The sequence below is a fragment of the Periophthalmus magnuspinnatus genome, chromosome 7, assembly GCF_009829125.3.
Source record: "Periophthalmus magnuspinnatus isolate fPerMag1 chromosome 7, fPerMag1.2.pri, whole genome shotgun sequence".
NCBI lineage: Eukaryota > Metazoa > Chordata > Actinopteri > Gobiiformes > Gobiidae > Periophthalmus > Periophthalmus magnuspinnatus.
Genome location: NC_047132.1, coordinates 9,820,789 through 9,892,877, shown reverse-complemented (window position 1 = coordinate 9,892,877; position 72,089 = coordinate 9,820,789). Strand labels below are relative to the sequence as shown.

At 38.3% G+C, this 72,089-nt stretch overlaps 2 protein-coding genes across 5 annotated transcripts in view; both read right to left on the bottom strand.

The window, feature by feature from the left end:
• Window positions 1-13,007: 13,007 nt before the first annotated feature.
• On the bottom strand, window positions 13,008-60,502 carry LOC117373128 (ankyrin repeat domain-containing protein SOWAHB). Its single transcript, XM_055223093.1, has 10 exons — window positions 60,218-60,502; window positions 49,404-49,465; window positions 48,298-48,543; window positions 35,675-35,731; window positions 34,591-34,692; window positions 28,284-28,298; window positions 20,485-20,577; window positions 17,817-17,889; window positions 16,928-17,023; window positions 13,008-15,435 (listed from the first exon to the last, which is right to left on the bottom strand). Exons 1-10 carry the CDS (start codon window positions 60,348-60,350, stop codon window positions 15,263-15,265), a joined length of 1,050 nt encoding a protein of 349 aa, XP_055079068.1. The 5' UTR covers window positions 60,351-60,502; the 3' UTR covers window positions 13,008-15,262.
• An 8,502-nt stretch (window positions 60,503-69,004) lies between these two features.
• The window catches only part of plekhg5b (pleckstrin homology domain containing, family G (with RhoGef domain) member 5b), a 198,633-nt gene continuing 195,548 nt past the window's right edge, over window positions 69,005-72,089 (bottom strand). For all 4 annotated transcript variants that reach the window (XM_055223082.1, XM_033969005.2, XM_033969002.2 and 1 more), the window contains 2 exons: window positions 71,549-72,089; window positions 69,005-70,968 (listed from right to left, as the gene is read on the bottom strand). The exon at window positions 71,549-72,089 is cut by the window's right edge and continues 416 nt beyond it. In XM_055223082.1, coding sequence (XP_055079057.1) covers window positions 70,959-70,968; window positions 71,549-72,089 — 551 coding nt within the window. In that variant the 3' untranslated portion in view covers window positions 69,005-70,958. The remainder of the gene's footprint in view (window positions 70,969-71,548) is intronic.

Sequence of the window (72,089 nt, the reverse complement as noted above, 5' to 3'; positions counted from 1 at the left end):
TGGTTTGAACTCATTTGCAATTGTGGCATTTGTTCTCCCTTTTTTCCACTTTCTTGGCAGTGATATTTCAATTTAAATAACGACATCCGTGGCAACATTTGTGCGCGTTTTGGTCTGATCCAAGTCAATTTCGTAACACTTCAATTCATTTTAATTAAAAGAGTTTTTTATGTCAAAACGAGACCGATTCTATTAACAACAATTTAAATTCTTTGGGTGCTGCTACTACTACTACTACTACTACTACTACTACTACTACTACTACTACTACTACTACTACTACTACTACTACTACTACTACTACTACTACTACTACTACTACTACTACTACTACTACTGCTGCTGCTGCTGCTGCTACTGATACTGCTACTACTACTCACCCAAAGTAATTCAAAGTGCTTTACAGAATAAGAAGAATAAGGAACGCTGTGTATTTTTTGCAAACAGAGCGAAATTCATGTTTTAAAATCACCTACAAACGTAAAACTTCCCTCTCTCTTTCCTTTCAATATTTTTTATGTCAAAACAGTTTACCAAAAGTATTAACAAGGTCCTTGTCAGTGGTTTTGGGGCGAGGGTTAATTGGATGCGCTTTCATTCACATGCGTAAAACAAGAATGGGGAAAATAATCGTGGGCAGTGACTCTAGTTCTTCGGGTTATCATATCTTTTTATTTGTTAATGCGCGAGGGAACCACAACAAACTGCCTTTACGCTGCGGATGGCTTTGTTTAGAGCGAGGCGCAGCGTTTCAATGGCCCTAATTAAATGAAGTAAAGCGAAACAGGTGTTGACTAATGTATATGATAATTGTGAGATAACAGATGCAAATGCGGCCGCGCGGTGGGGGCTGTGGCGCAGATAAGAGCGGCAGATTACACTTCTTATGCGCCCCTCGTGGCCTTCAAACGAGCGCAGTGTTTGCGTTCAAAGAGCGGCCAATCCGACTTATCGCGCATAAATTTAATAATGATATTAGCGGCGTAAAGGGACCAAGTGGCCATAAGGCGATAACACTGTGCGCTGTTATGGATCAGACAAGAGTGGAGGAGCGCGAGACAATAGACACAGAGTGGAAACGAGACAGAAACGTAAATATCAGAGGCTAAAAAGAAAAAAAAGACAGTTGATTTGCTTATTTTATGTCATCAGTTTTATGTTTTGTTTTTTGGAAAGTTGTATGGATCATGACGCGAAGCCATTACGCACACTTGAGACAATAGACACAGAGTGGAAACGTGACAGAAATGTTAACATCACAGGGTAAAAACGTTGATTCGTTTATTTCATGTCATCAGGAAAGCTTTTTTGTTTGGTTTAGTTTTTTTTTAATGCAAAGCAATACAAATTATAACGCCAACCAATTACGCACACTTTTACGCACAGGTGAAAATGCGTAAAAAAAAATTAAAAACCTTCAATGTTGAATCATTATTATACCTTATAATTTTAATTACTTGATTACAAAGATTTCTACAAATTTATTTTTTTATTTTATTTTTTATTTAATTTTTATTTATTTATTTATTTGTACAATTAAATATTTGAATATCTTTTATATTATATTTTGGTTATAACTTCTTCAAATCAAATTCCTGTTCCAAAATCATTCATGCTGAGACAAAACATTAATAATATGCGGTTCAGAATGTGTTTGTAACTAAACTAACTTAATATTAATTATGTGAAAAACAACATTGATTCCACTTTTGAAAACTAAAACATCAAATCCATATAAACTCATTTTATGTTAGTTTGAAAATGCTCCTATTTCAGAAACTATGTGGCTAAATTAAACTATGAACCCAGTCTAATATGTGAGATTTTAAACAAAAAACAAAAAACAAACTGGAGCTGCTTGTTTTTAGCCAATTCTCAAACTTGTAAAAGGAAGAAGAGAATCCTCCTCTCATTGATACTGTCCATTTCCAAAGGCTCTCAGGTCTTACAGTGATCTGACGTGTTGCATTTACATAACAACAGACCTGGACACAACTTTTCACACTCCTAATACACACCAGCCACATAAGGAAGCTCCTTAGTATCAACTTTTTTAGTGCAAACTGTTTGTCTATTATCGACTTTTTACACATCAAAAAAAGTCCAAAATTACCTCAAAATTTTCAAAAGACCCATATTACACTACTATTCTCCAATCTGCAACCCTGCAAATTTAGGCTGAGTCCTTCTCTCAAGCTGAAATCACTCTACAATAGCACAGGCCTATGTAGTTTTCTGTACAGATCAAACAGGGCCATTGAAAAGTCATTGAAAAGCCATTGAAAAGCCGTTGACAAGTGACTTCTGGTACGTGTCCGCATATGTGTAAGTCTGGAGGAAGTTTTAACTCAGGCATTCAATCCACTTTTGGTCAGTGAGTGTGAATTTTACTACAAGAACAAAGAGATTTTTGAAAGACCTATCGCTGCTCACAAACATGACTGTAAAAACACACGGTTGGAAAAAACGTTGGGGTTAACTTTAATGACTCATATTGCATTGATTTCACAGATGGAGTAAATTATATAATCTTGTGAATATTATAATTTCACAAAACATTTTAGCTGCACTTTTTGTTCTGAACATTTTTTTGTTCTTTTTGTTCATCAAAACAGTGATTTTATAAATGTGTTTCTTTAAAATCTGTCATATATTGATCATGACAGTTGAGGATGAGTAGTAACTTTCCCAGCCCAAAATATAAAACTTGTATTTATGTCTTTTTTTTTTTCTTTTTTTTTTTAATCTACACACAGGATAACAAAATAAGGTGCCTCACCTTCAAGCCTCTCAAAGCGCTCACCCATTCACACACACATTCATACACCAGTGTACACAGACAATGGGGGTGAGGGGGGTTAAGTGTCTTGCCCAAGGACACAACGACAGCATTCATCTGTGGGAGCTGGAATCACACCTCCAACCTGTGTCGAGAGCGGGATTCAAACTGCCGACCTTCAGATCAGTGGACAAACGCTGCGACACAAAGATAATGTCATATATGGTGCCATCTGCTCTGATTATATCTATTTTTAAAAACACAAATAATTATTTTTTTTCATTGTCATTTTTCTCAACACGCTAAAGCTAACTTGTTCATGCAGTTCATATATATCTATAATGGTATGAAAGACATCTCCACATCTGTAAACTAACAAAATAAGGTCCCTTGATGTAAGACAGGTCTATTTGTTGCATAAGGTTTGTCTCTAAGCTGGTCTGATCCTATAGTGATTTTATTTCAACACAAATAAACCCATTTCTTCTCTTTATCATTGTATCTCTCCAGCACATTTCCACACAGTAGCAGAGGGCCGATGTGAGTCTTGTGTGGCGGCCTCGTGGGGGTGTGTTGTCACTCCAGGAGAATTCATTATTTGGGTGCGGTCCCCAGAGCCTAGAGCAAATTTGTCCAGTGCTAACAAAGAGCTGAAGGAGAGCAAAGAGGAGCGGGCTTAAGTGTCAGAGGAGCACATCTCCCAAACACAGCTCAGGGCAGTGCAAGGGGCTTTTGTTCTACCCCTCCATCTCCCCATCTCTTCATCCTCCTCTCCTATCCTCTTCCATTCTCTTCGGTGTTGGTCTACACTGACATGTCCAGTGTTTACTCCGAGGATGTTGACAGAAAAACTGGAAGAATGGATCGTTCCCAGAGAGATAAAAGAGAGATAAAAGGAGAGAGGGCTGAGAGGTAGTGCTGATGTGTTTCTGCTTCATCAGATGCAAAAGAAGCAACTAAATATTTCTTCACAACATTTTTAAATTAAATTAAATTAAATTAAATTAAATTAAATTAAATTAAATTAAATTAAATTAAATTAAATTAAATTAAATTAAATTAAATTAAATTAAATTAAATTAAATTAAATTAAATTAAATTAAATTAAATTAAATTAAATTAAATTAAATTAAATTAAATTAAATTAAATTAAATTAAATTAAATTAAATACATTTCATTTAAATACATTTCATTTAAATACATTTCATTTAATTCTCTTAATTATTATTTATTTATTTTTTATTTCAGTTTAGTTTAACTTTTGGGCTAATTTAGTTTAAGGTTTAGGTTTTGTTTAGTTTAGTTTTATTTTGTTTTCATACATTTCTTTTGTGTTTTGCTTAATGAAATTTCAACCGACAACCTTATACTTTGAAAATGTACTCCACCCATAATAAATCAGTTTTTCAATTTAGACAACAACATTTTAAGTATTTATGTTTTTATGAGACTTTTTTGGGGTCAAAAAAATCAACTAAAATAAAAGTGTTTGGTTTGTTTTTTTTGTTGCACTGCATCTGAATGAGCTCGTATCTCCACAGACCTTCCACAGTATAGCATAAAACGTACCTATCTCTACAGAGAATGTTCTTAAGTATGTTTTTAACTCTATGTTTCCATGGAATCACATACAGAAAGTGACATAGTGTTGCTTATTGAAATCCAACAGTGTAGAGTTAACATTTATGATAAAAAAAATCTATCTTTTAACTGGTGAAAAGTCCTCAAAATGGCAGCTGTAAACATGTGTCCATATCAATGCATTTGGTTTGGATGTGTTCTTCTTGTACAAAATGAACTTAATCCCAGTGTTTCCTGTCTTTACCATCGTGCATTCAAGCAAACACAAACGCAGCATTGTGCTCGCAGTGTGTTTATGTTGAGTTTGGGGTGAAACAGGAGGTGTTTTGTGTGCTGCTAATGAGCGAGTCGGGACAATGCTTTAGGTGTGACCTCCATTAAAGCCCATCAGCTCCTTCACCTGTCGCTAACACAAAGAGCTAAAGCGCGTCATTAGTAGAGTGTAAGCAAGGTGTGAAAGAACTACACAAAAGAATACAGCAGCAACAAGAGCAGCAGCAACAACAAGAGCAGCAGCAACAAGAGCAGTAACAACAAGAGCAGCAGCAACAAGAGCAGCAGCAACAACAAGAGCAGCAGCAACAGCAAGAGCAGCAGCAACAAGAGCAGTAACAACAAGAGCAGCAGCAACAAGAGCAGCAGCAACAACAAGAGCAGCAGCAACAGCAAGAGCAGCAGCAACAAGAGCAGTAACAACAAGAGCAGCAGCAACAAGAGCAGCAACAACAAGAGCAACAACAACAAGAGCAGCAGCAACAAGAGCAGCAACAACAAGAGCAGCAGCAACAAGAGCAGCAGCAACAACAAGAGCAGCAGCAACAACAAGAGCAGCAGCAACAAGAGCAGCAGCAACAACAAGAGCAGCAACAACAAGAGCAGCAGCAACAACAAGAGCAGCAGCAGCAACAAGAGCAGCAGCAACAACAAGAGCAGCAGCAACAAGGGCAGCAGCAGCAACAAGAGCAGCAGCAAAAAGAGCAGCAGCAGCAACAAGAGCAGTAACAACAAGAGCAGCAGCAACAACAAGAGCAGTAACAACAAGAGCAGCAGCAGCAACAAGAGCAGCAGCAACGACAAGAGCAGCAGCAGCAACAAGAGCAGCAACAACAACAAGAGCAGCAGCAACAAGAGCAGCAGCAACAACAAGAGCAGCAGCAACAAGAGCAGTAACAACAAGAAGAACAGCGACAACGAGAGCTAGCTTGTTAGCTTGTACTAACAGAGGAAAGAGAAAGAGGGACAGAGAGAAAAAAAGAAGAGGGAGAGAGAGAGAGAAGGTGGGAGGAAGAGAGGGAGAAGGAAGGGGGAGAGAGAGAAGGAGAAAGGAGGGGTAGAGAGGGTGGGAGGCTGGGGATAACAAGGGAGAGGAAAAAAGAGAGAGAGGGAGGGGAGATAGAAAAAGAGGGAGAGGGGGGAAGGGGGATAGCAAGGGAGAAGGAAAGTGAGGAAGAGAGAGGGATGCGGTAGAGAGAGAGAGGGAGATAGAAAGAGTGAGGGGGAAATAGAGCAAGATAGAGAGGGGTGGGGTAGAGAGAGGAAGAGAGACAAAGAGGGAGGCGGGAGAAAGAGAGAAGGGGAGAGAGAAAGGAAGACAGAGGGAGAGAGAGGGATGAGGAAGACACCTCTCAAGGAAACTACAACTCAGCAAAAATATAGCGAAAGATTGATCTGAGACGTGTCGTAAATGAAAAGATGGAACAGTTATGGTGAAATCCTCCATTTAAATAGATACACAGGATTATAATATTACAGTAGTAGTGGATTTTTAACATATTCAGTCAGTATTGGTCCTACTTTGATCACTCCATATCATATATTTTGCTGAAGTTCATAAAATACTGTCGCGTGATCTGTTTGATTGGGTGAAAATCCCATTCTTTGACATTTCAGCATCACGACATCAATATGAGGCACTTAAAGATCATGTACACAAACCCACAACTGAAAAGAATTTTGTCTTTTTTGTCCCACTTGAGCTGCCACACACCCACACAATACAATTCCACAGCTCCCTCGTCCATCTTGGAGGCCCATTCTCCTCCTAATGGGATTTTCCTGTAGGCCGCCGCCCAAATGGACAGATATGTAGCTAAACTGTTGAATGAATGTTATCAAGCTTCTCCTCCCCCTGACACCTCTCCCCTCCCTCTCCTCCTTCCCTCTCTCTCTCTTATCATTATGTTATCAGCCCCACTCCATCTCTCTCTCTCTTTAAACACTACACCGGCGAGGGGAGCATTGCAAATGTGGCTCGGGCTTTGTTTAGTCCCGCCCCCCGCAGAGATTGGTTGATTGACGGCTCTGGCTGTTTGATTGACAGGTAGCGTTTTAGCCCCAGTGTGACGCTGCTGTGTACGCAGTGGCAGATGCTTCTCGGTCTCTGCTCACACTTGGGACTAAGGGAGTTGTGTTAAGTAGCTTGTCGTATGTGTGTGCTGTCGGAAAACATGAAGGTAATCGATAAAAAATCAATAAATCAATCAGATCCATACACGTTAAAGTTGTTCCTGACTTTTGTCCCATAATGGATCATTGGGGGGGAGGGGTCTGCAGTTGCTATGGTGACAAAATGCACACATTAGCAAACACTGCCAATTATTATTATTATTATTTATTTTATTTCTTTATGCTATGTGAGAGGAATTTTTTTTACAAGTTGAAGTACTTTTACTTTTACTAAAACACAGTCAAGATCTTTATATTTAAAAATTTCCAAAAAAAATAAATAAAATAAAATAAAATAAAAAAATAAATAAATAAATAAATAAATAAATAAATAAATAAATAAATAAATAAATAAATAAATAAATAAATAAATAAATAAATAAATATGACCTTTTTTTGTTTTCAATTTTACTGAAAAGTTGGAAATGATAACATCACACTAGGGAATTCCATAATGTTACCTAGCAACCATAACCAAACCTCCTCACAGGGATAATGATTTGACAAAAAGAAAATATAAGGAAACACATTTGTTTTGTTGAAAAATCATGTTTAAAATATCATAAAATTGTGTGTGAATTGTGTGTAAATTTTGGATAGCATTCCCCCCAGTGTGATGTCAGCAATCTTTCCTATATGACTTTTTAAAATACTTTTGTAAACCTTCCCATTCCTCTTTCTGAATGGACCAAAACACAATCATGTTTTTGTTTTGTTTTTTGTTTTTTTTCACAACATTAAAATATTCTCTACATGTTCCAATTAGCGTTGTTACTACTAAAATTCCAAACTTGATTTCAAGGAATAAATTGAACATCAATACCAAAACCAGAATGATAATTTAAAAAAAACCTATTTTCTATGTGTCCCATGTGTGTTATATCTGTGTAATCCCTCAGTGTCCAGTAGGTTCATAGTGGTCCATGTGTGTACACTAGTCTATGTGTCTTATACTTGTGAAAGATACAGCTCAACATCATTCTAAAGATATTCAGGAAAGGTTCATTTCTGTCCTATGAATGTGACTTTTTAATATCGATACCTGCTCAAATGAGTATCTAGTTGCAATAAGATAAGATAAGATAAGATCTGCCTTTATTAGTCCCACAGTGGGGAAATTCCAGTATTGCACCGCACAGTTAAAGAACAGAAGGAAAATGGTACATGCAATAAAACAAGATAATAGATAAATAGTTTTAAATAATTTAAAAAATATACTTAAAAATAAACCAAAAATAGACTCTAATATAACATCTTCGTAAAGTGACTTCAGTATTGCACATAGGTGTGTTTGAATGACACATGTTCAGTGTTAACTGTTCATTGTACAGTCTGACAGCAGCAGGAAGGAAAGACCTGAAACCTCCTTCACACAGCGAGCACAGCAATACTAAATAACAGTTTTAGTATTCATTAGCATGTGATTTTTCACATTTTTGACAACCCTAGGTCAAATGTCTGAAAGGTTAATTAACAATACATTCAACAATTTAAAGGGCCCATGTTGCATTATTTTATCCTGTGTCATTTTCTCAAACTGCACACTTTCTCCCACCTTGTGATGTCATCATGTGGTAATCACAAGGTGGAACAGAGCATTTTGAGCTTTGGAGATGAAAACATACTTATAATAAAGGGTTACGCAAACATGTGTGAATGAAACGAAACACAACTCCAGGTCTGTTTTTGATGAGGTAACAACATTCTAACATGACTTAAAGTTCACACGAGTACATTTTGCGTAATATAAGACCTTTAACAGCTCAAATAATGTATAATCTGTGACTGTATGAGGAAGCAGGTTACACAGTGAAGTTCATGTCCTGTTACTGTTGTGCATGGGGCTCATGGAGGGCAGCTGACAAGGCCCTGCAACGCAACATCTACATTCGGACCTAATTTGTGAGACAAAAGCAACAAGGAAACCCGGGACTCTGGCTGTGTACCCCCCTCCCTCCCCTGTCGCCCCCTCCCTCCCCTGTCGCCCCCTCCCTCCCAACAACATGGCAACATCGGAGCCCGCAGGAGGTGGAATCCAATGGAAATGAGCAACCCGGACAACAATAGCACAGCTAATCTCCACAGAGAGAGGCATCGGTTACACAGGGACAAGGCGCCCCCTCTCGTACCCTCCCTCGCCCCCCTCCCCTCGCACCCTCCATACTTTTCATTCAGGCCGTTCTGTCCCATTGAAAAAGCCTATCCACCCCCGGCTATACACAAGCCTCATACATGCCCCAAACAAGCCACTGACAACACAAGGAGGCACTTTGAAAACAATACGGAGCATTATTTTAACACAATAACACAAGTGGTTTATAAAGAAAGCTATTATGGGATGTTTTTAATGCGTGCAGTGCATTGGGATGGGTCATGTTACACTCTTTCACTCAGACCATCGCTTCATAATAACTGATGTATTTAAAACACATGAATGTACAACTTTTAATACTAAAAACTCAACAATAGAGAAGAGGAGACAGAGGGAGGAGGTAAGTGACAGGGAAAGAGGAGAGATAGGAGGAGGACAGAGAGAGGGAGAGAGGGAGGAGGGAGGAGACAAAGAGAGGAGAGGAGGGAGGAGAAGCAAGGAGCAAAGTTACAGAGGAGAGAGCGAGAGAGAGAGGAGGAGAGAGAGGAGAGAGGGAGGCAGGAGGAGGAAAGTGACAGAGGAGAGAGAGGAGAGGAGGAGAGAGGGAGGGAGGAGGAGAAAAATGATAGAGGAGAGAAAGAGCGAGGGTGTGAGGAGGAGGGAAAAGGAAAGTGACAGAGGAGAGAGGTAGAGAGAGGAGGAGACAAAGAGAGGAAAGGTGTAGAGAGGCAGGAGAGGAAGAGAGAGTGAGAGAGAGAGATAGAGAGAGGAGACAGAAAGAGGAGAGAGAGAGAGAGAGAGAGAGGAGACAGAAAGAGGAGAGAGGGAGTGATAAAGGAGTAGGAAAGTGACAGAGGTGAGAGAGAGAGAAAGAGGGTGGAGAACAGAGGAGGAGACAAAATGAGGAGGAGTCTCTTTGGCCTCCCCCTATAGAAAAACCATGGGGCACATATATCACTGTGGTGATATTAATAGGATTAAAAACAAAACAAAACAATAAACTGGGCACTTCAAAGGCCCCACTGCAGTGTAGATCTATTTTTTCATTTCTACATTTTTTTTTTTGTCTGTTTTGTCAAACACACAGTCACAGTGTGTAAGACAGATGCATGTCTCTATCAGTACTACATAAGCAAGTGTAGCTGTACTAAAGGTGCACTATGTAACTTTTCTGGTTGAGGGTCCGTTATCTTCTTGTATACTTGTATCCATGGAGATGTTATTGCTTTGCCTGGGTGGTTTCACAGTATGGCATTAAACATATGTATCTCCATGGAGATAAGCAGGGGATGCCACTGCGCCAAGTTACAGATCTGTGGAGAACTATGTTTGAATAATATAAACACCTGTAATTGAATATTTGCAAGATACAAACATTCCAGGCAAAGCACTACCATCTCCATGGAAACAAGCAGGTGGTAGACCCTGCACTAGAAATCACTATAACTATAGTAACTATAACTGCTAACATTGATGAGCTTCATTTGACTGGAGCTGAACGCCGTGGGTGATGTCACACTCACTTAGGCCACTTCTTTATACAGTCTGTGGGTCTAACCTTATAGGACTAAACCATGTCCCAAATTGGACTAAACCAGTTAAAAAGATGAAAAAAAACAGGTCTAAAGTGGGACTAAACTAGTACTAATCAGAAACCAGAAATAAACCAAATTAAAGCCCAGTCTAGCCAAGATTTACCTATAGATCTAAACCAGTACTAAACCAGGACTAAACCTGATCCAAACCAGGTCTAAAGCAGAAGTTATGCAGGTCTATACCAGTGCTAAAAAACACTTTGACTACACATGGTCTAAATCAGGTTCAAACCGAATCTAAAACAGGACTAAACCAGGTCCAAAACTGGACTAAACCAGTTGAAAAGCTGAAAAAACAGGCCTAAAACATGTTTAAACATGTCTGAAGTGGAACTAAACTAGTACTAATCAGAAACCAGAAATAAACCAGACCAAGCCCCGGTTTAGCCAAGATTCACCTATAGGTCTAAACCAGGACTAAACCTGATCCAAATCAGGTCTAAACCTGAAATAAACCAGGTCCATACTGGTACTAAAAACACTTTGACTACACATGGTATAAATCAGGTTCAAACCAAGTCTAAAACAGGACTAAACCAGGTCCAAACTGGCTCTACACAAGAACTAAACCACATCTTGGGTGAAAAAAAGAAAAACATAAGGTCCCAGCACAAGTGGGCTGAGTTTGGGGAGAGGGGCGCTTGCTGCTCCCTCAAAAGCATTGGATTAGAGTTAATGTCCCCTCCTGGCGTCTAATCTCTTCACAGGACTTTGTGTTTGGAGCTTGGGGGCAGCATGATAAGTATCTATTACAGAAACTCCCTCTTATCCCCTTAAAAAAAACTTCAAAAAAAATGCAGGACAAAACCAGCAAAGCCCACTCCTGCTCGGTTGTAGTTCTGTTGTCTCATAGCTAAGAACCAAAGCAAGTGCTAGCCTTTTCACATAATCTGGAATTAGGCCTCCAAATCCTATGGAAGGGAGAGCTGGGCCATATTTAGCCCATCTGTGGTACCCGGAGTCAGGTACTTTAAAGGCACATCAAAGCAGGATTAAAACGGGAATTATCATAAGGTTAAGAACAAGGAGAAGAAGCTGAGTTTGAGGAGCAAGAAAGAAGAAGAGATGTTGATTAACTGACTTAGAATTAATTAAAAGATGTCATAGCATATTAAGTTTTAAAGGTGGTGAAAAAACTCTATACATTTCTTTTGTATTTTAAAAGGATTATCGTGCGTTTAAGGACATGGGGAAGAAGCTGAGTTTGAGCAGCAAGAAAGGACTAGTGATGTTAGTGATGTTGACATAAAATTGATGAAAAATTGTAATAAAATAAATGTTTAAATGTATCCATAGACTGTATATATAAATGGACATTGCTTGCGAAAAACTGTGGCCCCTCTCTCTGTAACTGCTGCCGTCAGACTCGTCACTTTGGTCTTAAAATGTCCGTATTAATCTGCTCGACATGATCCTGGTGTTTTTATTTTGCTATTGTGTCCATAAAGATATGAACTTTAATAACAGACATCTCAGGCGACTTCTTTCCCCGAGGTCACTCCCACTAGCGTTAGCAACAAGTTTGATTGACAGCGTTGCTAAGTGCCCGTTCCCGAGAAGGGGCGTTACCTTCAACAGCCTCGCTCCGGATTGGCTCTTTGGTTGCTATGATACTAGTGGTTGATACTCGGCTGCAAATTGGCCCCTATAACTGCTCTAGCCTCGATGAGCTTCATTTGACTGGAGCCAAACGCTATGGATAACGTCACACTCCTTTAGTCCACTTCTTCATACAGTCTATGAATGTAACTTATAAATACAACCTATATTTAAATTACCTTTTGTATTTTATTTACAAGTTTATTATAAGTTTTACGATGAGGAGAAGCAGCAGGTCGAGTTTTTGGGAACAACTGATTGAAAATTAATTAAAAGATTTCACAATGTACTGTTTTTGATGCAGTCATTTCTGATTTAAATGTGTGTAAATAATGTATGTCAGGCTGGGTTCTTTGAGTTGTGAGGAGGTGCAATATAAACTGATTTAATGAATTCATACATTTGCACAGTCAAAGTTCTGCAAAAGTACAATGCTTTTTTTTCACATAGCAAAACAGAAATTTAAATTTACACTCACAAATTTTACAATAAATATTCTATGACTTAAAAAAAAAAAATTAAAATATATACTTTCATTAAGCATAAAACATTGAAATGAGTCCATCATGAAAAGAGTAGATGCAAAAACTAAGTACTAAAGTGTTTCATTCTGGTGTTTATTTATTGCAAATCATGTTTTTTTTAAAACAATATTACACAATTAGAAGAGTTTTTGTGGTTTAAATCTTTAAATTTGAGTTATTTTGTCAGTGTTAGTTTCAATATTATTGTTTATCGTCTATATTTACATCAGCGATATATTGTACCTCAAAATATATTATCATGACAGGTCCAGCAAAGATTTCTATATAAATTTTGTCATTTCAGGAGATATAAACTGAATGGATAAATATATGTAGCTTTTTTTCCCTCTTCAACAACTCACTCAAAAAACAAACGCACTGAAATGTTGACAACACATTTTAATATCAAAATATCTTCATTAAATAAATACTGTGCAAATACTTAATAAGGCAAGTGTTTCCTTTACAATCGTATAGTGATGTAAACAAAAGATTACACTTTCTTTCAATCAAATTACCACAATAGAAAAACCTGAAAAGACCAGTAATGGTGTTTATATCGAGGCGGGTCAAATGCAATGAGCCTAATTAGCTGAGACTAACAACAGGCAGCATAAACCACAGGACAAAAGCCTAAAGTCAACGACGCAAGACTGAAATCACAACAGGAATCTACAGAGAGTCGTAAAAGTACTCGTCACAGATTTAAAACAACATGGCTTTCAAATTAGGACCAATAAAACACAGAGATGCACCGATCCACCGATACTCAAAGATTTGCTGGATACGATATCGGCTTCCAAATATCGATTCAGCCGATATCCTGATTGGACTATTCACTGGACGTAGTTTTTCCAAAAAGTCTCATAATGTTGGAACTTTTACTCAAAGTTATTCTGTGGTTACCTGAGAGACACAGAACAGTTACATCACACATCTGGATCAGTTTTGTCTTATTTTATTTTCGTTTAAAGGAAATAAATGCAGTTTTCAGTCTGGTATCGGATAGACACTTGAAGCTATAGTATCGAAATCGGTATCGGGGATTGAAAACACTGGATCGGTGCATCTGTAAAAACAAGAGAGCTCCACTGCAAATGAAGACATATATTTGAAAAACTTACAATGAATTTGATCTGATGAGTTTGAGTTCGTTTGACTTTTGTGGTAAATAATTTAACTTTACATATTGAAATCAGTCAGAAATATATTGAAACGAATCATATAATAACTGTAGGTCCCTTTAGTGAATACAGCTGCATAAACGTCCCAGATAAAGATTGTGTCATTTGAACTTACATAGATATCTTGTTTTTGCTCCGTGTAACAAAATGATCTAAAAGTCTAAATAAAGACTCTGTGGTCACGTTAACATACCTCGTACAATAAGCTTATAATTGATTTTACAAATAATATTACAGATTCAAACAGTAACATAAACCTGGCTTTGGAAATCTTTAAAATGGCTAAAGATACGCTGCAAAAAATAAGATCAAGATTAGTTTAAATGATCTGAATTCAGAATACACTGATCTGAGTAGTTTTCACTGTATGACTGAGGCGAGAATTTTGAATATGGCACAGGAAAAGTATATGTTTTTACCACAGACTGTATATATAAATGGTTATAGTCCATTTAAGAACAGACAAATCAGGCGCCTTCTTTCTCTTAGGTCGCTCGAGCTAGTGTTAGCAACAGGTTTGATTGACAGCGTTGCTATGTGCCTGAACTTGGCTCCAAATTCGCCCCAAAGCCTCGCCTCCATGAGCTTCATTTGACTGGAGCCGAATGCTAGACACAAGATCAATATTCTGAATTCTAGTCAGACTAATGAACCTAATGCCTGATATTTCATTTCTGCAGTGTAAATTTAAATAATAAAAGCTATAAGCAGAGTAAAGCTTATGTAACACGCCCTCCAAAGTGAAAGTGGAAGTAAACAGTCCACTATTCCCATAATTGGAAAAAAAAATTGGAAAAATTGAGAACACTGATCATTTCAAATAAAATAAAAAAATTAAGGAACACATTTTTTAAAATCAAACAGCCAGTTATTTTAGATGTTTTTAGTCTCCAATGGTGTAGCCTGGGATCCAGAACACACACTTCTTCACTGTTGAGTCTCCCTGAGTATAGATGGGCGTGTTTGACAGGTGGATTAGCCAATCAGGGACAGGCATGGTCTGTCCATGTCAAAACAAATACGGCTGCTTATGGGGAAAAAAGAAAGGAAAAACATAACTAAAAATATCTCAAATTTCAGTTTTTTAGGTGAGGGAAATGTGATTTTGTTCAAAATGATGGGTAACCAGTGAGTTTCTTTGATTGGACGATCATGTTCGGTTCGGGCTCGAGACATGACGGAGGGAGTGGGGACCAGACTGATATCAACCTACATAAAAAATACAGCGAAACATCATTCTGGATTTGCCAGGCGACCGACAGTTTGCTTCAAAAATATCTGAAGTATTTGAATGTTTTAGCTCATGTAACAATTGAAACTAATTCATTTGAGGAAAGCCAGAGTGGTTTTGGTAACGGAGCAATTTTGAGTAGCGTTCCTTTGTGTTTTTCTGTTTAGTGCTTTTACGCTTTCATTTTTATCCTATCAAAACAATGTTCTTGTATGTACAGTAAGTGTAGTCTCAGCGCGAGAACTTCCGAGGCCTGAAGGGGGGCAGAGGCAGCTGCTGAAGCCCAGGTCGCTCCTCCTCGATCGGAGCTAACTCTTCCGCTGAGCCCCACTTCTTCTTGGAGGAAAACAGAGAGGCCAGCTTCCTGTTCCGGTGGCGCTCGCGGGCCTGGGTCACTGCGAACTCTGGACACAGAGAGCAGCAGCAGGTGAAGGAAAGTACTGATAGATTTTACACACAGGCCTGTCATAATAATAACCCTTTTCTAAATGTGCAATATATCAGTAAAAAGAAACATGAGTTACAACGATAAACTGTATAAAGAGGTGGACTAACGGAGTGTCACGTCACATCATAGAGTTCAGCTCCAGTCAAATGAAGCTCATCAGTTATAACGGCAAATTTGGAGTCGAGTTCCATATTAGGAATTCTGACTGCAAGTATCATAGCAACCAAAGAGCCAATCTGGAGCGAGGCTGTTGAAGGTAACTATGTCCATTTATATATACAGTCTATGGTTGAAACAAACAGACTGAATGGATCACTTTAGTATTTATTATCTATCTACAGCTAGATTGTAATGCAAACAAAAAAAAAATTAAAATACACATAAATACTGAATCCTTCAAACATATTCATCCAGCTCCATTTCATTGAATTTTTAATTTAATCTTTATTTATACAAAGAGAGCCAAATGAGAGTAACAGACTCTTTCTCATGAGCGTACTGATCGAATACAGAGCAATCCTAACAAATACAAACAAATATAAAATGCTGACCATACAAAACACATAACTACATAGGTCCTTTTAAAACATAAAAAACAGGATCAGGTGTGAGTATAAAGATTATTAAAGTGCATTAGTGGCACCAGTGTATCCAGTTTTGCTTGTCCTTGAAATATATTCCATTTTTAGAAAGCAAAATAACCAAAAGCCTTTTTTCCCCAACTCAGTTCTGGTGCGGCCAGTTTTTAGATGTAAACAATCATGAGATCTTGTATTAAAAGTTCAAAGTTCGACAAACAAGTGAGACATTCAGCCAGTTTAGTCATCTTCTCTTATAAATACATTTCATACAGTGTTGTTCGATGGCCAACCTACTTTTTCATAGAGAGATGGGTTTTAAAACGAAGGGCTGAGTGAAAGAGTGAATCTAAAGGGTTAAAAGTAGAGGCTGAAGTCTGCATGTGTATCACTGTATATCTCCATAATCCAGCACAGAAAGAAAAGTTTGAACAATTTCTTTGAATGATAAATTGACATACAGTTGTTACCAGAAGTTTACATACACTGTATACAAAGACACATATGTTTTGTTTTTTTCTCTCTGTCTGACATAAAACCAGACTAAACGTTTCCTGTTTTAGGTCAATTAGGATTACTAAAATTATTTGTATTTGCCTCATGCCAGAATAATGAGAAAAGTCTATTTAAAACATCCCCAAATTTGTCTTTTTATGCTATGATTTACAGCACTAAAAACACAATAGTGATTTATGTACTCAACACTTTCACAGTTAAATGTAATGCTTCATGATGACAGGTATAATCATTTCAAACACCTTCAATGGATCTGTTATCTTATCTTATTGTTAAGTCTGATAAATGGGTAGTAGCAAAAGGCAGTTCGTTATCTTGAATATGTTTTACGCCTCTGAGTGGAGATGTACTCACGTATGTCGCATTCCTCCTCCGACACTTCAGGTTCCTTGATGTTCAGATAGTGGAGAGCAAGATGGCCGCTGTAGTCCCTCAGGTTTTCTTTAGCTCCTGATAACAAAAAACTCAACGTGAAAGTCGACACTGGAGTGAGGAATGCCCTAAGCTGCTTTGGAGATAGCGTAAGCTGCACAAAACCACACGTAAATAAACCAGGAGGAGTTTAAAACAGGAAAGCGGATTGTGAGAAAAACAAGCAAATCAAACAGAGCGCGGATTTAATGTTAGTACAAAGGTTTAAAACTCTAAAACTGCTAAAAGGAACTGATAGTCAATTAGGGAAGTCACGAGGTCAGATACAATTCTCCCAAATATGTGTTATACAATTTGGAGCAATTCTCACAATTATTAGTGTATATATTGGCTGAAAAAGATAAAATAAGCAACCTATTAAAATTCAAATTAATTCAAATAAAGACTACTCAGTTTTTATATGTAGAATACTTCAGTTTATGGTGTTGTTTTAATATTTATTATGCCTCAAAGTTAGCATTAGCATTAGCATTAGCATTGAGACATACATCTTTATTTCTCAACACAGGGTTAAAGAACAGGGAACTCTGCTAAAATCTCATAAAATTGGACAGGAAGTAGTGACGCTAACAGTCAGGTTGCCACTTATACAGTATTTGATTGTCTGATAATCAGGAAGTGTATGTTTGCATGCTAGTTGTTGTTAGGATAGGAATGCATAAGGCGAGTGAGGAATAACTTTGGACCACTGCAAACTGTTTAAAATGAACTACTTCTGTTTTTCATGTTTTTAAGACAGTAAAAATCTGCACCTGACAATAAAATAATAATAAAACAACTTGAACAATATTGGATTAGGATTAGCTCATACCGTAGGTCCCCACCAGCAGGTCTAGAATGTGGCGGTGCCCATGTAACGCCGCTATGTGCAAAGGTGTGTATCCCTGTTTACATAAGAAAAAATACAGTGGGTCAAACTTCAGCAGAATAACTTTACTATAACACATGCAACTTTAACCTATATTTAACACATAACATTTAGACTTAAAGTGCATGTGACAGGTTTTCATGTTTTTCTGATTATTAGCTTTGGAGGGGTAGTTCCTGTGGTGAATGTAGTTGGCAGTTTGCTGTGGTGGAAGGTAATAAAGTAAAAGTAGTAAAGCACTGTACTTAAGTAAAACAAATTAGATATCTGTACTTTTACTTAAGTAGATTTTAAAGTGGATACTTTTTCTTTACTTCACTATATTTGAGAGCAGTATCTGTACTTTCTATATTTCTGAACAGGACTGAAAAGTTGAAGTATTTTTTACTATTGTCTGAGACCTGATGAAAAGTCTGCAGCATTTAATTTTGTCAAGATCATAGTTTGAGCAAACTCAACTATACAAATAAAAACTGTTTGGAACAAGTAAAAATCTTCTTCTACTTCAAAATCACTGTATTTGAAGCTTTATTATATCTCAAAATCTGCGCAAAATACCTTTACTTTTTACTCTTAAAGTAGTTTTTTAAACAGGTACTTTAATACTTTTACTTAAGTAGACTTACCTATTTTTTGGTTTCAGTACTTGTACTTTTACTTAACTCCTTAAGGACTGAGCACATTATAGACCATTATATCTCGACTAGACTTTTTTTTTCTCTTTTTAGCCATAAAAATTAAATAAAAATAAAAATATCTGGCCAGCTCAGAAACACTTTAAAATACATATGTGAACAATAATCAACATTTATAGAAGAGATTATGCAGATTGTATTTAGGGTTAGGTTTTTACAGCCCTTCTTATAAAAATAAAATGTCAGATGTTTATGCAGCTAAGACAATTATTTTGCCAGGTCATATTTTTTCAAATGTATATTAAGTAACAAAACTGAGCACTTCTTCCACCACTGGCAGTTTGTGGGAAAAAAATAAATAAAGTACAAAAAAAATAAAAAAAAATAAAAATACAGCAAGTTCAAAAACATAATCCTTCTACAGTTAATTATGTTAATTTATTTTTATTAGTCTAATCATAACAATTTCTGCACATTTTGGCTGTTGTTTACATTACGGTTGCTAGGTAACAGTGATGCTGCCCATGTCCAACCAGGAAGTGAAATGATAAACTTCAACAAAATTTAAAAACTAGCAAAAACTACGCAAGATTTTTAGTAAAATTCAAAATATTCATTCAGTCTAACCTGTTATATGCACTTTAACAGACTCATAAAGAATAGAAAGAGTTGAGTACATACCCCCTTTAGTTTCCCAGGCCCGAGAACAGCCAATCAAAACATGAGTGTGAAAAACAGATACAAATTAGTGAAGGTTAAGACAACACCAGATAATGATTAGAACACATAATTGCTCGGCCAATTCAGTGAAAATTGCTTTAGTTTTCAACGGCGGCTCTCTGCTTTGGGAAACAATTACGATGACACAACATGATTTATTAGCAGAGCCTCAAACACGAGCTGCTGTAATGCATTTGCACAGCTGGACGTTAGCGGCATTACGTCACTGAGGAAGAGGAGCACACAAAACGACCGCATCCCGGTACTCACGTGCTGAAACACAAAGATACAGAGATATAGTGAGGTTTAAAAGGGAACGGACTGTAGAAAACATCTGCAAATACATCCCAGTTCTGATCCTGTGACAGTAGGCCCTTTTTCACGGAGCTAGTGCTGGTTCTCTCAAAAACTGCAGAGAAATGAGCCGAGTCGTGCACAAATAAATCAATATTTAACTGCCAGACAGCGACAGCAAGTTACAGATAGATGATCACAGACAGCCTACTATGATGTAAATTAATTAGTAATGTTAAAATAGCGCTACAGTCTGTGTGATTTTGGATGGACTTGTCATTAGATTTATTTTCTTAAAGTTGTTTTGTGTTCTATTTTGAGATTTAGATTAGCATTAGCATTAACTTTGAGATATAAGCACCTATTTTTATAAACACACAAGTTTACTCTGGTTAAGCCAAGACAAGGTGAGTTTAATTGTAGCACAGTTCATACATAAAGTAATTCAAAGTGCTTTACAACAAATCAAAACACAAATAATCATCATAAAAATAACATTAAAGGAGAACAGTGCAGAATAAAAACCTTTCAGTCAGATGCACAGCTAAACAGAAATATTTTGGATTTAAATATTTTCAAAGAAGAGGCCTGTCTCACATCTTCAGGAAGACTCCACTAAACTCAACTGGGTTAAGCGCTTACATCGTCGTGAATGTAAATGTCTGTGATCATCCACCCATAACTTGCTGTTCACTGTCTGATATTTATTTTTTTATTTTTTCAAAAGACTCTAAAATCCTCTCTGACTCTGCTAAATCCTCATAGAGAATAAATAGCTGAGTGGCTCTGTACTTTTTGAGAGAACAGGAACTAGCCACACGACACTGTGAAAAGGGGTATATTTTACAGCAGATTGCCAATAAAAGACACTAACTGCATCAACTGTGAGAAAATGTAACTTGTAATCTCGGTTCTATATCATTTTTGACATATGGCCCACCCCTACGCCAACTGTGAAAAGCACTCACTGATTTTGTGTTGACGTCGGCGCCGGCTTCAGCCACTAAAGTCGCCATGTCTTTGTTTCCGTGTTTGGCCGCCCAATGCAACGCCGTCTGAAATACACAGGACAGGACAAAGGAAGTATTCAGGATTAGAACCGAGGACTCAATTTCACCAGTTGTTCTTAGATTTACATTCACAAACATCATCATAAAGCAGTGTTAGAGTCTTGCCCAAGGATACAACATCAGCTCTAAATCTAGTTCGTGCTTGGACGGGAGATGAGTGGGAATACCAGGTGGAACAGTGGGACAACATTGGCTCTATTGCAAACTATCAGCGTGCTTTTGGGCCAGACACTTCACCCTCATTATCTAGTGTGAATGTGGTTTGGGTGAGGGTCCAATGGGGCAGATTGGCAGTCATACTTCCATCAGTCTACCCCAGGGCAGCTCTGGCTACAGTAGAGATTAAGATTATAGTATACAATAATTGGAGCTGGCATTGAACCTCTAACCTTCAAATTAGAGGGAAAACACTTTGCCACGTCTGTATAATGTAGTAATTTAGACCAGGTATCTGTTTCTTACATTTAAAACACTGTTCAGAAAGATTTAGTGGCTCCTCCAAAGCTTTAGAAACAAAAGATGGTGCGACAGTGGCTCAGTTGGTAGAGCGTTTGTCCATTGTTCTGAAAGGTGGGTGGTTTAAATCCCGCTCTTGATATAAAAACATCACTGGTAGAACTGTAAGTAACTGCAGTTTCACTATTTACCATTTTACCAAGCGATAAAACGTTCCCCTGCATGTCATGAATGGTCTGCTTGGCACATTTTGTTGATTGGAAATAATCGTGAATTAAATTTTTCGCAGTTGACCTGTGCGTCGTAGCGGCTGTAGCATCATTAGACCTGTGTAATCTCCTTACGGCTCATGCACATGTGTCTCGGAGGGGATCGTCCCGCAGCAGAGCTTTGGGAGTTTCCTGCTTTTAACACGCTCCTAATTACACAACAACACCTCCCTGTGTCCACGGTGACAGCCCCCGCACCTGTCAGCCCCCCGTACCTGTCAGGGCTGAAGATGGATGATGTGTACGTGACCCCGCCCCACCCGACATCTCTGCCCCTGTCAGCTCCCGTCAGACCAAACCCAACGACAACACAGACACAAGACGCAAAAATGAGCCCGGATCATTTGAATAAAGTTTGTAAAACAGCATCTCACGGCAGCTAACCACAGCCACCTGCCCATTAAAGCCTGCTCCTGTGATCTTCAGTGTTGAACCTGCCAGAATTTAAGTGCAGCAATTATGAGCCATCAACAGGTGGAGCATGTGGACTCAATAAGCCCCGTTCTCTTCTGTGAATGGAACAATACACATTCATTCATCTATTGTCTATTTTACAACTATTTCAGTCTTTCAGATGGGAGTCCTCTGCAGCGTATGTGTGACACTTTATAGGAATTATTCAAAGTGGAAAGTTACAGTTATTATAAGACCAACTCATACTCCACTGCGTTGCATTACCACCCATGGAGACACGTGTTTATACAAAGGTACGTCTTTTTATCTTGATGCTAATTTGAAAGGAATTAAGATAATAATGCTTACAAACAGATGTATTTAATTAAAGTTAGGATTAGCCATGTGTAGAGTGATCCCTATTAACCAAGGACAGTCCCAGTTTTGAGCTTTCTGTCCCCTGTCCCAGCAGATTTTCCAAAACCAGTGATTTGTCCCAGTTTTATACATGAAATCTCCCAGGTGTCTCTATTTTTGGGCGATTTAATCCCCGGCGAACGGTAAAGAGGGGTATGAAACTCAAAATCCAGAAAAACTACAAAAAATGACCAGACCACAAATTAAAAAGTTTCTTGAGTCAGTAAGTAAGTCGTAAATAAGTCATGAATTGGGCCGAGTACATAACAATTTTCCTTAATGGAGCAGTGATCGCCCATCCCTGGTTTCCGAACTAACTTTCTCATTCATTTTTCCCATTGACTTTCCTAAATAAGCAAATAGAGAAATAAAGGAGGGAGGGGAAGAGAGAAAAGGAGGGAAAGAGAGAGAGAGACAGAGAGGGAGGGAAGAGGGAGATAGGGGGGTGAGAGAAAAAGAGAAAGGGAGGAGAAAGAGAGAGAGGGAGGAGGGAGAGAGACAGAGAGAGAGAGAAAGAGACAGACAGAGAGAGAAAGAGACAGACAGAGAGAGAAAGAGCCAGACAGAGAGAGAAAGAGACAGACAGAGAGAAAGAGACAGAGACAGAGAGAGGGAGGGAGGCAGAGAGACACAGAGACAGAGAGAAGGGGGGAGGGAGAGGGAGAAAGAGAGAGAGAAAGGGACAGAGACAGCAAGAGGGAGAGAAAGAGAGAGGGAGAGAAATGGAAGGAGGGGGAGAGACAGGGAGAGAAAGATGTAGAGCGAGAGAGAGAGAGACAGAGACAGAAAGAGAGAGGGAGACGAGACAGAGAGACTGACAAAGAGAAAAAGGGTGTGTGTGTGAGAGAGAGAGGGAGGGAGAGAGATAAAGAGAGGAAGTGGTAGAGGGACATTTGTACATTTGTCATTAAAGGTGCTGTCAGTCTGGTTCTTCTCTTTTGTCTCTCTGTCACTCAGAAGACAGATGTGAGACGTGACAAGAGACTGTGTTAGAAGAGAATGGTCTAAAAGGACTAGGGCTTAAAATCAAGATGGAGGACAGGTTAGAGCCTGAGGTACAACGGACTGTATCAGAATAAGTCAAAAGCTGATACGACTCTCAGGGGGAGGAGCAATGTTCATTTTGACAACAGAACAACACTGTAGTCATCTGTGGAAGTTCAAAAACATCATCACATTTCTACCTGCCACATGTATCTTGGGCATTTGTTCTGGGGCTTTAATGGAGCAGGACATCATAGGAAAAGCAAATAACATCTACATGGAACCAAGCGGGTGGCGTGGCATCTACCAGAAAAGTTACATACTACTACTTTAACTTTGGATTGGGCTAATAACTTGGGATTGACTACTTGTTTAATAAAATCAAGCTGGAACGACGACTTTTGGGGTTTAATCTTTATCGTATGTGTCATTTCGATGTACCACAGGAAAACGTTTTCTTAATTTTAAATATCGTTTGTGCCTGATTTTTACTATCTTAAAAAAGTGAAAAAACATAAATAGTTAATTTTAAACTGTTTGCAGTGGCCCAAAATTATTGCTCACTTACCTTATGCATTCAGACCATCCTAATTATTCACCATGATGAGTCTATAAGAGCTAACAGTGCACTTCCTGATACTTGGACAATAAAACACTTTGTAATCACACGCAGACAGCACACCTCAGACTTATTTTGACCTCAAGAGCGGCTTATATAATCTCTGTTCTGGGTCAAGACACATTTTGCTCAAACACATGGACAAAAATCAGATAAAGCGCCTTTACTTGTGATGTTTTTCCGTGACAATACATCGCACATCAAAATTGTGTCCAGATCTTGTCACATAAGACAGATAACGACATGGACATGTTGACTGGCGGGTCGGTGACGGACGATATACAGAACAGGATACGTCTCATTTGAGTCCCTACCCCCCTCTGTTCTGATCTGTCCCATCCGTCAGAGGCCCCCTTGTCCTGCCACGCGCCCCAGCCGTGAGGGGAGGCAGCTGGGTACAAAGCCCCAACACAGCCCTGGAGAGGAGAGAGTGATGGAGGAGTCGTGTACTTACAAACTGAAGAGGAGAAGAGGAAGTCCACCACAGCGAGGCCAGGAGAGCGCATCAACATAGAAAAACACAGGAAGAGGGATGAGACACGTTTGTCAGATTTAGTGGAACTGGGCTGTCAAAGTGTTTTACATAATGGTTGTTGATTGGTTGATTGATTGGTTAAAACATTTTGAAACGTTTCTAAAATTTCAAGTTTAGATAGTTCAGTCTGTTAGGTCCTATTAAAATACAGTTGGCTATTAAACCTATATGTCCTCTATATGTCACCTTTTTCATTTAAATATGTTTTTTTTTTTTAAGTTAAATGAATATAACAAAAGTTTATACACACCCGCTCATTCAGTGTTGTTTTTTTTATTTTTACTACTTTCTCCGTTTTATATATACAGAATACATCAAATAAATACCGTAAAATGTGTGGAGTTATGTTGCACAGAGAAAAAAAGTGAAATAATTAAATATTTGTTTCTATTTTATATTCAAATTCTCAGTATCCACCCTTTTCACCTGCTTGTTTCTATGGAAATGCAGTGTCTAATATTCCACAGTATGGCATAAAACGTATCTATCTCCATGGTGAATGCTCTTTCTATTTTCTTGTAATTATGCAGATGACGTTCCACCTCTAAAAAGTTAGTTGGATTTTAAAATATTAATACCTCCATTAGCAAACACTGTTAATTGGAAACAGCAGCAAGACAAATATTTTTGGCTCAAATAAAATAATTCTATATCAGACCATTCTTAGTGTTATACAGTGGGGCAAAAAAAAGTACCAAAAGCCAACAATTGTGCAAGTTCTCCCACTTAAAAAGATGAGAGAGGTCTGTAATGTTCATCATAGGTTCATTTCAACTATTCGAGACAGAATGAGGGGAAAGAATCCAGGAAATCACACTGTAGGATTTTTAATGAATTAATTGATAAATTCCTCTGTAAAATAAGTATTTGGTCACCTACAAATATGGGCTGTTCTCATTCTACAATAGTGTTTTTGGGGAATCTGTAATATATATATGAAATTTATATATATGTATATATTTGTATTTTTTGCACACACACTGGGACCACAGACGGAAAGTAGGAAATCAGCTTTTAGTTTAAACATTGTCTGGAAAAGAGGACAGAGAACATAAGATCACTCTACCATCTGCTCGTTTTTGTTCATTTCTTGTAGGTTTAACTTTATGGCACTGTTGATGTGCTTTTATATTTTATGACATAAATAATAAAATAATAAATAAATAAAATTAATGAAACACGTGAATGTATATTAATATAACATGATTTTTAAAGTTTTAAATGGACTTGTCCCTCCACATTTAATTAATTTTATATGTAAAAAAAAAACAAAAACTGAAAAAACAATGGAATAAGTATCAGAGCATTAACTAGAGGAGACTGCAATGCACAAAGGTGCAGTACTAAATTCAGCAAAATGGTTTAGTCTGTCAGAGTCAAAACATTATGGAATCCACTGAGCACATCAGAAACTGTGACTCCTCAGTATGTTATGATCTGCACATTTTAAATCACAATATTCATCTAAAATGACGTAATAAAAGAATCAAGTCTGCTGACTTCTGTGTTAGAAATCTACGGTGCCCAATGGGAGCATAAACTGTCGGCGCCCCCTATGGACAGCTGCACATCTCACGAGTGAGCGGCTCATTTTTCTTTTTTTATTTATTTATTTATACCAAAATGACGACGTGACACTGCTGAATCCTATGAGTATCACAGATTAAGAAAATAAAACTGGAGAAGGAAGTGTGTACGTCACAGTGGGTGAGTATCAGTGGAGGATAACGGGATATGGCAAAACGACAATATGACGTCTTGACAATAAACAATTAAAGATTATTCAAACATGAATAACTCCAAATACAACTTCAAGAGAGTAAATAAGAAAAAAATGACATGGTTAAAAGCTCTGAAAAAGTCAATTTTCCATTTTTTTTTTTACCTGCCTTCGGACAAGCGATGAAATTGAACTCTTTTGCAAACTCCAGCATATTTATGTTGAAGCTGCTGCTCACACATTGATTCACCTGCACTGTTCACAGTCAAACATATGAATAAATAAACTGAAATAAGAGGAACACTGAATGATGCTCAAATAATCTTTATTGGTGGTTAAGGTGAGGAGCCTAACGCCTGGTCCTCCTCAGAGCAGAGAGGAAGCGGGACCAGGCTGACTTCGGGCGGTTTTCAAAGGCCCTGAGCTCCATGTTCAGACATTTTACAACATTCTCTTCAAACTCTGCATGGTCAGGGGAACACGCTGCCTCCAGGAGATTGGCGTATGATCCATAAACTATTTGTAGATGTTTGGCGGCCCTTTTACCAATTCGCATGAGTTTGATGTCGCTGATGTTGGATTCTGGACCCACGATGAGTTGGTTCTGGATCTTGTCGTCCAGTCTGTTCACGATGTCATGACACATATCCCGGCTGTAGACTCTGTTCTTTTGCAATATCTTCTTGACCAGAGGTCGAGTGAGACTGCAGGACACGGTGGGCCCAAACTGAAGCTCAGGTGGACTGCTGCTTTCAGTTGAGAAGTCCTCGTTTGTCTCCGGTTGTGTTTGTGTCTCTTCTTCTTTGGCGATGCTTGTTTCCGTAGGAGAGGAGACCGGATCAGCTCTGGCCAGTTCATTGATCTCAGTGATTATTATTTCCGTCTTTTTAGTCTGAGCTTCCAGTTGATTTGTCTGTGGCCCATTTTTTACTCCATCTGCTGACCTCTCCACTGCTGTATCTTTTGGACACTGTGGTGTCTCCACAGTAACATCTGGGACCTCAGGCCTGTGATGGATTTCAGGTTCCTGGATAACTGAGTCCACTGGTGTTGACGGGGTCAGACTCTGCAACACTCCCATTGCAGACAACATGGGGAGGAGTTCTTGTGGCATATGTTTGATAATGGAGTGTTCCACCTCAGGAACATCTGGTACCGCCACTGTCTCCACCTCAGGAACATCTGGAACAGACAGTGCTTCTACCTCATGAACATCTGTTACCTCTGGTGTCTCAGGAACCTCAGGCATGAACTTCATGTGTGGGTTCCTGGATAACTGACTCCACAGGTTCTTGTTGTGGCAGTGGGCACATTGGTGCTGAGTCTGATGGGGTCAGACTCTCCAACACTCCCATTGCAGCCAACATGGGGAGGAGTTCCTGTGGTATAAGGTCGATAATGGAGTGTTCCACCTCAGGAACATCGGGTACCAACGGTGACTCCACCATGGGAAGATCTGGTACCATCACTGTCTCCACCTCAGGAAGATCTAGAACAGAGTGTGCTTCCACCTCAGGAACATCTGTTACCTCTGATGTCTCAGTCTCGGGAACCTCAGGCCTGTCATGGACTTCACGTGTGGGTTCCTGAGAGTTTCAGTGTGGACATGTCATCTGTGCACTCCTGAGGGACATTTAAAATCTCCTGCTCATTTCCATTAGTGCCCTCTGCTGGTAGCGCCTGAGAGTCCACTGAGGAGGACTGGACTTGGGTCATGGATTCGTCACTTGGGCTTTCCTGAGTGACTGAAGGTGCATCTTTTGTTTCAGTCGAGATGCTTGTGACCTGAGGTTCATCCACTTTAAAACTGTACCCAAACCCGTTTAGGAGGAGGGCTGCAGCGTTCTTTTTAGCGTCCTTGGCGTTGAAACCTCTGGCAGTCACAGTCTTGTCTCCAAATGTTGCCTGTACGTAGTAAATGTGTGTCTCTGTGGTCCTGTCCACGTCCACCACAGTGTACACAGGAGGTTGTGCTCTCTTAGCAAACATCAGCTCATTAAGACAACTTATCGGGTTGTCGTCTTTTTTGAAAACAGGTGTGTCTTTGCAGAGAGCCTGGCCTTTCTTTTTCTGTTTCTGTGGCTTCTGGACGTTCTCTGGGACAGGCAGGCGCCGCAGATCAGGCAGCACCTGTTCAGCTGCCAGTTTTTTGGCCAAAGGTATTGACCGTCCCTCACCTACTCCAGTGAAATCTCCCACAGTGACCTTGAAGGAGAATGTGGCGTTGTGGAGAGGGCCTTCTCTTTTTAACTCGGTAAACTCAACTGGCAACTGAAGTCTATACCCAAGTTCAAACACTTCAGAAACTACGTCCTTGAAGTTGACGTCCAGCTTGTTGGTCAAAGCCGCACTGTGTTGTGGGACTTCCATTTTTGTATCTCTGACACTGGATGAGTTTTTTGCTGCAGTGAAATAAATGCTCTCAGTTGCTGCTTTTGCTCTCAGTGAAATGCGTCTTATCTCTCCAGAGTCCAGTGATTGTTTTGATTTAAATTATTTAGTCTTAGTTTTAGTTGTTGTAGGTTGTAAACATTTAGATAAATTTAGTTCAAATATTTGTTTCTGTTTGAGTTAACGTAGTTTAAATAAAAATATTTAATTTAAAAAGTAATAAATATGATAAGAAATAAAAACAGAGAAAATCATTTGCTTTTCCAGACAGTTGATTACAGTTGTGAATTATTCATTCATTCCTCACAAACCAAAACTAAACCAGGACTACACCGGGATGAAACCAGGACTAAATCAGGACTAAAGTAGGACTAAAGCAGGACTAAACCAGGACTAAAGTAGGACTAAACCAGGACTAAAGCAGGACTAAACCAGGACTAAACCAGGACTAAAGCAGGACTAAAGCCGGACTAAACCAGGACTAAAGCCGGACTAAACCAGGACTAAACCGGGACGAAACCGGGACTAAACCAGGACTAAACCAGGACTAAAGCAGGACTAAAGCAGGACAAAACCAGGACTAACGCAAGACTGAAGTAGGACTAAACCAGGACTACACCAGGACTACACCCCGACTAAACCAGGACTAAACCAGGACTAAACCAGGACTAAAGCAGGACTAAACCAGGACTACACCGGTATGAAACCAGGACTAAAGCCGGACTAAACCAGGACTAAACCAGGACTAAACCAGGACTAAAGCCGGACTAAACCAGGACTAAACCAGGACTAAACCAGGACTAAACCAGGACTAAAGCCGGACTAAACCAGGACTAAAGCCGGACTAAACCAGGACTAAACCGGGACGAAACCGGGACTAAACCAGGACTAAACCAGGACTAAAGCAGGACTAAAGCAGGACAAAACCAGGACTAACGCAAGACTGAAGTAGGACTAAACCAGGACTACACCAGGACTACACCCCGACTAAACCAGGACTAAACCAGGACTAAACCAGGATTAAACCAGGACTAAACTGGGACTAAACCAGGAATAAAGCAATCACATCAAATGGAATATCTTTAGAACGATCTTGAGCTGTATCAGAACAAGTAAGACTATGGACCACTATGGAACCTACAGATATAAGGACACATGGGAGTAGAAAAGAAAGTACTACCATTTAATACTGAAAATCACATTCTATTGTCTAAATAAAGACTTTTTTTATTATCATCGTGATATGATGATAAAAAAAAACAACACCACTGTATATTACTCAAGTAGGAGTAAAAGTACTACAGAGTGAGTGTAACAAGTGAGTACTACACCGCTGCAATAGAATGCTAATATTAAAAGTCGACCTAGTACGATGAAATCCACATGTGTTTTGTATCAAATATCAGGCTGCGTCTGTTCCTGTCGCTGCCTGTTCTATCTGCCCCATCTCCACCAACAAACTTCAAAGTGTTCCCCAAAAGACTTAACACCTTCCCAGGGACAAGACCCGCATTGTTCTCCAATTAATCCCAGCCTGCTCTATTACTTTCAGATTATCCTTAAGTGGGCCAAATCTAAAGGCCTTTTCTTAATCCCCTCATCTCCCATGCACTTCAATGGCTGGTTGGGTTATCTTGTCCTGGGCGGGTGTGGCTTTAGGCTTAGGTCCAGTCTTAGAAGGTGGTCTGCTCCTCGGTCCCTCGCATGGTTGCCAAGTCTGCGTCTTTATAGCCATTTGTAGTGGGGTTGTTTTTTGGAAAGTCGCTTGTGAAATTAGAGAGGAGAGGGTTACACCAGGATTATACCAGGACTACGTCAGGACTAAATGAGGACTAAACCAGGGCTACACTGGGACAAAACCAGGACTAAACCAGGACTAAATCAGGACTAAACTGGCACTAAACCAGGACTAAACCAGGACTAAACCAGGACTAAACCAGGACTAAATTGGCACTAAACCAGGACTACATCAGGACTAAATGAGGACTAAACCAGGGCTACACTGGGACAAAACCAGGACTAAACCAGGACTAAATCAGGACTAAACTGGCACTAAACCAGGACTAAACCAGGACTAAACCAGGACTAAATTGGCACTAAACCAGGACTACATCAGGACTAAATGAGGACTAAACCAGGGCTACACTGGGACTAAACCAGGACTAAACCGGGACTAAAACAGGACTAAACTGGGACTAAACCAGGACTAAATCAGGACTATACTGGGACTAAACCAGGACTAAATGAGGACTAAACCAGGGCTACACTGGGACAAAACCAGGACTAAACCAGGACTAAATCAGGACTAAACTGGCACTAAACCAGAACTAAACCAGGACTAAACCAGGACTAAATTGGCACTAAACCAGGACTACATCAGGACTAAATGAGGACTAAACCAGGGCTACACTGGGACTAAACCAGGACTAAACCGGGACTAAAACAGGACTAAACTGGGACTAAACCAGGACTAAATCAGGACTATACTGGGACTAAACCAGGACTAAATGAGGACTAAACCAGGGCTACACTGGGACTAAACCAGGACTAAACCAGGACTAAACCGGGACTAAAACAGGACTAAACTGGGACTAAACCAGGACTATACTGGGACTAAACCAGGACTAAATGAGGACTAAATGAGGACTAAATGAGGACTAAACCAGGACTACAATGGCACTAAACAAGGACTAAAACAGGACTAAAGTAGACTACATCAGGACTAAATGAGGACTAAATCAGGGCTACACTGGGACTACACCAGGACTAAAACAGAGCTAAAGCAGGACTAAACTAGGACTACACCAGGACCAAACCAGGACTAAAACAGGACTAAACCAGGATTAAACCGGGACAAAACCAGGACTACATCAAGACTAAATGAGGACTAAAGCAGGCTACACTGGGACTAAACCAGGACTAAACCAGGACTAAAACATGACTAAAACAGGACTAAAACAGGACTAAGGCAGGGCTAAATCAACACTAAGAAAGGACTAAACCAGGACTAAACCTAGACCTTATGCATTCTGAACATCCTAATTATTCACCATGATGACTTTATAAGTGTTTTTCAAAACTCTCTTCAGAGACCAGTACAGAGTTTTATCATGACTCATGACAATAAAGCTAACAACACTTGCGATGCTAACAGTGCACTTCCTGATAATAGACAGTACACAGCTCATGTTGACCTTAAGAGCTGCTTATACAATATATCTGTACTGGGGCAAGACACGTTTTGCTCAAAATTCATGGAGAAAAAAATCTGGTACAGGACCTTTAAATATGCTAATAAAAATATGTACATCTCACTCACTCAGTTTGATACTTCTTTTTGTTGGGCTCGGGTTGCGTCATTTGGGCTTTTTTTTTTTTCCAAAGGCTTGGTCGCTTGTTGCTCTTTGAATATCTGGCAACCCTGGGTCCTAGCCATGGGGACAGTGTGAGAACCCGAGGCCAGAGGGGGGACAGCAAACATGGCTGAAATCTCTTAAGCGCACACAGGGACAAATAAAAGGATTTGGGTTGTCAAGGGGCACAGGAGCTAAAAAGCTATCGGCCCATAATCCTTTTGATAGTGGAGCTTTGAAATGCATGATCTGACCATGTTTAACACAAGGTGGGAGTTCAGATGTCTATACGGGATTGCAATGATCGTTTTGAAGATTAGAGTATAGAGTATCATCACTTATAAGGAGAGATAGGTGGTACTTAGTTACATTTACTTAGGTAACTTAAAAACATGTACTTATCTGCGTAGTTTTCAGACACCATACATGTAGTGATATTGATTTTTAAATGATCAACAGCTGCCAAGTATTTTTTACTTTAGTACATTGAGAGCAGTATCTGTACTTTCTACTCCACTACATTTTTGAACAGGACTGAAAAGTAAAAAGTACTTTTCGTATAATTTGAGGGGTTATTTTTATCATGTTCGTGGAAACATCCTGACTGAAGTTGTTGAGTTCAAGCTTCGGGTTTAACAAATAAAAATACACAAAAATATACAAAATTCATTAGAAAAATTAAAACATTGATTCGTATTACTAATGTTGACCAGGATATATATATTTAGAATTTAATCAATATCACTACATTTAACATTTTAACAAATTACCAGCACCTCTGTGAAATACTTTTACTTTTTTAAACAGGTATTTAACTACTATTACTTAAGTAGATTTTTTTTTTTTTTTTTTTTTGAGAAACTTTTTACCTCTGTATCTGTACTTTTCCTTTGTATTTGTACTTTTACTTAAGTAACACAATTGAGTAATTCACCCTCCATTGATGGCAGAAATGGATATAACAAATTGCATTAACTCACCCCCTGAGACAGACAGCCATGTTCCCCGTCAGCAGCCACAGTGAGGGAACAGAGAAATATGTTAGTGTGTTGTCTTTAGAAGATTTGGAAATTATTTACATAAAAAAATCAAATACTCACTGAGGTAAAGTCCTGGATTTGCACAAAGATGGAGGAAAAGAAAAAAAAAAAACATGGGATTAAAATAACATAACAAAAACAGTTTAATCAACACAAAACAAAAAGCAAAAAAAGGTTTGACCGATGTTGTTCACTGGAAAAACTACGATCTTAAGGAAGCGATATGTTTTTATCTTGATTTTTTATTTATAAGTGCAATAATACGTGTTCCATTTGTTGGTATTTTTCCTGGGCTAGACTGTATGTATTCAAAACCAAACAAATACTCAATATATAAACAAAACTTGATGTATGCTGTTTTTGCCACATTGTCAAAATATGTATGTGAAAACTAATATTAAAGGGCAAAGATTACTCTATTTTCTGTTCTATGTTATAATGTTGTTTCCTCATCACAAACAGACCTGGAGTTGTGTTTTGTTTCATTCACACATGTTCAACACACAAACTCTGCAGATTTAGGCTGAGTTCTTCTCTCAAACAGAAAAGGCTCTGTTCCACCTTGTGATGTCATGTGGTAATACAGGAAGTGCTCTACAGTGTTTTTAAACTCCACACACCTTCACTGGAATCACTTGGATGATTTCAGCTCTGGAATTGCTGAACTCTACTGAACAAAAGGTAAAAAGTAGCTGTTAACTTGAAAACTACCACTTCATGACATCACAAGATGGAACAGAGCATTTTGAGCTTTGGAGATGTAAACAGAATCATAAAGAGTTACTCAAACATGTGTGAATGAAACAAAACACAACTTCAGGTTTGTTTTTGAGGAGGTAACAACATTCTAACATGGCTTAAAACTTACAAGAATCCATTTTGTCTAATATAGGATGTTTAACGCTAGATACTAAAGTCAGCAACTGTCAAATAGGAAAAAAAAAAATACCTTTCCTGAATAGTTTTAGAAATGTCTTGATCTACATGGTAATATTAAATACATTTAATTTAAGAGACAACCTTGTATCTAAAAATGTGTGTTTTTTTGGCATGATAGTATTGAAATCTGTATCAAGACTTGACTGTGGTATAGAAATTGCGTTTGTAACAGCATCATCACTAAAAAATGATGCTTTTATTTTGAGAAACGTAGTCATTTGGTCAAAATATAAGACAGAAAATCAGTATAAATCTTTTGTAATTCCTCTTAAACACTGTACTTTAGGATTAATTTACATTTATTTGAAGTTTTCTCCATCTGCCACACAGATGGTTGTATTTACATTAAACGAGCTGATCTCATGTCGTCAGATTTAAACCCGTTATTGACAAAGGGATTTTTACTTTATCTGTTTGCAGTGTTGTCAGCGGGACTGTTTTAATAAAGGCCAACCTGACTGTTTTTAAATGTAGAATACTTCAGTTTGTGGAGTTGTTTTATATTGATTACGCCTCAAAAGTGAGTGACTGCAGCCACTTATTGACTCTACAAACAGATTTTTCATAAACATGATAAATGACTGTCTGAAATTGGCCCATTTTGCCATTTACTGACAACTGTGTTTGGTTTTAGCTGCTTTGATTAGTTGATTTTTGAGGCGGAGTTACCTTCTTATCATTGATTTCAATACTAAGGAGTAAACATGATACCAAAATGCCCTTTTTTTAGACTACATTTTAAATAGTAAATCTGTTTCCATAGTAGTTTCTGTAATGCTTAACACTTTGCAGTTTCTTCCACTGCACTTTGGTCACAGTAGGGCTCTATAAATAAAGATTGATTGATTAATATCTGATTTTCACTGCTTTTGACGTGCCTACCTTCTTGTTGGCAAGCGTGGGGTCCTGTCTGAGCAGATGGGACAGGTCTGGGACTCTGGCTCCGGCTGCAGAGTAGATCCACTCCTTCTCCACAGGGTCCAGCTAAAGCACAGACACGGCTCACTCAATAGGTTTAAATGCAGAGAAAACCACATTATACTGAATTACTCCAATAATGACTGCTAAACTGCAGGTAAAGTTGTGACTCTAATTGAAAGTTGCAGTATAAGTAACTTTTCTTGTCTCCGTGGAGATTTTATCAGGCTGGGGGACACTTAATCCACCTCTGAATGTGTGTGTGCATGTGTGTGTGTTTCCTTGATGTAAAGTGCTTTGAGTGGTGGAAAAGTGTTGTATAAAAATGTGACCATGACCATTGCTTTGCCTGGAATGTTCATTACCATAGCAACGTGTAAACAAATGATTAACTGTTTTGAGAAAATAAAGTCAAAACAGGTTTTTACATATAAATTATATTTGAGACATTTACAGAGAGTGAACAGGCTTTTCAGAGTCACAGGTGAGACAGCTCAGTTTGTGAATTTAGGCTGTGCTCTTCTCACTCTGTTCCACCTTGTGATGTCATCGTGGTAATACAGGAAGTGCTCCAATGTGGTTTTTTTTTTTTGTTTTTTTTAACTCCATACAGCTTCACTAGAATCATTTGGATCATTTCAGCTCTGAAAATTGCCAGCTTCTACTGAACTAAAGGTAAAAGGAGCTATTAACCTGAGTACCACTTCGTGACATCATAAGGTGGTACAGAGCATTTTGAGGTTTGGAGATGTAACAGACTAATAATAAAGTGTTTCTCAAATATGTGTGAATAAAGGTCGGTTTTTGAGGAGGTAACAGCATTATAACATGGCTAAATGCTCATAAGAATCCATTTTGTGTAATATAGAACCTTTAATGCTGATTATTTCTCTATGAATTACTTTGTTCTTCCCCATGAAATATCCAAACCATCTGTATTAAACATTATTGGTCTGGACAGAATGCTGTGATATTGTCTGAATCCCAAAGATATGTGCAAAACACTATAATCACACAACATTATTATATGAAAAGTAGTGCGACTTACAGCCACAGACGCTGAGCCCATGCTGCCGGTCGACTCCTCGTCCTGCTCCGACTCCGACTGGAAAACAATGACACCACATTAGGTTAGGGTCACTCTGTGTAAGTGTGTGTAAGTGTGTGTAAGCATGTGTAAGTGTGTGTAAGTGTGTGTAAGCGTGTGTAAGCGCTCTATAACCAGCAGCGTGACACAGTGTGCGAGTGATTCAGACACATGAGACTGCCCATTCATTCACTCAGATCTCACAGCCTTAGTCACACTGTTATGTTGTTTTCCAGGGACGAGACGTGACCAGAGGGGGGGTCGGAGGTCGATTCACACATACTGGCCAACGAATCGCAATCCGGTCAAAGCAGCACTGTGTAACTTTCTGGAGATGGCGCATCACCACCATGATTCAATGTAAATATGTATTCACCAAGGAAATACATTAGGAGTCAAAAGTTTGGACACACCCTTCTGGTATTTTACAACTTACTACATTTTATATACATACAGAAGACATCAGATACATGAAGTAACTTGAAGTATATTCAATTCAATTTATGTTTGTAAAGCCCCAAATCACAATAGGCCTCTTAGGGATGAACATGAGGATTAATTTAACCAACAGAAAGTTAGAAAATCAACAATGAAAAAGAAACAGACAAGCAAATGAATCAATAGAAAACAAGCATATATGGAGTTATGTAGTACAGAAAAAAGTGAAATAACTGGACAAAATGTTGTTTGATGAAGCAAAAGGAGCTGCATTGAGGATTTGAATATAAAATAAACATTATAAGCATCTTAAGACAAAATGACAAGGCTCACACCAGCAGTTACAGAGACAGAGGTGACAGTTTTTTCAATAGAAAGTGAATTGGAGCCAGAGTTGATGGAGATGGAAGTGCGCCCATGATCACTTTGTATTTTAAACACAGCGGCTAACAGGTTATCTATGTCCATTTATATATACAGTCTATGGTTTACAGTCTACTCTACAAAATGTACAGTTCAGAATCGTAACTCTAGTCATTCCGTGTGTATTCTGTCTCTGTTATATAGGTGTAAAAAGTTGGCAAAACTCAAAAAAAACAAAAACGACAGCTTTTCCGACAGTCTATAAAACTGTCACTTTGGCTCATTTAGATGAAAGACCCCACTGTTCTTTCTTTCTTTTTTAGATCCTCGTTTGCAAATTGTTCTCAGATTAAACCAAACACGATGTTAAAACACAAAAGGCCTTTGAAATCCGCTCCACAAACTGTCACACGTCACCGAGGAGAACACGAAAAGTGGAGCGAGTATTTATGCAGCCGATTCCAGTCTGACACGAGCACATTTTAAAACGGGTTAGCTTTTAGTTTAATTATAACAGGGAGGGAATAGTGCTGGGAAGTCTGAAGTTTATGGAAAAAGTGGATCATATTGAAATTATACTGAAAGCTGTTGGACTCTCTCTCTGTGACACGATATAATAATCATTTTCTCAAGTGTTTAATGACAAGAAATTGTAATTTATACTTTTTTGGGACCATCAGAATTCACTCAAAGCGCTTTACATCAAGGAACTCACTCACTCGAACTGCCAACCTTCAGATAAATGGACAAAAACGCTCTACCATCTAAGCTACTATCACCAAAATACCACTGACAGATGTTTAGAAGGCAGACATTTTGTTTATTTGAACTTGAGCTACAGTGAACACCAGTTGTTTGAAATGCAAAAAGAACCACAAACTTTACCCAAATCTCTGTAATGTGCTGACGTGTCTGTTTGAAGCTGAAATACACAAAGTTAATCTGGGCTATTGACAAAAGGCGTCAATGATGATCCCAGTTCATGTCACATCACCGCGACAACAACACGGTGAGATCACTAGATTACTCAGACATGTATGAATGACATCTAGAATCTGTTCAGGCATGTTTTTGATGAGGAAACGACGTTATAACACAAGATTTTGCATAATACCTTCTCTTAAAACGGGAAAGCTTCTTGGTTTCCTTTGATTGCATTTGATTTGATTACTCAATTTTTTGATCTATGTTCTAATGTCGTTTCCTCATCACAAACAGACCTGTTCCACCTTGTGATGTCACCTGGTAATTCAGGAAGTGCTCCACTATGTCTTTAAATACCACTTTATACTCCCAAGCTCTTTGTATGGTGAACATTTGTATTAACTTTAGTGATGATAAGTTAAAAAGGTGAAAATGTAATAACCCTGATATATTTTTTACGTCGTGCCAAAGTTGTACTGAATTAATTTTGTGTATTTAAACCATGGCCTTAGCTCGTTTTACTTGTTTGAAATGAAGAAGGAATTGAAGGAACTAGACAACGACAAATCTCCCTAAATGTGTCGCCGTGTCTGTTTGAAGGTGTAATACACAAAGTTAAACTGGGCTATTAACACCTCATTACCCAGAGTCCTTTGCTGTGTTTCCTCTGCCCTCTTGAGATGTCGCCAAATCAGTGGTGGGCAGTAATGAGCAAAAATTGATTAAGAAACAAATTTACAACTTTGACTTCTACTTGATAATTATTTTTAGAAGTAACGGTCCTCTCACTTGAGTAAATGTTATGATTACTTTACACATTATGAAGAGGTCCTAACAGTACAACACAGCTTGAAATTAAACAAACTTGAACAAACATTTTAGGTTACTTACAGGTCCTAAATTACACAAAATTGATCCTTGTGAGCTTCAAGCTGTGTTATAATGTTGTTATCGCCTCAAAAACATACCTGGAGTTGTGTTTTGTTTCATTCACACATGTTTGAGTAACACTTTATTATTAGTCTGTAACATCTCCAAAGCTCAAAATTCTCTGATCCACCTTGTGATGTCATCAAGCGGTAGTTTTCAAATTAACAGTTGCATTTTACCTTTAGTTCAGTAGAGATTGGCAATTCCAGGTCTGAAATAATCCAGATGATTCTAGTGAAAGTATGTGCAGTTTAAAAACACAGTGGAGCACTTCCTGTATTACCAAATGACATCACAAGGTGGAACAGAGTGTTTTCTGTTTGAGCGAAGAACTCAGCCTAAATATGCAGGGTTTGTGATGAGGAAACAACATTATAACATACATTTTTAAAAAGAGTAACATGGGCCCTTTAAATCTACTAAATTAACCACATTGCCACTTTAATGCTAAATCTCTTATTTTGTTTATGTCACTGCTTTGGATGGAATGTTACACAGACTAGCATTAGCATCAATTTCACTGTGGGTGTTTCTATTGCAAGACACATTAAAAAAAGAAAAGGTTTATGCTATACTGTGACACTTTACAGAAAATCAACAACATCTCCATGGAAACAAGCAGGTGGTGAACCCTCCATTAGAGAGGTTACACGCTGCAGCTTTAAGTAACAGTTTTCCTACTTAACTGTGTGTCTCAGCGCAAATCACGTCAGTCTGTAAACGCGCTCGTCCATCGCAGTGACAGGAGATTCCAGTGTTTTGTTGTTTTTTTTTTTACTGGAATGTTAGAAGTCCCTCTGTCCCTCCAGTCCCTTCACTCTTATCTCCGAGCCTCTGCACTGTAAATCCATTATCTTATCTGCATCTCTCTCAGCGCTGGTTTGGGGTAGGCCACATTTCACTCGCATCACTCCAGGCTCAAGGAAATTAGGGTCCTACTCTGAGATAACACATATTTCACGGAGCAAATGATAAAGAGTATGATTTGATTATAGTTAAAGAGGACATATTGTGCTTGTGTCTGCTCTATAGTTATAATCTATGACACCCGTGGATCATTGTGTTATAATTTGCACATTTTAAATCGCAATATTCATCTAAAACGACTTAATAAAAGAAACAAATCCGCTGACTTCTGTGTTAGAAAACTGCAGTGCTGTCAAATCCTGCATGTATCACTGATTAAGAAAATAAAACTGGAGAACAAGAGCAGTATAGTGCAGTGGGCGTGTGCCATCGGTGGTGAAAACGGGGATTGGCAATATGGCAACTCGAAATTAAATGAATAAAGATTGCTCAAACATGCACAGATTACTCCAAATACAGCTTCGATAGGGTAAATGAGAAAGGAAACAACTATAAAATGGTTAAAAGCTCTGAAAAGTCCATTTTACATAATAGGTCCGCTTTAAATAACTATTCCAAGTGCAACAGATTGAGATGAAATTGGTTGCGTAATATTATCTTATAAGGTTTGTAATGCCTTGGTTGAGGTCTTATGGTAGTTTATAAGTTTAAACACTGTACAATTCTTACTGGAGTATATGATTTAACTGTGGTCATATAGTTCAACAAGCTGCACTGTGCTTATAACAATAGGTGTCAATAAGATGAGTTCTTCTGTCAAACAGAAAACACTCTGTTCCACCTTGTGATGTCATTGTGTGGTAATACAGGAAGTGCTCCACTGTGTTTTTAAACTCCACACACCTTCACTAGAATCATTTGGATAATTTCAGCTCTGGAATTGCCAATCTCTATTAAAGCAAAGGAAAAAGATAGCTGTTAACTTGAAAACTACAACTTCATGACATCACAAGGTGGAACAGAGCATTTTGAGCTTTGGGAATACAGACTGGTAACAGCTCTAAAACATGACTTAAAGTTCACAAGAGTCAATTTGGCATAATACAGGATGTTTAAAGATTTTACACTGACATTACTTTATTACTTTACTTTATATTTTTGATTGTGAATATTTTATTACATAAGTGAAAATCTAGTCCTATAAATTCATATTAATTCAACGGGTCATTTCTTGTGTTGATATATTTGGATTAACATGTACCTTTACAAGAAAACACTTCCAGAATTTCAATGATTTCCTATAAAGATTTGAAACAGGAAAAGGGCGTGTTGCTTGTTGCTGTTTGCAGAGTGAGATTTGCTCAGGTGTCTTGTGATGTAACACAGTGAACAGAGCTTCAGACAGAGGCTCTGGTGTGAATAAGACTTTGAGCAAACGGCCTGTTTAACCTCACTGCTGTATCACAATGAGGGACACTATACGCAAACCCCATGTGTCTTGTGCTGCTCTGGTCTCTGAGAGTTGTGAAAAGAGCTTATAAACTCATCGTGGTGAATAATTAGGATGGTCAGACTGAATACAGTAAGTGAGTAATATCTAAGGACCACTGCAAACGATTTAAAATGAATTTAAGACTAAATATCAGTTACCATGGCTTTGAAGGTGCACTATGTAACTTTCCTGTGGGACATTTTTGATATATCTCCATTGAGGTATATCAAAAATGTCCCACAGTACTGCATTACATTTAACTATCCCGCATTTCTTTACAGATGTTTTTAGTGCTCAAAAATGCCTTAAAACACCTTGATGGAGGTAGATATGCTTAGTGTCATACTGTGGAGCATTCCAGATAAGGCAACAGCATCTCCATGGAGATAAGCAAGTGCCTGACCTGCCATGAGAAAAGTTACATACTGCATCTTTAATTTAAAATTACTTGAATTAAGAAGAACTTGATTTGAAAAGAGACTATCGTACCACCTTAATATTGATACTGATTAATCTATTTTATTATATTTTTGTATTTTATTTAAAAAAAACCAAAAACATTTCAATAATAATTTCCTAAACTTACATCCTGAACACTTTTAATCAGTGCCATTTAACTTAAAAAAAAGTCAGATTTCTTCTTCCAAACTCTTGTCTCTGCTCCAAACACAGGACTGGCTGCAGACCTCTCCATTAAAAACACTGATTACGAATGACTAAATCTCAATCTTGAATAAAATTAAATTAATTACACAGGCCTTAAGTGAAATTTTACTCCAAACTTGTATATAATAAACACTCACATGTGAAGTACCTGCGTCCCCATCACCTAAATCTACGCTGAACTATGTGGGGACTAGGTTTGTCCTTCCTATACTGATGTTAAGTTGATAACATCATGGTTGTGACAGGCCTATCTTGTCGAATGACCACAGGGAGTAGAACCACCAACCTCTGTCCCTTTGGTGGGATGAAGCCAAACTGTTTAATGAGCACAAATGATTATTATCTTTCTAATGAGCACCTCCATGTCACTGCTTAACATGAGAACAGTCGAGTCCATTTAAATGTATATGTCCCTCCACCCATCTCCGCCCCCTGCTCCTCCCCTCACTCACATTCAGCAAACACACACACACACACACACACACACACACACACTGAAGGTAACAGGCAGAGCTCCACCTGCTGGTCAGCGCAGGGGCAATACAGGCAAAGTACCAGGTCTGTCACAGCAACAAATTTGATGTTTGGTTACAGTATTAATGAATTTTCAATATTGTTTAAAGGGTCCATCTATGTTATAATTTTTCCGCATCACAAACAGACATGGAGTTGTGTTTTGTTTCATTCACACATGTTTAAACACGCAAACCCAAACTGAAAACACTATGTTCCACCTTGTGATGTCATCAAGTGGTAATACAAGAAGTGCTCCAGTGTGTTTTTAAACTTCATACATCTTCGCTAGAATCATTTGAATCATTTTAGCCCAGGAATTGCCTCTACTGAGCTAAAGGTAAAAGGAGCTGTTAACTTGAACGCTACCACTTCATGACATCACAAGGTGGAACAGAGCATTTTGAGGTTTGGAGATGTAGACAGACTAATAATAAATGGTTAATCATGTGTGAATGAAACAAAACACAACTCCAGGTCTGTTTTTGAGAAGGTAAGAATATTATAACATGATTAAAGCTCACATAACACATAATAATAATAATAGTACAAAGAAAAAGTACCCATGAATCTACTCCCCAAAATATAGTTTGATTTACCATTACAGGTCCAGTATCTGATTTTGTCCCATCTATTTGATCAGAATTTGTTTTGCCCCAGTACAAAGTGTTTTATTGTTTGATGATCAGGAAGTACACGTTAGCATGCTCGTTATTATTAGCATTACCGTGACAGCAAAACCCATCGTGGTGAATAATTAGGATGTTCAGAATGCATAAGGTAAGAGTACAGTGCCTTTAATAGTATGTCAAGTTGATATAGTGATCATTATGGTGACAGGCCTACAGAGTACATGTGTGTGTGTTATCAGGTATTTAGTGTGTATCTGCAGAGGCTCACAGCTCTGCTCTTCTCAGCGGAGTGACAGCAAAACAAACCAAATGGTCTTTTCATCAGGTAAAGAGGATTTCGTTAGCAGCAAGGCGCTAATGCAAAACCAAACAAAAAGTGTTACGTTTAGGTTTGTTCATGACTGATAATTAATCACCTTAGGAAAATGCAGCACTTGCAGTTGATTTAATGATAAGACACATGTGATTCAGGCCATATGTTCAGAGGTGGAAAGTGATGAAGTACAAGTAGTAAAGTACTGTATTTAAGTGGAATTTTTAGGTATCTGTACTTTATAGTGGGTACTTTTTACTACATTTTAGAGTGGGTATCTGTACTTTCTACTCCACTACATTTTTTAACTGGACTGAAAAGTAAGAAGTACTTTTCATATGATTTGAGGGGGTATTTTTACCATGCTCGTGGTAATATCCTGATTGAAGTTTCGAGTTCAAACTTCTTTGAACAAAACAAAAATAAATACACAAAATTGATAAGAAAAGTTAAGTAATTGATTTGTATTGTTACTGTGACCAAAATATATGTCACTACATTTACCTTAACAACAATGAACAAATTAACAACACTTAAAATACTTTTACTTTTTACTCTTTAAGGACATGTTTAAATAGGTACTTTAATATTTTTACTTAAATATTTTTTCATGTGATACTTTTACTTTTACTTGATTAACTTTCTGCCTCAGTATCTTTCTTGTATTTATCTGTTAATTTCCTTAGACAACAATGATGCCACCTACAGTCATCTCTTTACTTATCATGATATATTTTGTCCATTACACCGGATGCCCTTCCTGACACAACCCTCTGTATTTATCCAAACTTTGAACTGTCACCATAAACATGTCACCTACCTGGAGGATTTGGAGGATCACACTGACAGCAGAAACATACAATTTTGCATAATATATATTCTCCAATGGTGGAAGAAGTTCTCAGTCTTGTTATTTAAGTAAAAGTACAGATACCAAAAAAATAACTCAAGTAAAAGAATCACATGAAAAAATCTACTTAAGTAAAAGTATTAAAGTACCTGTTTAAAAATGTAAGAAGTAAAAATATTTCTCACTGATTTAGAGATGTAATAAAGCTTTAAATGTAGTGATTTTGATACAGATTTGTGCTGAATTTTGTTCAACAGAAAAAAATCTGTCTTTTAATTCTAGCTGTCTTTATTTGTATTTTTATGTTAAATGTGTTAAAAGTAAACTGTCAGCCTTTTCAACAGGTCTTAAACAATAATAATACATATTTTTACTTTTCAGCCCCGTTTAAAAATGTAGTGGAGTAAAAAGTACATATACTGCTCTCAAAAGTAGTTAAGTAAAAGTAAAAACTATCTACTTAAAAGTGTACTCAGGTAAAATTTGTACTACTTTTACTTTCCACCATAGATATTCTCCATGTTTTTAAAGTCAATGGACCATAAACATCGATCGTTTCATGTCTTGTTAATTGGGGCCAGTGACTCATTGACACCAGGGCAGATTTGTAAACTGCTTAGCGCCCTCTGGAGGTTATGATGGTGTTAGCTGTTTGCACTGGTATTGGCTGATATCGAGATTTTGATAAAAAAGTCTCAAAATCAGAACTGAAAATGTTGTATATTTAATGCTGAGGTGGATTACAAATACAAATGTGTAATAATACAACTTTAAAATGTGGAATCTCTTCAATGAACGCTGACACTTCTTTATCGTTATTACAACTTCATGTTTCTCTTCACAGTTCTGCAAACAATGGGACAAACTCAAACATTTTCATTTATAAGTAGACCTGTTTGATATGTTACTGTGACTTGATCAGTGGTGAAAGAAGTACTCGGCTCTGTTATGTAAGTAAAAGTACAGATACTGAAAATAGTCAAATACAAGAATCAAAAATCTACTTAAGTAAAACTATTAAAGAGTATTTAAAGAGGAAAAAGTAAAGTATTTTGTGCAGATTTTTGAGATCTAATAAAGCTTCAAATGTAGTGATTTTGATAAAGATTTGTTCAACAGAAACAATAGATTTTTTTCTATCCGATTTATGAAATTATGAACTTGATAAAAATAAATCCTCAGCCTTTTCAGCAGGTCTCAAACAATAATGAAAAAATACTTTTACTTTTTCAGTTCAGTTCAAAAATGTAGTAGAGTAGAAAGTACAGATACCTGCTCTCAAATGTAGTGAAGTAAAAGTAAAAAGTATCCACTGTAAAATGCAAGTACAGACACCTAAAATGTATTCTAAAGTAAAGCACTTTACTACTTTTACTATCTGTTACTTCCATTTTACTATCTTTACTACCATTAAACTGAAGTTCGTGCTCCATTGACTGTGCCGTGTGTATGTGTCATGTGTGTGTGTGTGTGTGTGTGTGTGTGTGTGTGTGTGTGTAGGATCCCTGATAGTGCAGCACTAGCACACAACGCTATACACAGAGGACATTATAATCTCTCACATGAGCACTGCTTAAGTTTACTGCATGAAACAATATGTAAGAGTACTTCCAGAGGATTACTGTGCATTTACCAGTGTGTGTGGTACTATTCCTCCTCAGGTTTAAGTGCAGCTGTACATTAGTTTAAACAGTCACGACCTCAATGTAAAACATAAGCACTCACTGACCTTAAATGCAAGAGGCTTACATGTTAAATCAAACTGACAACAGAATTATCCAACAAGTACAGAAATGACTGAATTAAAGATGGATGCTTTGTCTTTTTTCTATTTTATTATTGTGTTTGTATATTTTCTTAGACTTAAAGCAGCTGTATCTGATTTTTACTTTTAAAAACATGAAAAACCGAAAAAAAAAGTTATTCCTCACTTACTTCATGCATTTTGAACATCCTAATTACTCACGGCGATGACTTTATAAGCACTCTTCACAATTTCCAGAGACCAAACTCGAGTTTTGCCAACAACTAGCATGCTAAGTGTGCGCTTCCAGATTATCGGGCAATAAAACACTATAATTAGAAGCAAGCAGTGTAATTTTGTCCTCAAGTGCTCCTTATATAATATATCTGTACTGGGGCAGGACAAATTTTCCTTGAATACATGTGGATTTTTTTAAAGGGTACAGGCCTACTACTATACCAGTAAATCAAGATATGAACATTAATAAGAGACAAATCAGGCATCTTCTTTCCCCAAGGTCACTCCCGCTATCGTTAGAAACAGGTTTGATTTGACAGTGTTGTTAAGCACCTACTATCTGCTGAATCAGAAGTGTGGGCGGGAAGGGGCGTTACCTTCAACAGCCTCGCTCCTGATTGGCTCTGTGGTTGCTATGATACTCACGGTTAGAATACCAAATGTGGAACTCTGCTCTACATTTGCCTCAATGAGCTTCATTTGACAAGTGCTGTGGGTGACGTCACATTCACTTCGTCCACTTCTTTATAGGGTCTATGGTACAGGCCAAATATGGTACTTTGACTTTCTTTTTGGATATGTGGAGTTTTAAACAGGAGTAATTGTCTCGTCTTACTATTATTTTCCCTTGATTGTACAGAAAGCACACTGGGTTTCTTAAATAAAATGTCCTTCATGAAAAGCTATCTTGTTTTGCCTGTTGCAGTTGAACAAATCGTTTGGCAGTTTAACAGTGATTCTCTGTCAGTGTGAATCACCACAGAGAGGTCACTGAACGCTGATACAAGGCCACAAAGACGGCCTGTGTTCAATAAATGCTACAAAAATGGGACAAAACTGGGCTATAGTAATACAGATTCAGTTATAACGCCAAAAAAGATGAGGAAGTGTATCATCAAAGGTTTAAAAAAGAAAAACAAAACATCTACTCATGTTGCTAACTGTTATGTCTGCAGCTAACATTTATTTTGACAATGGATACATCAGCATTTGTTTAGATCAGTTCTGTCACAATAATCACTATATTGACTTTCAAAGCTGGAACAATATATTCTGGGGCTCAATACTTACTGTGGATACTTTTTTCTTGCTAGTAGTGGGGAAATTTCTGCCGTTTTTATGTAGTAATGTAAGATTTGAGCTGTAGAGTGTAGAATAAGCAGCTGCTATGGCTATTTTTTACTGATAACATCTATTTAAAAATGGTTTCCTGGGATTAACCTGTCAGTGGCATGAAGCATTTTGAGTATTATCATTTATTTCTCTGTAACAATATGCCGTGCTTCAAAATGTGCTATCGTGATAGGCCTAGATGGCTAGTAAAATAATGACATTGTACATAGACTTTATGTATGTAGATCTTTTAAGAACATTTTTGTAAGACTGAAATATGGTGACAGAGGATTCTAGATGGAGAATATTTACTATTTAAGTGTATCATTCATTTTCCCAATGTCTTTTTTGACATTTCGATTTCATAATGCCACTGTCTTTGTTATAACAGGTATTTTTGTATGTGTTTCAGAGTTTGCATAGTCCAGTGAACGATTATGATTATCAAAATACAATTACAATTATTTCATAGGCAACTAATACGATGACACATTTTGAAGATCGATATGTTGCTGTAAGTAAATATAAACAATAAACTATAATATTGAAACAAATTTGAGACATTGACACAATCCTAACCCAGGATTATGCCCCCAAAACTATTCTAAATGTACAATACGGTTAAAAACACACAAACTTCAATAGATAAACAGCTGAGGGAAACACTTTTGTATCTGTAATGAGTCATAGAAGTTATTTATTCAACTGCCCGCAGCTCAAATCCAATCCAAATAAATAAAATGTTCCCACGATACATACTAACCACCAAAATTTATTATTCCATCCAACATATAATGAACGATAACTCGATATAGCAATTATCAAGACAAGCCTAGCCACTAACTGCGATTGTAATAGGGCTGATGTCCACTAAAGAAATTCTTGGTCGACTAAAGAGAGATCTCTGTGTATCTGACCCAAACTGCACCCACAAGACTACAACTGCACAAGAGTTAATGCGAAATCAACTATTTATAGAGAAATGTAATAAAAATGGTGTATTTATATATAGAAGTGTAGATTAACTAAACCAAATTATCAAGTTGAGTTCCATATTAGGAATTCCGACCACACGTATCATAGCAACCAAAGAGCCAATCTGGAGCTAGACTGTTGAACGCAGGCATGTGCTTAGCAACGCTGTCAGTCAAACGTGTTGCTAACGATAGCTGTAGCGACCTTGGGGAAAGAAGGTCTCATTAGTCTGTTATTAATGTTCATATCTTGATTTACAGACACAATAGCAAAGTAAAAATGCCAGGATCATGTAGAGCGAGTTAATACAAACATTTTTAGAACTAAATGAAGAACCTGACAGCAGCAGTTACAGAGAGAGGAACAACTGATTTTTAATAGAAAGTGAATTGAAGCCAGAGTCAATGGAGCTGGAAGTGCGCCCATGATCACTTCCTGTTTGGAACGTGGCGGCTAGCAGGTTAGCTATGTTCATTTATAAATACAGTCTACAGCAAGGACTTGATAATGGGTTTCCTTCAAAAGATATAATGGCAACCTTTGAGAAATAAAACTGCAAAATATTTAGTGAACATATCTAGTTGTACCTCTTGTAATTGCTCCTCTTTGCTCTCTGTGGCTGCACCCTCTGGCTCCACACACTCCATGGGCTCTTCCCGGGTGCTGGTCTGCTCGGTTGCGGTGGGTGGGGTCTGGGGGTTGTCCCATGGAGCCGTGTGGACCGGGGCAGAGTCAGTGGACGAGGCCGGACTCCCGTCTCCTCCCTGAGCTCTGGACTCTCGCTCCTGTAGCTGCTGTCGGTACTTCTTCTTTAGGATCAGGTACTTCTCACCCTGCAAAAGATAAAAACAAACCAACTATGGGGATGTAACGGTTAGGGCTGTAGCTTTTGCCACGCCCCCTTTCCAGTAAACTAATCGACCTGCAACACACGTCTTTAGTCGATCGAGAATTTCTTTAGTCGATACCAGCCTGTACAACAATATCCAAATTTCATATGGTATAACCTGACTATATACTAAAGCTGCACTATGTAACTTTTCTGTCTCCATAGAGCTGTTATTGCTTTGCCTTGGATGTTCCACAGTGATTAAGTTTAAAGTTAAGTTCTTCGGCCAAACTCAGACCCACCTCTACACAGCACACAGCAAGTTACAAGTCAGATCTGTGGAGAGGTGAACTCACTTGCAGTAAAAATTGATGTTTTTCAAGGGTTTTTTGAGCAATAAAAACATCTGTAATGGAATAAATACAAGATATATAGGTTTATACTGCCATACTGTGGAATATCCCAAGTAAAGCAATACATCGTCATGGAGACAAGCAGGTGGTAGTAATGGTAGTGAGTAATGAAAACCACTCAAAACGTCACAGCAGATTCCAGTTTATGTAAAAGTAAAAAGTCCTCGATTACTAATTCTTATGGTGACAGTTGGCTGTTACATTTATAATATGACTAAGAATGATTCAAGAGGAACTGAAAATTGCAGCTGCTCATCCCCGGGAGTAAACCTTCATTTCAAAAATATCTTTCAAACTAAATATAAAGTACCGTCTCTTAAATCCTTAAAAGTCAACGATTTTTATCCAAGTTTTTCATTTAAAAGTGAGTACTGTACTTCCAAGTATAAATACCAAAGTGTCCGTGTCCCAAAACGTTCCTTAAATGGTAAAGAGCTGAAAGTTTACTCACATTCTCTGACTTGACCAACGCGATTCGGTCGATTATGAGTTTGAATTCCTCTCTGTATTTAGCTGCAGGGAAAGAGAAAAAACGATATGTCAAAACTAATTATAGAAACCAATTTGTAAAGAGTTAAAGACTTATTATGGGAAACAGAGAAGTGAAGACACCATTACTCATAACTACAGATATCATAAAATATGTATGTAAACTATGTAACTTTTCTGGAAGGACACCACCTGCTTGTTTCCATGGAGATGTTATTGCTTTGCCTAGAATGTTTCACAGTATGGCATTAAACTTCCATCCTTTATTATTTGATTTTTTAATTCATAGCTGGCTCCATAGATCTGACCTGTTAATTTGGTTTGTTGCCGTCACCCTTGCGTCTCCGTCGAGATGGTTAATGCTACATTGGCAGAGCAATAACAGGTGGCTGACCCTTTCACTAGAAAAGTACATATTTCATTTCACTGCTATATGAATATCCTTATATGTTTTGTTTATTTTTATGTTTTATTTTTTAAGGTCTGCAATATTTTCTTGGCACCAAAAACACTTAAAAAAAACTACTCCAGCCAATAGGGGTCATTAAAGGAACAAAAGTTTTTTTTTCTCTTATATTTAAAAGGATACTTTGAAATTCTGCGTTAAAATGGTTTGTGGATCAATGTACACACACACACACACAAGCACATATTGCATTTAGTGTTGTTACGATACTAAAATTTCAAACTTTTGATACTAGATAATAGACTTGATACTTAATACCTTTTCCAATACTTTGATGATAATAAAAACACTCTTTCTCTCGACAATAGAATGTGATTTTTAACATTAAATGGTAGTATTTTCTTTTCTATTCTCATGTGTCTTATATCTGTGTAATCCCTCAGTGTCCAGTAGGTTCATAGTGGTCCATGGGTGTATATTAGTCTATGTGTCTTATACTTGTAAAAGATACAGCTCAAGATCATTCTAAGATATTCAGGAAAGGTTCATTTCTGTCCTGGGAATGTGACTTTTTAGTATCGATACTTGCTCAAATGAGTATCAAGTTTCAATACTAGTTTTAGTATCGATTAATATCTGATTTTCCACACTTTTCACAACCCTAACTGCTAAAGGCTACTGAAGATCTTGGCATACACTTTCTTTCCATTGCAAGATAGGGTCACAGCCTTGAATACTGTGGATGTTTTCACTTAATCCGACTATAAACAAATTGTAATTTTAGCTCAACGCAGAATCAAAAGCTCTCCCCTCCAGCCCAGTTTAATCACAATCAGAGCCGAGCCTTCATACCTGAGCCGAGTCCTTCCTGTGGGAACCAAAACATTCAAGCTCATCTGATAAACCTAACAGTGTTTGCATTTACAGACAAGCTAAACGACGCAAAGGGGAGATAAGAGCGAACATCACCATGGTAACCTGAGAAACTAACATCCAGTGTGGGCGGCCATCTTGGGACTGTAGGTTCTACTCAAGTATTTCATGTAAACAAGCAAGAAGTGTAAGAGTTCGGAGTGGACCACGTGCTTCTCTGATTGGCTAATCCACCTGTCAATCATGGCCACTGGAAATTGTGGACAAAGGTAACAAGTCCAGACAATTTGTGAGGTATAGAAGTGGTGTAAAACAAACTGATTAATTATCTGTCAATGGGTTTTGTCATACAATAGTTGGCCTGGTAGAGGTGAGTATACAGATATGTAAAATATATATATAATGCAGTTGTGTTTTGGAGATAGGCAAAATTAGAATATTGAGATTTGATTGTTTATAGACTGTATAAAAAATGTATAAAAAGATTGAGGAAAAAATGTAATTGAAGAAAAACATGCTTGCAGTGTATGTTTAAAAAATCTGATAATTCTGCATTTTTTTTTTTTTTTTTTTTTGTTAAAGTTAATTCAAGCTCACTCATTGCACAATACTTAAAACACAACCAAAACATTTCCAGGCATTCCCAGGATTACCATAATAACATACTCCACTGATCCACACGTTTGTTCCAGTGCATTTAAGGGAGTTAGCGTTAGCCTCCAAACATGGCAAATCATGAAAAAACACCAGAGCCTCTTTAGAAAACAACACCACATGTTTTGCAATGATATGGAGTGAATATGATTGACTGAGATTCACTGAGACTCCACCTCCTCCTGCTCCTCTCCAAAAAACCACAGCTCACCTCAACCAAAACTCTAATTACCCAGAAGCCCTATTTGTACAAGCCTATCCCGGCAACACCGTCTGTCTCCGCTCTCGATCTCTCCCTCCCATTCCATGTCTCTTGTTCATGTTTCAGCCTGAAGACTTTACCACCTACAGAGAGGGGAGGGGCGTCCTGAATCGTCTGGACTAACCACCTGAGGCAGATCCCCCCACCCCGAGTCTCTACCAGCCTTCACGTCTATTCATATCATCAATAAATATCTTTAATCTTATACCATTGTTGTGGCATGGTCCTTGCTAGTGAATATAAACTTGAAAACGACAACTATTAATCTGTGTTATCTACAAAAGTCAAAATTAAGACTTTTATTTTGCTGTAGAAGGGATAGAATGTTCATGTCTCTACCAGGCAGAGCAGATACCAGGGTGATACTGCTGTAACACAGTGGATATTCCTCTGTCCTTATCGAAATATTGTGACTGCAGGTCTGTTTGTGATGAGAAAACAACATTATAACTTAGATCAGAAAACAGTGTAATATGAGCCATTTAATGCAATTGTTACTGTGTCTTTTCTACCTTTCTCTATCAGTATCCGTCTCAAATTCGCTTTAAATCTCCAAAACAGCAAGGAAATTCCAGCTCCAGGGATTCCAGGGCTGCAGAGGTGGACCGGGAGTGAGGCATTGGACAATTGACGTCTTCCTGTTTTTGTGATATATCAACAGGAAACGCAGAGGAAGCGGGACTTATACTGGCCCTGACAAAAGTGTTCCTACAGACCACGTTTACATCTGTACGAGGCCTGTCCTGATCAGTACTTATCATTCCACCACTGCTAAAACTGCAAATATTCAAATTCCATTATATCAGATTGGTCCATCCCTGTTGAAAAAATAACTTGTATGACTCATTATAGATGCAAACTAACTTCTACTAAGTATTTCATTCTATTTATTTATTGCAGTTTGTGTTTTTTGGGGTAATTCTACTTTAGGGTTATTGTGTAATTGGCATATTATCGTTTATCGTCTGTATTTTCTTCAACGATATATCAAACTTGAAAATGTGTTATTGTGACAGGGCTGATCTGTACACGTGTTATTTATTAATCACACTGTCAAACATGCACTCGTTTACTCCTCCCCCAAAACTGCACAGCTAAATATCATAGTTTTAAAATTCTATACATATTTGTGGTTCAATTACGTTTGAATCATTATAACACTTTTAAATCAAGAATCAGTTCCCATGGCAACAGTGGCTCAGAGGTTACTCGGTGTTTCTTAATCTGTGGTGCGTGTATCACTGGTGCTACGTGAGCTCCTCCAGGTAGAGTTCATTTTATCTTTTTGTTCTCCTTTGGATAATTTCATGTTTACAACTAGAGTGGAAATGGTGTAGTCCACTTTTAGACCTGGTTCCTAGATTAGACCTGGAATAGTCCTGTTATAAATGTGGATCTGGTGATACAACAGACTCTATAAAGAAGTGGACTAAGTGAGTGTGATGTCAAATATAGTTAGTAGACCAAAATGGCAAGTCTGACAGCAGCAGCTATAGAGAGACGGGTTACAGATTTTCAATAGAAAGTGAACTGGAGTCGATGGAGCCAGAAGTGCGCCCATGCCCACTTCCTATTTGGACACAGCTAGCAGGTTAGCTATGTCCTTTTATAGATACAGTCTATGGGTAGCACTTGGAAACCCAAATCTTTTGTTTGGTGGTACTTGGTGTGGAGTGGTTTGAGAGCCCATTTTCCCCATGCTCTCAGGCACCAGGAAATATGAGCAGTTTGTCCCGTCTTGGCCTCTCTGCACTGGCTCCCTGTCAGCTTCAGGATTAATTTCAAGATTCCGTTGATGGTTCTTAAATGTGCACATGGGTCACACGCATAGGCCCCTCCCCCGTCTGTCTGAGCCTCCGTCCTGTTCCCAGTAGAACTTTGAGATCAGCGGACCAGACGATTTTGGATGTTGTGGAAGGTAACAAAGTAAAAGTAGTAAAGTACTGTACTTAAGTAGAATTTTAAGGTATCTGAACTTTACTTAAATCAGTTTTACAGTGGATACTTTTTACTTTTACTTCACTTCACTACATTTGAGAGCAGTATCTGTACTTTCTACTCCACTACATTTTTTAACTGGACTGAAACGTAAAAAGTACTTTTCATATGATTTGAGGAGTTATTTTGACCGTGTTTGTTTTGAGTTGAGGTTTTGAGTTCAAGCTTCGGCTTTGACCAAACTCAGTATCATTTTTAATCAGTATCACTACATTTAACACTTTTAACAATACTTGTGTGAAATACTTTTACTTTTTACTCTTAAAGTACATTTTTAAACAGGCACTTTAATACTTTTACTTAAGTAGATTTTTTCATGTGATACTTTTACCTCTGTATCTGTACTTTTACTTAAGTTACAAAATGGAGTACTTCATCCACCACTGGTTCCAATGCTAAAAAGTAGATGAGACCCACCTTCCTCTGGGACAGTCTCCCTCTGTGTATCTGAACAGCTCCATCTTTTTAAATATTTGTTGAAAACTCATTTGTCTGCACTGGCTTTTAACAAAAGCTGAGTAGGGCATTTGTATTGTGTTGTTTCATTGTGTTTTTGTATGTTTAGTTTTGTAAGATTGCACTTTATATTGCCTTTGTGCAGCACTTTGCACAGCTGTGGTTGTTTTAAAATGTGCTGTATAAATAAACTCGACTCCAGATTTTGTCCAAAGCGTTTTTGTTCTTCAAATAAAACATTATGTCTTTTGTTTAGTCAGGTGGTCAGCCAAAACAGAAGATCGAACTATGCTGGAGATTAAGACAGCCAATAAATGAGCTGATAATGCTAAAAAGAGCCAAATTAGCTCAATATATGAATCGATTCCAGCTCGGACCAGTTCTGCCATTGTGTCCTTAGGCAAGACATGCAGTGTTTAAATCATGGCTATGTGGTTGCTGCTTGAATCCTCCTGCCCCAGTTTGTATTATCTGTGATGCAGCTCCATTGTGAACATCTGGTCTTAATTATGATTAAATATGACATAAAGCCTCACTCACCACATGCTCAGACAGGCTCACACAGAGGAGCACTTTTCTAATTGGAGAATGGTGTCAGATGGCTCTAAAACCGCTGTTAACAACTGACAACACATCTGCCCCAACGCTGCACTCAAGGTCACTCTGGATCACAGGATTCTGGGACACTGGAATAGGCTGTATTCTATCATTTGATAATGTCATAATTAAAGATGGAGCACAAGGTTCTATATCCTCCTGACTACCAGTAGTTCACAGTACGTCAAATTTGTCCTCTATGGAGGACATATGTAAACCTGAATATCTCCAATCCAGTGCATACTACTGAAATACTCCTTTTGACATCTAAAGAGGACATTTAGAGCTTTTCAATGATACCAAATGTGAAGGGGTGGGGCTTTGGCACCTTTCTTTTTTCATCAAGGAAAAGGGTGTCCGTCGTTGCAAGCACATTTTATGGGAAGAGGAAAAGTAAATGCATTTTACTTTTTATTGAGCAAATTTTGGCTTGAAATGTTGGTGGCATATTTAATATAAGTCTTTTAACAACACATTTAAACATTGTCTAATTAATTTGAATCGTTTTTTAGCGTAATATTTAAGTGTTTAAAAATGTCCTCTGTAGTGGACATTTGCAGTTATTTCCTCCATTTTGTTGTGTTTTTTTTCAAATGTTCTTTTTTTTCACATTGACGTTCCAGAGTATGAGAAAAAAGTGATCTCTTGTGGAGAGTCAGGCCCCTCTTGACCAAAGTAAGGCAAGGATGTCTAAATCTGCCTAGAACAGGAAAATTGTGCATTGACGAGCAAATGGTTCCATTTACTGGTCTCTGCCCAATGTGCCAGTATGTACCGGTTAAAACATACCCAACTGGACTAGAGGTGTTTGTCTTGGCCGCACCAAATGGCTTGGTCTTGGACTTTGTACTCTACCAAGGCAAGACTACTTTCAGAGATACGGGAGGAAAGGGCATTGAAGAACAAGCTGTTCTTCATTTGGCAGAGTCTGTTCCCCAAAAAACCCACCTGTTCTTTGACAGGTTCTATACTTCAGTCAACCTCCTCGACACCCTGATGAGAAAAGGGCTGACAGGAACTGGAACCCTCTGGAATAACAGGGTTCCAAAGGAGTGCAAGATCATAGGGGATAAGTCCTTCAAAAAGAAAGGAAGAGGGACATCAGAGATGGTAGTTAGACGAAACCCTCCTGAACTTGCTGTCATAAAGTGGTTGGACAACAAGCCCATTGTCATGGGATCCTCTGCCTATGGCACTGAACCTCAGAACACACGCAGAAGATGGTCCAAGAAAAAGAAAAGAGTTTGTCCAGGTGTCAAGGCTACTGGCAATCGCTGAGTACAACACCAACATGGGTGTCGTGGACTTGGTTGACCGAATGTTGAGTTTCTACAGGATAGTCTCTCACACTCGGAAATGGACAGTGCATGTAGTAATTCTGCTTTTTTGACCTGGCAATCACCAACTCATGGCTTCAGTATGAGAGTGACTGCCAGTTTCTGGGGAAAAACACTGAAGTTTCTGGACTTCAAACTGCTCCTTGGTGAAGAGTTGATTAACCGGGCTCAAGCAGGAATCATAAGGGGCAGTGAAGATGAACACACTCCCCCACGTCAAAAGTGGAAATGGCAGCCAAATGCAGCTATGAGACACTATGGTGCCATCCATCTTCCAGAGATGGTGAATGAAACACATGCATAGGTGTTGGAGATCTGGCTGCAAGAGCAAAACATATGTGATGTGCACAAAGTGCAAAGTATTCCTTTGTGTTTCCAAGAAGGGGAATTGATTTTTGAAGTATCAAAGCAAATAAGCACAATAACAAAGCAAAATAAAACAAACAAAAGTTATAATTGACAGTTATGTGGATGTTAAACACATTTTTATGTTGACTTTTTGATCATCAAGGGTCAGTTTCAAATGTATGGCGTTCCGATGTCCACTGTGGTGGACACATGATATCTAGAAAATAAAAACTTTTTAAAAAAAAAAAATGTTTTCAATATTCTAATTACCCTACAAAGATTAGAGAATTTTAAAATAAATGTGACTGGACAACATTTTTTCTCCTGGTAGTCAGGAGGATATAACTCCAGATTTTAAAGAAATCTACAAAGTTCTAATCATAAACTAAGTCTGACGTCATATGGCCCATATAACCCACAGCGTTTGGCTCCAGTCAAATGAAGCTCATCGAGGCGAGCAGTTATAGGGGCCAGTTTGGACCCGAGTTCCATATTCCAACTGCAAGTATTGTAGCAACCAAAGGGCCAATCCAGACTGAGGCTGATGAAGGTAACGCCCCTTCCCACCCGCACCACTGGTTTAGCATGGAGCAGGCGCTTAGCAACACTGTCAATCTGTTATTAACGATAGCAGGAGAGACATTGGGGAAAGAAGGCGCCTAATCGTCTGTTATTGTTGGTGATCTTGTTTTACGGACACAATAGCTAAAAAAAACTAGGATCGTGTAGAATATGAACATTTTAAGACTAAAATGTTGCAGCATTTATAGAGAGTGGGACAACAGTTTTTCAATGTAAAGTGAATTGGAGCCAGAGTCGATGGAGCTGTAAGCGCGCCCACTGCCTGTTTGGGACACTGCGGCTCACAGGTTTGCTATGTCCATTTGTATATACAGTCTATGGTTATAATCCACAGATGTTGAGCCTCATCATAGCTTGTTTGGGATTGGCTCCACAAACTTGCCACATTAATCTTATGGGTTAGAGTTCATTCAGCAGGACAAGAATCACAGGTTTGGGGTTGAATAATGGTGCCATGTTCTGACATTTAGAACGCTTAGGTTGTATAACGATTTGCACTACTACTACTACTCCTACAACTACTACAGGTGGATTTTGACTTTAGCACATAACCTCACATTTGAAAAGGTAGAAATGCCTTAAAACAAATAATAATTTCACGTTTGTTCATTTATTTTGACATAGAAAACATTGAGCTTTTTGTCTATTTGTGTTTCATGTGAATATGTCCAGTAATTACAGAAATATTAACCATAAACCAGCTCAACAAATCTGCAATCTGACAGCTAAACCTACACTGCACGCCTTTTCTGATCGGAGGGTCGGCCACGTGTCTGTGCCCATGAAGATGTTATTGCTTTGCCTGGAATGTTCCACAATATGGCATTAAAAATATATATCTAGCATTTGTCATGTGGGTGGTTTTACTGCTCAGAAATACCTCGAAAAGCATAACATCAGCCTCTTCACAGATCTGACCTGTAAGTTGGCCCTGTGGCACAACCTGCTTATCTTCACATTCTTAGGAAAGCAGTAATATCTCCATGGAGACCTACCACCAGAAAAGTTTCACAGTACACTTTTAAACAGCAAAACTCCATAGAATTCTGAACTGTCCTACAGCTCCATTTTTAACAATAGTGAACAATATTGTGACGTTATGTGAGCTCAACACTGACAGTTTCTAGTTACAGTGCTGCCACAGACCTGATAATGCTGTAGGAACCAGTACAACAAGTTTATTTTGAGAGATAACTGCAGTACTCTAATCATATTTTGTCTTTCTCACAATTTGCGAAACAGCGTGGCACTTCTACCAGAGCAGAGAGCAAACATCGCGGTCTTTCATGGACATTTCATTTGATTAATTATCTCGTTGGACCAGTTTGTGAGTCAATAATGATGAGTCAACAGGGCAATTAGATAAAACTGATGAGTTCTTTGAGGAATGTTAAGAGTAGGGATGGAACGATAAACACTGCAGACACGAACGCCAGTGTCACTTAATGTTGTCCCTCATAACAAACTACAGGACTTAAATATGGAACCTATTCTCGATATTAAAATTATGATTATTCACATCTATAATATTTTTTAACTGTCAGAAACTTGAATAATTATCGTGATATCATCGTTAATCGCAGTTATTTTAGCCATGATAATCGTAATGCCAAATTTCAGTATCGTCCCATGTGTAGATAAAGGGCTGTTGTCTCTTTTAGTCAATAAAGGTCACACAAATAATAGTACTTCATTTCAAAACTAGACACTTTTTGAGCAGGTATCAATACTGAAAAACACTTCAGTCTTTATTAGGACTAGTATAATACCACATGGTGATAATGGCTCTTGCTTTGGGTTTGGAAGTTTTAAATTATAGTGGAAAAATGTGTGTTGTGTTGTTTCTAAATCTGTAAATCTTTGTCATTAAAATCAAAACTGAATCTGAAACGAACACCAATATTTAATGTATGAATATGCAATGAGCTATAGCAACGTGGATTTCAACTTTCTGATCCGCTACCAAGTCCAGTCAGTCAAAGATGGAGTAAAAGGAGCGGTAACTAATGCCCTTAAAGACATAGACCCACTAACAAGAGGGTTGTCAGCTCAATCCCTGCTCCCTGCATATTATTGTTGAACTTTCAATTGGGGAAGAAGGAATGTGTTCAGCTGCACTTCTGTCAGTCTGCCCCAGGGCAAATGTGACCACGGAAATACCACCAACTAACCATCACGTGTAAAAAGGAAGGAAGTAAATGTGGACTGCAACTTTGAGTGTGACCAAAACTATTCTACTATATGAGATTAATGAGTGTGTATTATGGTGGAAAAAGTAGTGAAATCATGTTATCTGGACAGTTTTTCCATTTTTTTTCCACTGCAGCAAAATCTGACACAAAAAATCCAGAATTGATTCAGAAGAGGATTACATAAGCATTTTAGTGGGAGGAGGAGAGAGGAGAGGAACGGAGACAGGACATAAAATACACTGAAATCAATGTGCCTGGAGGACGGTTAAAGGTCCTATATTACGCAAAACTGACTCTTGTGAGCTTTAAGTCATGTTATAATGCTGTTACCACCTCAAAAACATACCTTGAGTTGTGTTTTGTTTCATTCACACATGTTTGAGTAACACTTTATTGTTAGTCTGTCGATATCGCCAAAGCTCAAAATGCTCTGTTCCACCTTGTGATGTCATGAAGTGGTAGTTTTCGGTCTCCTTTTTTACCTTTAGTTCAGTACAGATTGGCAATTCCACGTCTGAAAACATCTAAATGATTATAGTGAAGGTGCATGGAGTTTAAAAACACAGCAAAGCACTTCCTGTATTACCACATGATGACATCACAAGGTGGAACAGAGCGTTTTCAGTTTGAGAGAAGAAATAAAAGAAGCCTAAATATGCAGGTTTTGCGCGTTAAACATGTGTGAATGAAATAAAAACACAACTCCAGGTCTGTTTGTGATGAGGAAACAACATTATAACATAGATGAGAAAAGTTGCGTAATACGGGCCCTTTAAAGACAACATGGACAGCGTTACGGTCAAGTCCTATGGCACATTGTTCTGCATTGTCAGCCTGTATATCCACAGGGGAGGGGGGGTGATACGGAAATGACACAATTCCTGCTAAAACTGCAGATTTGTTGGGGACATTTAATGCAAAACAGATGTCAGTTTTCCCACTGAAAAGCCTAACGGGGCAGGCGAATTTGAACATGATAGCGATGGATGCGGTGCGTAAAATGTCATCAAATAGTAGTATGCACGATTTTTGCTCTGTTTAACGACACAGAAGGATAAAGCGGATACTCACCTCGTAACTGCAAGTCACTGTGCCCAATATAAGGCTTAAATGTCTTCAGGATATCAGCATTTTTGACCCTTCCCGAGTTTCCTCCGGTAGAGAAGAAATAATCCAGCAACGACTCCTCACTCACATCCTTCATCGTTCTGTTCTTCAAAGGCGTATTTTAGCGGGGAATTCTGCTATTTTGGGGTTTTCTGAATGGGTTTTGTCGTGGTAATGTTTCACTCAGCCATGTTCCAGTCCTCTTCTTGGCTAATTTGTCATAGTAAAGTCTAAACTTCACTCCACCCAGTGCGCGCAAGGCTGACCACGGCTCCTCCTGCGGTTAACCCTTTAGTGACTCCACAAACAGCATCTTTTGGACCCAAGGAACAGGATGTGTGTCGAAAGTTGATAAAATGCACAGAAAAAACTTAAAAAATAGAGATAAGTTCCTCTAAACTAAAGCTGGACTGGCAGCTAAAACGGGCAGCGCGCAACACAATGGTAAATGAGGTACCATGAGGTTAGGAAATACAAAGCTCTGTCAATTTCTATTATGTGGATGTAAAAGAAAATGTTTACTTTTCAAATTCTTTAAAGGGCCCACGTTATTGCCTGATCTCTGTTATAATGTTGTTTCCTCATCACAAACAGACCTAGAGTTGTGTTTTGTTTCATTCCCACATGTTTAGCACACAAACCCTGCATATATAGGCTGAGTTCTTCTCTCAAGGTGAAAACACTCTGTTCCACCTTGTGATGTCATCATGTGGTAATAAAAACTCCATACAATCATTCGCTACAATCATTAGGATGATTTCAGACCTTGCCAATCTCTACTGAACTAAAGGTAAAAGGTACCACTTCATGACATCACAAGGTGGAACAGAGCATTTTGAGCTTGACTAATAATAAAGGGTTAGTTAAACATGTGAACAACCCTGGGTATGTTCAGGTGTTATATTATAAATGATTTTACTTTATTAAATACATATTACATATTAAAATAGCCTACATTAATTAAATACAAATAATTAAAGATAGAGTTTGTAACTTTCTGGAGGTTGCACGTCACTTGTATGATTCTGTGGAAATAGAAAGTTAAAACCATATGGAACAATCTCCATGAAGATTGATGTTTTTTATACCATACAGTGGAAGATTCCAGCAATAGGAACAAAGGAGACATCAAAATAGTTCCATACTGCAGCTTAAATATGAACCTGGACATTTTGACATTGGACCTATAGGCTCTTGGAGATGGAACCATAACGTGGACTTATTTGGTTAATTAGACTGCAGGAATTTACTGCAGGTCAGAGTAGACAGAGCGCCTATGGCTACAGCTTGTAGAGTATACAACACTACAGCCCTGCTCCTGACCGTCCACCAGCTGTAGGCCAATGTTTGGATTAAACTGTTTATCTTTGGAGAAAATGTCTACGTTTTATACCTGATTATTGTTGCAGTAAGACTTAAAGGAGGCAAGCCAAGTGATCATGAATCCAAACATAGGGTTATATAGGTTATGATGTCTTTATGATCATATTTGAAGAAATGAGAACTGTTGCGATAATATATGGTTGTTGTGTTCCTCAGCAACATTGTCTACGAATGTTAGTGTAGCCAGGGGCAGGGCCGTCGACAGAAATTTGTAGACCAGGGGCAGGAAATCTCACGTGGGCCTCCCTCTAATAGAAAAAATGGACAAATCTGACCCATTAGTCGTTGATCCAAATAGGAAGTGAGCATGGGCACATTTCTGACTCCATCGACTCTCTGATTCACCTTCTATTGAAAAACTGTCGCCCATCTCTCTGTAACTGCTGCTGTCAGGCTAATCATTTGGTCTTATAATGTTCGTATTACCCCGTTCTGAATGATTCTGGTATTTTTACTTTGCTATTGTGTCCATAACTCAAGATATGAACGTTAATAAGAGACAAATCAGCGTTGATAATCACCCACTCCCTGCTAAACCAGCGGTGGGTGGAAAGGGTCATTACCTTCAATAGCCTGGCTCTGGATTGGCTCTTTGGTTGCTATGATACTCTCAGTTGGAATTCCATATACGTAACTCAGCTCCAAATTCACCCCTATAACTGCTCTATCCTCGAAGGGCTTCATTTGACTGGAGCTGAACACTATGGCTGACGTCGCACTCACTTAGTCCATTTCTTTATACAGTCTACTGTGACTCCGCTGTTATCAAAAAGTCAATATTTGTGGCCAGACTTATGCAGAACTGATTGCATCATGACGGCAGCTTTATCAGACTTTTGCAACACTCTTCAAACTTACTCACTCTATCCATTACGAATTTACAACTAAAAATAGTAATAGTTTATAGTGTTGTCAGGATACTAAAATTTCAAACTGGATTTTCGATAAGGAATAGACTCAATACCAACTCGTTTGTTAGATAATAGAATGTGATTTTCAACATTAAATAACAGTACTTTTTTATGTTACCATGTGGCTTTATATTTGTGTAATCCCTCAAGATCATTCTAAAACTATTCAGCTATTTCATACTAGTTTTATTATGAATTATTATTTGACTTTTCATACTTTTGACAACCCTAATAGCGTATTTCTTTTTATACTTACAATATTAATTTCCATGTGCATGGAGACGGGGCCCTCCACTCCTCCAGACTCCAGCCCTCCTGCAGGTGTTAGGTGCAGGACACATTGTCAGATTACTTGTGTGATTGCATTGTAAATATTAAATGTGTAGGACTTACATGTTAATCCCTGTGTCCTCTTCTACTGTAGATTCTCCATTTAATTTCAAAATGAATTCAAAATGTCTAGTTTCTGTTGTGTTTGAGGCGTCGGTCCAGAGAAGACAATATTGTAATTACTCTAAGCCGCTTACACATTGATACAATTATTGAGGTGAGCAGTTTACATGAAGTGGGACCTTATGCTCTTTCATTTAGAAAACAACACAACTTTTAGCAGGATTTAGTCACTTATCCCGCAGCATATGTGGCATCTTTGTGTAATAAATTAGAGACAGCAGCTGGCTCCACTCTGCCACCAACTGTAGCAGCGCTGTGTTTAAAAAGGTTATTCCTATCCACCATTTAACAGCACATTTAATCTGTGACGCTCTGATTTAATAAAACCTGATTCCCTCTGTCCAGGCTCTACTCGGGCCATATGTCAGCTCAAGTTTAATATGTCAAACCTCATTTAAAATAAAACAGACGGTTTTGAAATGAAGTCAAACATGCTTCAGTGGCACACAGCCAAACTGATATGGACTGATAAGAAGAAAATGGATTTATACAGCGCACTTCATACAGAAACTGGAACACAATGTGCTTCACGACAACAAAGAGACGGAAAAGACATATAAAACAATGATAAGATAATAACAGTACAAGCACATAAGAGACTAAATGAAAGGTCTACTGAGAGAAGTGTCTTTAGTTTAATGTCAGTGGAGCTCCTGTGGAGCTCCAGTACCTTCACTTCGCTCTGGAATAATGTTTCTAACTCTGACCTCAGCCAACAAAACCATGTAAAAGGAAGAATATATTATCTGTTTCCAGCATTCATGGTAGTTTTTTCTTTGACCCTCAGAAAACATTTTCTGTCACCACTTTCTGTTACCACTGACCCTTTTGGACACATCATCATCTGTAGCAAGTAGAGGAGCAGCAGCTCTAGTGCAAATCCTATTTCATCTTCTTGTGTTTGAGATGTTTATTTTGATCAAGTCTGACTTCCAGCTGAGAGCTAGACTGCTTTGTTATAGATAGTAAAATGCTCTTCATCCCACCAACTAAATAATAAGAGACTCTTCACTCATGGGTTAGTATCACTGTGATTAAGACGAGGTATACTTTACTGTTCCCTTGTGAGGGAAATTCATTCTCTGTATCTGTCCCATCCTTCAACCTTGGCCACTGGGGCAACCAGTCAGGAGCAGCATGTCATCAGACCTTGAGCTAATCTTGGTCAGGACCTCAGCTGGAGGATCTGACCTATGGTGCATGTTTTGGGTTGCTGGGGGAACTCTGAAGGAAACCCTCCCAGATATAGGGAAAACGTGCAAACTCCACACAGAAAGGCCCGGATGATGCAGTAATTGAAACTGGTACATTCTTGCTGTGAAGCATAAGTGCTAACCACTCAGCCACTGTGTTGTGTGTGAAGACAGTGCAGCACCAGGGGCCCATCTCCAGATTTTGTGGAGATTGATCTGGAAGATTAAGCAAAACTGTGCCTTATCCAGGATGATGTCAATCCCACTTCAAATGATGACCCCAGTCGACTGGAATCTAACCCAGGACCTTCCTGCTGTGAGGTAGGCCTGCTAACGACTCTGCCACTGCTCCTCATACATTGTTCTTACAGCGGCTGATGCTCCAGTGAAGGTCGTGGCTCTGTGCTGTGATCAGTGGCATCTGTCTGCGTGTTATCTCTGTGTTTTATCTCACTCTGGTCCTTTTCACAGCACGCTCTTGTAAACACGCTTTAGTTTCCTGTCGTCTTTACTCTGCCCTGTAAAACATGTCCCAAATCCAATCACCTCCCTCCTGTACACATCCCATGTTAGTCAATGGGAATGTACTGCTGGTAGTGATCCATAATCCTCATAGTCAGATTATCGGGAGCACAGGGCTTAAAGAGGGATTGTTTAGATGACAATGGTGTCTACCTGTTTTTAATCCCGCTCCAAAAGAGAACAGGGATGGCAGACTTTAATAAATGAAAGTGCTCCCATAATCAGGATTTACTAAAGTGCCCCTTTGTGTTAATCTGACATTTTTACAGCATGGTTTTTGACATCTGCTGCAGCGCCTGGTGTTAGCTGTTAGCCGCGTTAGCTGGATGTAAAGCTGATGTTAGAGGAGGATTTAAATGCAGGACTTTTTTTATACGCAAGAAAGGAGATAAATGCATGAATCTACAGTATAAATATGTAGTAGATTCAATATAGACACATAAATCAGTAGCTCTGTCACATTTTAATTTGAGATACTTTCTTATCCCTATAGAGAAAATGCATCCACAGCATTTGACCCGTCCTTCAATGCCACTGTGGAGACTTGTCAGGAGCCGTGCACGACTACTCTACTGCGCTCAAGGACCCATCTTCACACCTTGAGCCACTGCCACCGTATTAGATTTGTCTATGAATGGAAATGTGGGTGAAGTTCTTTGCTCATGAACATAATCGCCTGTGCTTCTTGCAAAACTCGTAAAATACATGTTGCAGCTTCTCAAGATTTAAGAAAAAGCCAAAATAGAATTATTATAGGTCCTATATTACACAAAATGGACTCTTGTGAGCTTTAAGTCATGTTTTAATGTTACCTTGTCAAAAACATACCTAGAGTTTGTTATCAGTCCTCTCCAAAGCTCAAAATGCTCTGTTCCACCTTGTGATGTCATGAAGTGGTAGTTTTCAAGTTACATTTTACCTTTTATTCAGAAGCGTTTGACAAATTCCAGGGCTGAAATGATCCAAATGATTCTAGTGAAAGCCCACGGAGTTTAAAAAACGCAGTAGAGCACTTCCTGTATTACCACATGATGACATCACAAGGTGGAACAGAGTGTTTTCAGAGAGAAGAACACAGCCTAAATATGCAAGTTTGTGTATTAAACATGTGTGAATGAAGCAAAACACAACTCCAGGTCTGTTTGTGATGAGGAAACAACATTATAACACAGATCAGAAAAGAGTGTAATATGAGCCCTTTAATATTCACATAGCATTTTTATTTGGCTACAACAACACAGCAAAAACTTTAATTTGATGATTTTTGGATTTTAATACGTACCTACAATTTTCCTATTTCAATCACTCAGTCGCTCAGACATTCAACCACTAACCATTAAGTAACGGTTCGATTCCCACAAACGTTAATGCATATTGTTGTTGCGTTCTCGTCTACTCGTGTGTGAATGGGTACGTGGCTCCTTGATCGAAAGTTAGTTTTATTCCCAAAAGCACTACACAAATGATAATATGCGTTCCCCTTTACACTGACTGTACTGTCCCACAGACGGCGGTCACGGCACACAGCTGTCTGGCTAATACAACATGTGTAATTACTCCAGAACGTTGCATTTATTAATTAAACTCCCGCACATCAGCGCTAAAAGCATAATAAAATTGTTCACAAATGGAGGATTACATGCGATAATCCCGATGGTGCAGATGTGGGGATGGGAGGGGCTGTTCCATTCTGGGCCAGATTAACCACAAAATCCCACGGGACGCTCTCTCTCCTGCAGTTTAGAGCCGTGTGGTTCAAACATGCTGTAATCCGGATATTAGCTGATAAAAGCACCTGTAAATCAGGCCTGCCCCTGTATTCACCGCTGTCAAACAAGCTAACACGCTAAAAGGCTAACATGCTAACGGGCTAAAGGACATTCTGCGATGGGCCCGAGCCAGATGTGGTTTAAATGTATTAAAAAAACAGCTGTGTGGATATGTGATATAAGCATTTTCAAATTAAAACAGTGATTAATCGGGTTATGTGAAATTATAATACACTTAAAAGACAGAGTTGACATATCTGTGGGCAGTTTGTGAGGGCAAATGTATAAGCAGAGAGGTACAGACTTTCACCTCCCCAGGCGCCTTCTCCAGCTTATCTATAGAGATTCTGAGAAGTTCCAAAGCCAATTTAAGGGACACAGGCTTTTCACTGAGCTGCAATATATTGCTAAAAAAATAGATGATAATACTAATCTTACAGCCTGATAAAACACTTCAGTAAACACTTCTAAATGAACAATATTGTTAAAATGGAATAATTAAATAGAAGCATGTAATGAGCCATAGTTAGGTTTAGTTAAGTGTAGTTCTGATATTAATTTTGTTTGGTATCGTTCCAGTTCCAGGTTTCAGTTTTGATGTGGTGGGCAGGTGTGTATCACTTTATGAGGACCACAGTCTGTGTACATGATCAGGTCCCCATCACATAAATCCTTTGTGTGATGGGGACCTGATAAACCTATTTAAACCCATAACTTCCATGATTTAAAGTTATGGGTTTAAATAGGTTAAGGTGCAGTGACTCCAGGAGATGGATTCAAGTCAGTGCAATGTCCCCATAAGGTCTACTATGTAACCTGTCAGGTGGAGGATATACCACCTGCTGGACTCCATGCAGATGTGTTTTTACTTTGTCTGGAATATTCCACAGCATGACATTAAACTTATCTAGAGACAAGGCCAAATTACACATCAGAATTAATATTTTCCTAAGTATTTTGGAGCAATAAATCTCCTGTAATTAAATAAATGCATGATAGATATGTTTAATGTAATAGGTCTATTGATAAATGGTCATGTTTTACATCAAGGAACCACTCACCCATTCATGCATGCATTAGTGTATGCAGAAACTAGGGGTGAGTTCAGTGTATTGCCCAAGGACACAACAACAGCAATACGCAATAACATTTCCACGGAGACTAGCAGGTAGTTACAGAGTGTACCTTTAATGCACATGCTTTTTATAACGATGCATTTTATTATGATCTTTCATGTGTATACTGCACGAATCACTTGTGGAAGTATGAAAAAGGTCATGCTCTGTTTATAGTCGTCCGTGACCTGCTGTAGCCTCTGTCACAGCTGCTGTTTAACAAAGGATCAGGCTCCTACAATGCCCCATGTATTCTTAATGGAACATATACACAGGCTTTTTACATTACACAGATTACCACGGATTACACCATTAAGAAAGCATTCGTCTGCTCGTTCTGCTACGTTCTGCTCTGATTATTTTATAGTTTTGTTTTGATCCATGTTCTTGTAAATAGGAGCGTTACATGTGTCTTAAAGCAGACCTGTAACGCAAAATCAGCTTTTCAGAGCTTTTATCCGTGTTATAGTTGTTTCCCTTCAACATTTACTTATCCAAAGTTGTATCTGGAGTGATTCGTGGATGTTGGAGCAATCTTTAATTGTTTTCAAGAGGCCATTTTGCCGATCAATCCCTGTTTTTACCACCACTTGCATACATCCACTTCTCTGTACCTACTTCGTACTTCAATTCTATTTTCTTAATCGGTGATACGTGCATGATTTGGCAGCGTCACATAGTCATTTTGGTGCAAATGAAAAAACTATGTAATGCTTGCTGGCCTGGTCCGCAGTTCGCCATCGGAGGTGCAAATTCTTTGTTGTGAAAATATTCATGGCGACATCCCATTGGGCACCACAGTTTTCTAAAGTGGAAATCAGTGGGCTTGTTTCTTTTATTAAGTTGTTTTAGATGAATATTGCAACTTAAAATGTGCAAATTAGAACTTAAAGTATCCAAGTATTTATAGTCAAAGACATGGCTATAAAAATAAACATGCAAGGCGCCACATATAGAAGTTGGAAAATGTATTACTCGTAAAGCCTAATCTTGCAAATCATTTTAAATCACATATATATTTCCCTCCTTTCTAGCTATTATTGTTTTTAGCCTGATTTGAACGTCACTCCTCAGTTGACCAGCAGAGGGAGAGTCATTTTAATAATAACAATAATATATTTGACTTGTCTAGCGCTTTGTTGGCCACTCTTTGTATTGCATTATTCATTTATTCAGACACACACCACATTCATACTAGGCAATGTGGGTGAAGTCTTGCCAAAAGACACAACAACAGTTTGCAATAGAACCACTAGTATTCCCAGCGGTCTCCCATCATTATATTAAAAACGTGACCATTTACCATTGGCTATTCTCAAAGTACAATGGTCTTTTGCACTCAGAAATCTACACTTAATAGTAGCTCACAAAATGTAACACACAAATTAATAAAATTCCATCTTATTTGAATATCTTTTATCATTTTTATTTGTGTAAGACACTTTTTGAAGTCATTCCCAAAACAGGAAACACATGATTTTTGGTTCAGAGCACATTGTTGCCCGGGCGACAAGTTAAAATTAAGACTACATTAACGAAAAATGTACAAATCATATTAAAGAAACATTATAAACAATATCTTATATATAAAACATGTCATAGCATAATAAATATTACACAGAGACAAAACTAAAGGTAAACTGACAACCTACGGCGTTTTGGGAGGTTATCCAAAATTTAAACACATTTTTAGCAAACTACTGAATACATAGACTTATTTATTTTGAGTCCATTGGCCACACAGCAAAAATAATTATAGCTACATGAACAGAAATGGCTTGAAATCAGAATATTAATCTTAATTTGAACATTTCAGACTCATTCAAATGTATTTACTTGATACTGTGCCATTATTCTTTCACACGTTTTAATACATTTATAATAATTTGTATTTAAGGTCACATGCTCAATTGTTTCCCCATGTATCTGAGCATAAAAATGGATGTTGAAACCGTTTTTATTGGCTGATGATCAGGAAGTGTGGGGTTAGCATACTAGCTGGTTTACTGTGATGGCAAAACTCCACTCTGGTCTTGCAAAGTTGTGAAAAGAGCTTATAAACTCATCATGGTGAATAATTAGGGTGTTCTCAATGCATAAGGTAAGTGAGGGATAACTTTGGACCACTGCAAACTGTTTAAAATGAACTAATTCTGTTTTTGGCAGTAAAAATCAGGTACTGCGCCTTTAATGTAATGTTTTTTTTTTTTTTTTTTTATACAATTAAAATTATGAGACAGTCCGTAGAGTGAGGAAATAGCCAAGTCCTTACTCCACTAATAATACAAAGTTTATAATAAAAAAATAACTGACTCATTACACAAAATAGGCCTGTTAAAGCAGCATTATGTAACTTTTCTGGTGGAGGGTACGTCATTTACTTGTCCTCATGAAAACGTTGTCGCTTTGTCTGGATTGGAATGTTCCACACTATGGCGTTGCACTCATCAATCTCCATGGAGACAAGCGCGTGTCCACACTGGGACAAATTACAGTTGAGATCTGTGGAGTGGTGAGCCCTCTCACAGTAAGAATGTGTTGTTTAAGTTACATACTGAAGCTTTAAGTAAATACATGTAAACTACAAGATCAAGTTGATATTCTGAATTCAAGTCATTTTTATTCCATGTTGATATGACTTTTTTGTAATTTCTTTTTGAGAATACGGTACAATGTGGTACTATGGGTGAGTTTAAGCTCGTATAAGTGTATGTAGTGCACAGAATTAACCAAAACAACTTGAAATGTTAGCCACCTCAACCCAAAAAGACTAGCAACGTGTTCGGTTAGCCACGTGTGACAAGGTGAGGGAAAGTTAGCTTGTTTTTTGGTATTTTCATCTTTGGGGGGACTTTAAATTTTCACAGGTTTCTTTTTTTTTGGTTCAGTCAAAATTATAATTCATTCACATATTAACATATTTTTTGTGAAGTTCAAAACAAGTGTGCAATAATTCTTTTAAGCAAAATCAGGAGTAGTACAAATACGAGGACATCCTAGGTGCTGGTTTTAACAAAAAGCAGATTCAAGATTCTTAAGGTGGAGCCAGTTCCTTATCCTTAATTTCCCACCTGTACAGTCAATTTCTCCAGTCCACCTTAAAAGTCCCAGCTCCAAAATGCTACTTCAAAGTGCAAGCAGTTGGTGTCTCCCGCCTCTCTCTTCTTTTGAGGATTTTTTTTTTTTTCAGTTCAACAGCAAAAAAAAAAGTTGTTATTGTTCAAAATGCACAAAATGTAGAGTTTGTAGTCCCATGCAAAAATATGACAGAGAGGGCAGAGAGAGAGAGTGCATTTTTGTCAAGACGTTCAGTTCATCCATGGTCCAAATCAGGCCACAAATCGGCTGCTGACAAGTGGTTATACCTCCCTGGAAACAGAAAGAAAGAAATTAATTAATAATACAGAACACTACAACAATGTTTCTCATAGATTTAGATTGAACTATGGTAGCACAAATACTTTCCATATTAAATTTGAGTTTTAAGTCATACCGTAACATTATAAGGTCCTTTAATCTCAAACCTGTTTAACTCCTGTTTTAGTCCGAAGGTTGAGAGAAAGTTATTGTTTAGTTTTGAATAAGATCTGTGCTCTACTGAAATGAGTTAAAAGTTTCACGTTAACGTCATCCAAACACTGTATTTTATAATGTCAGTTCCTTTATTGTGTATTCTTTCCTTCCCAATTCATTTATTTATTAAAGACAAGTATGTGCACTTAACATGTGAGTTAACAGCCAAATTACAATGTCTACAGATTGTTCCTGAATTAGATTTTGATTGGAACTTCTCACATTTAATATCCGAATACAAAAATAAAATCAGAATCAGAATCAGAATCCTTTTATTGCCATCGTTTGTGAACACAGTTCACAAATTAGGAACTTACTTCGGTGATAAAGTGCAACATAAAACACACTGAATAAATACAAATACAAAATGACTTACGAAGCAGTGAGGGTGGAGTTTAGGACCATGGTTGTGCGTATCCGATAGAGTTGTGCCAGTGTTAGCTTCTTATGCTGCTGGACTGGAGATTTCTTTTTCTTCAACGACACCTCTCCCGACTCCCCTGCGGTCTCGCACTTCCTCTCTCCACCACTGGAGGGAGCCACATCCCCGTCTGACCCATCAGACCCCTCTCCCGTGCTGGCAAACGGTCTGTTCATACGTCTCGCCTCCGCTCTCCTCAAAGTAGCACAAAGCTTTTCCGACGGCATGCTGACGATCAAGCTATCATCAGATTGGCCAAGTAGTTCATTTGTGATTAGCTCGATGTAGCTCAGGCCCAGTGCGGACATGCTACGGCTGTGTGTAGGTAGCATTTCGGAATTTTGGTCCTGCCTTTTAACATTTAGCGAATTTGAATTTGAAATATTTGGTGTGTTGTGGACTTTTTGGAGAAGGTTGTCTTCAGAACGAGACAGTGTTGCGAGTCTTTGTAAGCAGTGAAGTTTAGGTTGAGCGGGTTTTCTATGCGGCTTCGCAG

What these genes read in the sequence shown, in the direction of transcription:
- LOC117373128 (XM_055223093.1), bottom strand. Translation starts at nt 60,350, where the DNA reads ATGAAGGATGTGAGTGAGGAGTCGTTGCTGGATTATTTCTTCTCTACC. An exon ending in TGGGCTCAGCGTCTGTGGCT is followed by an intron (nt 34,693 to 35,674) that starts GTAAGTCGCACT and finishes TCTGTGCTTTAG; the next exon opens with CTGGACCCTGTGGAGAAGGA. An exon ending in GGAGGAGGAATGCGACATAC is followed by an intron (nt 15,436 to 16,927) that starts GTGAGTACATCT and finishes CTCTGTGTCCAG; the next exon opens with AGTTCGCAGTGACCCAGGCC.